We start from the raw sequence: 69,852 nt of genomic DNA, 5'->3' as shown, positions 1-69,852 counted from the left end.
TGATCTTATCCTTTCCTACAGCCAACCAAACCATAGTTATGCACTCCACGGAATCGGCAAGATGGTTGTGGTCAAGTTCTTCATTTGCAGTCATCATTATAACTTTAAGATAAGGCATGACACTACTATAATACTCTGCAAAGTGATCCTGCAGTATCAAACAAGAAGGTAGAATATAGGCTAAGAAAACAAAAAACTTGGATTAAATGAATATCAATAATCAAGTAGTACCTGTGATGAATGAGCAACTGCTGACAAAACTTTTAAAGTTTCGCCCTGGACCATATGATTTACTTTCTGCATTATAAACAGTAGTGTCTAAATGCATTATAAACAAGGGTGCACACAGTACATACATAGGTAGAATGAATTGTACAGCAGGTAATATACCTGTAATTGTTTGAGCAATTTGTTGACAATTTCCTTCAGGTGAGGTTTCAGAGTACTTGAAGAACAGTTCCAGGTGAAGTCGAACAACGCTAAATAAGCTTCCACCTGGAGAAATAATTAGTAAAACCAGAAGAATCAAGGATATAAAGCTTCTAGGGATGAAAGATGGTAACAGGGTACTGGTGTTACAAGGTTAAGTCAGGATTAGCTATATCAGGAATCTAGGTACCTGAACACGGGGATTATTGAAATCATCCATGGCTTTGGTTAATGCAGGCATCACCTTTTCATGATACTTGTCTTGAAATTCAGGTTTGAAATGCTTGGAAAATTGTTTTATTGTATATAAAGCTGCCCAACGCACATGAGGGTGTATGTCTTCTTTGACACTTCTGATAATTCTTCCTGCCATTTGATTCCAACCATGTTTCAACTCCTGCATTGTAGAACCTTCGGGATGCTTTTTAAATCCAATCAAGCCTCAAGAACTAGAACCAATTAACAAAACATATAGAATGGAAAAAGGAGGAAAAGTTCAGAGACCTTTGGCTTTGAGCATTTCTCTGCAACAATGCCAAGGAAAAGAACAGCAGCATGGCGGCTCTGCCAATCTTCAGCGTCAAAATGAGATGCAAATAATTTGGGGAAATTATTCACAAGAACTTCCCCACCTAAGGCAGCTGCAATTCTAGCCAAGCACCTTACCACAGGCAGATTCTGGATGTCAGTCTCTGCAGTTCCGCTTTCTGGGTCATCTTCTAAATTTGCAAGCAGAAGCAAAATCTTTTCAAGTAACTTTAGGATTATATATTGTGATCCTCGCAACATTCGTCGACCTTCAACTCTTTTTTCAGATAAAGCAACCACAAATTCTAGTGCAATAATTTTTGTTCTGTCTTGGAGTTCAACTCCATCCACGATCCTAAGCACAGATAGAACCAGATAATCAAATTGGCTACTCAAAGACCATGGCTTCTCCTTTGCCAACACAGTCAATTCATTGACCACCGCCAGTATATCTTTGTCTGATCCATGCTCGATCAAAGTGGCAATGGTCAACACTATTTCAACCAAAAGGACCGTACTATATCTATCATGGTCTGACCGATTCGTCCAGTAACAAAGAAAACGATTTGAGGCAAGAGCTGCCTGAACCTGTACCTCTAAACTCATTTCTTGAGAATCAAATATATCCATTAAACTATCATAAAAGGAATCAATACTAATAACCAAATCTTCGACAGCACATTGTGGGATCAACTTATAAAGCAAAGAAATTGCACACTTCAATTTCTCTTCAGAATCAGAATCAGAACCAATGGATTCATAAACAAACTCAAGAAGCTCAGGCCATTCACTCCCAAGTCTTACTTCTTTAGTAGCAATGGTGACGACAAAATCGAGAATTTTATGCAAGATCTTTATTGAACTCTCTGTATTCAAACAATCAAGAAGTGCAGATTTGAGTTCTTTATTCATGAAGGAGGTTTCCTGCCAAAGACCATGCTCATTTTCTGTAAGAATCTGGCATAGGACATCAAAGGCATATTCCTTGCAATTCACAAATTCAGTGGCGCAAAATTTTAAGTAAGAAACAAGGCAAAGACAGAAGGAAGTAAGGTAGTTCTTTTTAAGGTAATTCAAGAGTTTTCGAGCATTCATTAAATCAATGGAGTTCTCAGGGAAGTTAAGTTCATTAAGAAAAAAAGTAAGAGGTAGAGCATCTGGTGACTCCAGGATTTGTATGGCTTTACTTCTGAGATAATCCCTGGTTGAATACGGGGATGATCGCGAAAGTGGAGAAACTAAGGGTAATGGTGACTCATGTGAGCTCAATGATGATGGTCCTAGTCTTGATGGTGATGGTCGTGACCAGTTTCTTGATTTACTCGGGTTTCCGCGGCCTGGAAGTAGTTTGGCCTTAAAGCGCAAAGGCAGAAGGGAGCGTGAATATGGTGGCCTAGCTGAAACTCGACGCGGTGGTGATGATGATGGAGTAGTGGATACCATTCTTGAAAACGGAGAGTTTCTTGAAGAAGAGGTGATGTGAATCTTTTGAGAGGGAGAGAAGGAAGGGAAGCACAGAAACTGGAAAGGCGGGCTTTCAGGTTTTAGTTAGTTGGTTATTGTATACAGCAGAAAGTGATTTCAGGGATTAAACTAAAACATTTGCGTTAATGAGATGGTCAAATTAGAAAAATTAGAATAATTAGAGGGCTTCTCAGAGAATTGAGGCTTGTTTTTGTCCTGATGATTTGGTAAAGAATCTCATGAATTCTATCAGAAATTTTAGTTGATCAAGATACAAACTTCATGTGGGAGACAGTCCTGTTATAAGAAGATTGAGATCGACATTTGTTTTGTTCTGATTGTTTGATACAAGTGTTATATTTAGTCTGTGTTTGAAATTATAATAGATATTTTTAAAATAATTTTATTTAAAAATATATTAAAATAATATATATATTTTATTTTTTTAAAATTTATTTTTGATATTAATATATAAAAAATATATTTTTAAAAGCTCGGTTAAATTATAAAAATAAATATTATTTAGAAGGTATATGAGAATATAATGATTATTTTTTATTTTTTAAAAAAATTTATTTTTAATAATATCACATTAAAATAAAATAAAAAAATATATATAAAATAATCACGTATTTTGTAGGGGTTGTTTTGGGGCGTTGTTGTACCTAATTTTCAAAAGTAATAGAACAGTCAGTCAAAACACTTCCCAGAAGAATTTTAGCCTTATCAACGTCCTAAGGTCTAAAGCATGCCACGATTTCTTCTCACCAAAACATCATTTCCTCGCACAACATCCCTCTCCAAGAAACTATCGAACACGAACACCAGCTAAATCTAAATATAAAACCACATATGGCTGAAAATCTAGTAAATTTTGGTATCCTAGGATGTGCCAAAATAGCAATTAAATTGGCAAGAGCCATAAACCTGGCACCCAATTCAATTCTTTATGCTATCGCAAGTCGCTCCCTAGAAAAGGCCAAGCAATTTGCCACACAGAATGGATTGCCAGAGACAATCAAGATTTACGGTAGCTATGAAGAATTACTTGATGATCCATCCATCGAAGTTGTTTACTTGCCATTGCCAACTAGTCTTCATGTTCAGTGGGCAGTCTTGGCTGCCCAAAAGAAGAAGCATGTGTTGTTAGAGAAGCCAGCTGCACTTGATGTGGGAGATTTGGACAAGATTCTGGAAGCTTGTGTATCAAATGGTGTGCAATTCTTGGATGGCTCAATGTGGTTGCATCATCCAAGAACTATGAAGATGAAGGAGCTACTCTTTGATTCCAATCTTGTTGGACAAGTGGATTTTGTAAGTTGTGTTCTTGTGTTCATCTCTTTCTTTTTTCCTGGACATCAATTTCTCAAAGAAAATGCTTTAGAGATTCCACTTTTTAGCTATAAGATATGTGACTTTTCCCAACAAGTTTGAACATAGGTTTGGGGTTTGGTGTAAAGTAAAAATTAAGCACTCCATTTGTCGTTGCTCACTAGATATTCGACTCTAACTGTGTTTATGATACTGATCAGATTCATAGCTCGTCAACAGCTAAAGTGCCTCCTGAATTCTTCGAGAACAATATTAGAGTGAAGCAGGATATGGATGCTCTTGGTGTTCTTGGTGATCTGGGCTGGTATTGCGTCGGAGCAGTCTTGTGGGCAAAAAATTACCGATTACCAAATGTTGTATCTGCTTTACCAGCTGGTGTGACCAAGAACTCAGCTGGAATCGTTTTATCATGCACAGCCTGCTTGAACTATGATCAAGATCACAAGACAGTCGCAATCATTCACTGCTCTTTCTTCTCTTACACATCCATGGACTTGTCGATCACCGGTACTCAAGGATCCTTGCATCTCAAGGATTTTGTCATTCCTTATCAAGAGGGTTCTGCTTTTTTTGACCTGGCATCACCTGCAACGTTCATGGATGATCAAACTGGATGGAATGTGAAAACTGAAAAAGTGGTGGTGGATAATGAAACTCCTCAAGAGGCCTTGATGGTTCAAGAGCTTGCTAGGCTAGCGCAGGGCATTAAGAAATGCGGGTTCCCGCCGGATAACAGGTGGCCTGAAATCAGCAGAAAGACTCAGATAGTGGTGGATGCAGTTAAGAAATCTATTGATCTTGATTGCAAACCTGTGTACCTGTGATCATATATTCAAGTCTTAGATTAATTTTGGATGAATGTTGAATTTTGAGCTATCTTACTAGAGATGGCACTCAATAAGTATAACAATCAAATAAATTGTTGCTAAAATTTGCAGGAAAACATGTTGGTTTTCCATTGGTTTAAGCAGCTTGAGTTCATCTTTTCTGATTGTAAAATATTTTATATTGATAAATTTCTCGAAATTTTAATCCGAGCAAATTACGGATGGTGATTCCTTAAAAGATTAAGGTCTATCTCTCAACCGACAAGTTTAGAGGTGAATTATTATTTAGTCCCTAGATTTAGATTGAAGTTATAACTTAGCCCTTTATATTTCGAAGTATGTGAGTTAGTCCCTTAACTCTTGTTCATTGCTGTCATTTTAAAATATCAATTAGCTTTTCTCTAAACTCTAGCTATGTTGGTTTAGCTCTAAGAATTTAAATGGTTAAATTGTATATTTTGGTTTAAGAAAAGCCAAAGAAATGTTTTCAAGCGACAATGTGTTCTATTAAAAAATAGTAAAATAAAAAATTATCATAATAAATAAATAAATTTCATATTTCAATCAATTTTATTTTATTTTTTATTTTTTGGGTTTTTGTTACTATTATAAAACTAGGATCCAGCCAACTTGAGATAAAAAAAAAGGAATTAATATGATATAAATCTGTCAAAAACTTAGATTCAACGTCGTGGTCATCCAAGATAAAACTCATTCACTCTTTTTTGAAAATAATTTTTTTGTCATTTCTTAATATAATTTTTTTAAAATAATTAACTTATGTTAATCATTTTGATGTGGGATTTTAAAACTATATTTTTTAGTTAAAAAAATTGTTGGGCTCGGCCTGAAATCACACTTTTATCCAAATTTCTAAACTCAAACCCAACCACTCATGGTCCAGCCTACCCTATATGATCTCTCCCTAAAAACTACACGGACTCGCCAAACGACAACTACCACCTTCCGATAATGATTCCCGCCATTTCCGTCTTAACTAACACCCCAATCCCAACCCACTTAACTGTCATTTCATGCCCTAAATCCCAAAAACCACCCTCCAAAAACCCTCAAAATCTCAATCAAACCCTCAAATATCTAACAAAATCTGGCAATCTCGACGAGGCGATTCGCTTGATCGAATCCTCGCCGTCCAAATTTACTGATCCTGAGACTTACAGTCAGCTCTTACATTCTTGTATTTCCCAAAAATCGTTACATCATGGCCAAAGAGTATATAAACAGCTCCTTAAACAAGAATACAGCGAAAAATTTCTTGAAAATCATAACTTAAAAAGCAAGCTAATTACCCTTTTCTCTGTATGTGGCGAACTTGATGAGGCACGCATAATTTTTGAAAATGCGATTGAAAATGAAGGAGTGCCGGAGTCAGTTTGGGTGGCAATGGCAATTGGGTATTCAAAAAATGGGTTCTTGAGAGAGGCTTTGCTTGTTTATGTTGAGATGTTGTGGAATTGTATGGAGCCGGGCAATTTTGCGTTCTCCACAGCGTTGAAAGCGTGTGCGGATTTGAGGGAATTGTGGGTTGGTAGAGGAGTTCATGCACAAGTGTTAAAGTCTAGTGAAGGGCCTGATCAAGTGGTGAATAATGGTCTGCTGAGGTTGTATACACAGTGCGAGTGTTTTGATGAAGTTTTGAAGGTGTTTGATCAAATGCCTGAAAGAAATGTTGCTTCTTGGAATTCTTTGATTTCTGGTTTTGTTAAAGAAGATAAATTGGGCGAGGCACTTGATGTGTTTAGAAGGATGCAAAGAGAGGGAATGGGGTTTAGTTGGGTTACACTAACTACAATTTTGCCGATCTGTGCACGCGTGACAGCCCTTCTCAGTGGAAAAGAGATACATGCGCAAATTGTTAAATCAGCGAGAAGGCCAGATGTCCTAGTGCTAAATTCCCTTGTGGATATGTATGTGAAATGTGGAGTTGTTGATTATGGTAGGAGATTGTTTGATGGGATGAGAAGTAAAGACTTGACATCATGGAATACTATGTTGACTGGATATGCAATCAATGGTTACATGAGGGTGGCGATGGATTTGTTCAATGAGATGGCTTCATGTGGGATAAGGCCGGATGATGTCACATTTATTGCACTGCTATCAGGTTGTAGCCATGCTGGGCTAACAGAAGATGGGCAGAAATTGTTTCATAGAATGGAAATGGATTTTGGGGTCTCTCCAAGTTTAGAGCATTATGCTTGTTTGGTGGATATGTTAGGGAGAGCTGGAAGAATTGATGATGCATTGGTGGTGGTGAAAAACATGCCCATGAAGACAAGTGGTAGCATATGGGGATCATTGCTCAACTCATGCCGCCTACATAATGAGGTCCCTCTTGCAGAGGCTATTGCAAACCGGTTGTTTGAGCTTGAGCCATGTAATCCTGGGAACTATGTGATGCTCTCAAACATTTATGCAAATGCAGGGATGTGGGACTCTGTAAATATGGTTAGAGAGATGATGCAAACAAGAAGAATCAGAAAAGAGGCTGGATGTAGTTGGATACAGGTAAAGAATAAAATCCACTCTTTTGTAGCTGGTGGAGGTTTTGAGTTTCGTAATTCTGATGAATATAAGAAGACATGGAACAAATTAAGGGAAGCCATGGAAGAATTTGGTTATATACCCAACACAGATGTGGTGCTTCATGATGTAAATGAAGAAACAAAGGCAATGTGGGTGTGTGGGCACAGTGAGCGCTTAGCAACTGTTTTTTCTCTGATACATACTGCTGCCGGAATGCCAATCAGGATCACAAAGAACCTTCGTGTTTGTGTAGATTGTCACTCTTGGATCAAGATAGTTTCAAGAGTGACAGGGAGGGTTATTGTTTTGAGAGATACAAACCACTTCCACCATTTCAAAGAAGGTGCATGCTCTTGTAATGATTACTGGTAAAACCATTATACCAGAGCATAATTCTTTGAACCTTTTTATTCTTTATTTCTTCTTTGATGAGTCCATCACATGATTCATACTACAAATCCATTCTAGAATTACTTTAAGCATATTGCTCCAAGTAATTTTGGTTTACATTTCATTATGAACTATCCTCCCCTTAAGTACAAGCCCCAGACTATATTTATGCCATAATTGAAACTTTACAGTAGGTACAGTAGGTTCAAAATGCTTGGATCAGAGTACTGACCAACTCTCTTGCTAGACATTGAAAGTTTAGATGAGAATGTTTTAGAACCATGCAAATTAGATAGAAATGAACTGCATTTTTAGAATCATGTAAAAGTGCACTCCTTGTCTTCGGAAGCACAGGAGAGGAATAATAATATTTTGAGTCCTCTGCTGTTGGTTTTATTCATTCATTCATTTTCGAAGAGTAACTTCTGGTGATGTCATGTAAAACGGACTTTCAGTTTGCTCTTTAGATACAAGCAGAGCAAGAGTATGCCTATAAAATTCCATTTATGCATCCTCTTGCTCCACAGTAAGAAAAAAGTACCACTATCGGAGCTAAACCAACAACTTCAAGAAACATAGCCATGTAAATCTGTGTTGAAAAAGCAAGCATCTTAGTTAACAAAATAAAGTTAAATATGTTGCATTTGCAAACATAATTATACCATCTTTACAGAGATGCGTTCAAGTAAAGAAAAGGATAAAAATAACCAGGAATTGATGGGGAAGAAAAACATTAGTCATGAACTATTAGTAGAAATTGAAAAAATTTCACCGACGCTGGCGGCAGCGAAGATCATACTTTCTTGTCATGGAAGCAGTAATTGAATTCTCTGCAACTTCTTCTGGAACCATAAAGTCAGGGTCTTCCAAATTGTCACCCCCTTCTGCTAACTCAGTTTGAATCCATGAAGACCAGTCAACATCACTATCTGTTTCCCATGATAACTCTCTAGTTTTTTGCATGACATTAATCTTATCCATTAGGTTTAGTATCAAGTGATGATTCAAAACTTCATAATCCCTGCATAATTTGTAAAGGAATCTATTAGATGTGGGAAATCTAAATGCTGTTTAACCCAATTGATATAAATCTAACTTTTACCAACCTGTATGTGAAAATGGCATGTAGAAACTGAATAGAGGCAAGAATCCCATAGAGTAACCTGAACACATTGATTAGCCATGTTTGTCGTTCTATACTATTTGTTGTGAGCCGAAGCGTTGCTACTTCTACCAGAAACGTGGCAACAAGACCTGTGAACCAAAATCAGATTTAAACTAGTTATAGACCTATTTAAACCTTCAATACTTGATTTAAATACCAAAAAAACAGGAAGACAAAATAGAAAATAAGAGAAATACAAGACATACGTACCAACATAAAGCCTCGCTCTTATGGTATATGTTTGCTTTGTACTGGTGAACATGTAAACGATAAAGATTGATGCAGTGTAGAGGATGAAAGCTTTAATTATTCGTGATTCAAGCAACATAGCGTTTTGCAAAGCAAACAGCTTCTCCAGAGCAATGAACATGCTTGCTTGCTTTGATTCGAAAGCTTCCTGAAAAATGGGAAATCCATGTCTCATATAATCCTTGTCTCAAAAAAAAAACTATAATGGAAATCATAAACCTCAATGAAAACACTAACCTGAGCGGCCAAAATTGAATTTGAATTTTCTACCAAATGGCCATGGACCTTTTGAAGTTGTTCTTGTTGCTGAAGCAGCTCTTCCTGCTGTTTATGGCCATATTCAGCAAAGTGTTGCAGCGTACTCCTGTAATTCGGTAATAATTTCAGTTAAGCTCTCTAATTATTTACTTGTAATTACAGTAATTTTGTTTTCCTACTTACCTGCTCTCTTCTAGTGCTTCTGATTGAAATTGAGTTAGGAGTTGAAGACCCTTAAGTGCATTGGATTGCCCATCTAGAAGTTGTTTCTGTTTATCCAAGGACTTCCCAGCCATGTTCTCAATGTCATCAGCTGTGTTTTGTAAAGTTTCCATCTTTGAAGACATTGTGTCTCCAACTCTGCCAATCTGCTTCTCTATTTCCACAGCTTCGTTTCTCACATTGTCTACTTCTTGGCCCAGATTGGTGTAGGCATCATGAAGCATCGACATCCCTTCCTTCAAATTTTCATTCATTTTTGCTTGTCCCTCTTGCAGCTCTGATTGAGAATGTGCAATTTCCTTGGAATGCTTATAAACAGCTTCAGAGTGCTTAGATAAAACATCCATGTGATCCTTTGCATCTTTCGTTGTTTGAGCTACATTTTCAACCTGAATATCAATAGAACTCAATGAATCCTGAATTTGATTCGATCTCTGCAACAGGACATGTGTTTTTCCTCCAATAATTTCTAACTGTTCTTCCGTGTATTCTGCTGAATTTTTAAGATCATTCACCAGTCTCTCCATTTTATGGTTGAAGGCATGGGCCCTGTAGGCAATAGCACATAAAAAAATCCTTGTTAGTTTCTGTCACATCGTATAAAACAAGAGAAGAACGGTCAGAACAGTGAAAGAAACTATACTTAACTGTAACTGATAGCAGATAGAATTGGTTTCCAGTGAGAATTCAAGATAAACCTTGTGCTCATTGTCATTCAACCTTTTGAGACAATTAACCATGGCAGATTTTGTGTCACAATAAGGGAAAGCTGGCCGTCCAGAGTCCTTTTGAAAGCAATCACTAAGGTGCCAAGCAAATCTCCACCGCTTCTCCTCGACGGCGAGAATCTGCGAGCAGCCAGCAAAGAGATTCTGGTAAGCATTCTGCCAACAAGAATTCGTGCCAACCATTTTCCTTTCGGCTTTTTCGACCAGTTTCATCCCCTTCCCATCACTAAGACCATTCATAGAAAATTCCACCACAGAACCACGGGGCAAACTGTTTGTCTGTGAGTTATCAGTGGAGAGAGTCTCTGTTGAAGAAGAGAACCAACCCCATGATTGACATCTTAATGTAAGTGAGATTAAAATTACGAGAAACAAAATCTGACTATAAGAACCCATTAATTATATTTTCTTTTCTTCCTGATTTTGTTACTCTACTTTCTGTATCTTCCACCAGAAGACTGAAACCTGCAGTACACAGTATAACAAAATTAGCAGATGCTTCCAATGCTAAAGGCATACACACAAGTCTTGTATTTATGTATAAACAAAGAGGTGGAGAAACTTGGAGTTCAAGAAAAGGAACAGGGCACGATTTTTAGCATGAAAAGGACTGTTTGAAAGTGAAATTAAAAGAGAAGAAAATAGAAAAGAGACAGAGACTTCCAAAGATTAAAAAAAGAAAAGAAAAGAAAAGGTAGAAACGGTCAAATAGTCTCTTAAAACATTCTACGATATTCCAATAAATCAAAGATGAGATAACTTCAAGAATTCTAAGGAAATCAAAACAGGACATAGTGTCATATCTTCCCATTAAAATTAGCAACATATCAACTATTTTAAGAAAATTAAGTCAAAATTAAGAAAATTCTTTAAAATCATAACCGTTTCAATTAACCGTTTCTTTGTTTTCTCTCTTTTTCTAATTTCCTTTTACAATTAATTACTTATATGATGGATTCAACAAATGGAAAGAAAGAAACCATAAGTAGCAAAAAGGGATCCTCTCTTTATCTTCTATCACTTGATTTCTTTTCTTAACTTCTTCTCCAGCTACCCCTCCCTCCTTTTCTCATATAGAAAGCTTCTGCTACCTTTTTTATCCTTTAAAAAACCAAAAAGCGGGCCATGTTCATGTTTAAAGTTTTGATACGATTATCCTTGGAGCCTTAACCTGAATTATACGTAAAAAAACGAAGAAATTAAAGAAAGTCCTTGAATGAGAGAGAGAGAGAGAGAGATGGTGAGAGCATACATACTTGTTTGTGAATGCTCACCGGGTGGGGGTGGAGGTGGTATTAAGAGGATATATATATATACATAAAGTGAAGTGAAGAGACATGATGCTTTAATTAATTTGGAAAATTAATGATGTTTCGAAAAGTCACTTTCCATGACCGACATTAATCTTTCCTTTCCATGTTACACCAGGTTTTATATTTTTTCCTTTACGTTTAATTCGTTTTCAAAATTAACCCAAGATTTCAGAACGTTGCAATATTAAAACTCAACGTCACAAATGATCTACTGTAATTTAATTTTAAGGCCTGATTAAATACCCAAGTTATTAAAACACACTTGTTCCCAGCAGAACACAATGTTTAAGGGGGGGAGAGATCATCTTGCATGCATAAAATCGAAGACGTGTACTGTAACAGATATATTGTTGTGTTGCAAACAGATTTCAAGGTTCTATATAAATCCAAGAACTTTTTATGCACCAGCTGATGATATAATTATAAGTTAGAGTAATTATTGAAACCCTCCCATAATTATTGGATTTTGTTCCTTAACTTCCACCTAACGGATTCATCATTCTGCTACTTCCAAATCCATTCAAGAAATCTCAAAAGTCCATTTGAAATGAACAAAGGATGCATTAACCGGTTGAGATGAAAATCTCTCAAGTAGAATGAAAAGATCCTTATACCTCCAAGGTCTGATATGCGGTTTATTCCTACCACCTGTATTACCAGAATGGAATGCGCTAGTTCTAAGATGCAGAGTCTGTGTTCGAACAATGATTTATGGAAGCACAGGTACGTGGAGGAGCTTGGAAATGCGTCCGAAACACAAAGTTTTGGCAACTGGAAAACTAGATCAATTCTCTAGATATCGATGTTTTCTGCTAGATCTTGTGGCAGCATGAAGTCCACTAATTTTGTCTGTGATTGTAACTATTTGGATTGTTAATTTTTTTTAAATAGTTTCTGTTCATAAATCGCCGGTCTTGCAAATTGATAAACCTTTGTTTGAATGATATCGTAGATTAAAAGGCTTGAAGGAAATCTTTGTTTGTGTTGCATATATTAAGAGAGTTCTTGATGCCGGACAAAGAGAGATTTGAGGAGAAGGGGAGAAGGGAGAGAAAGAACGAAGAGAAGAAGAAGAAAAAGAAAAGGAAAGAAAAGCTAGGGAAGAAGGGGGAAGAAGAAGAGGAGAGGAGAGAAGGGAAGGGAAGAGGAGAATTGAACACTACAATTTTTCTTTAATTCATCCATAAACTGATAAATCAAATAAAGCCCAATCACATAGGTTTAAAGCCGAAACAGAGGGGTGGAACGGGAGTGTCTAATGAAAGAAAACTCTATAAGGTAGCGTGGAATACTCTTTCAAATCCAAAACAGATGGATGGAACTGGTTTGGGTTCTCGCAGAAGGTTTCGGTCTTGGGGTGATTGCTTTTCCAAATTTGCACCAATCAGCTCTGCATCAGCTAGCAATGATTTCGAAAATGGCTGGCTGTTCTTGATAGACTGAACACTAAGGAGTTTTTTGCAGCACAATGGAATAATTACACCAGTAGAAAATGGATGTTGCTGCTGTCAAACTGAGGAAGAATCACTCCACCATCTACTACAACACTGCCAGCAAGTTTGGAGGATTTGGAATCATGCATGTGTTCAGTTGGCGAGGATCAACGTAGACCCTTACTAAATCAACAAGTGGTTTGTTTCAGCATTGAAGGTTCTTTGCAAGAGGTGGAAAACAAGGTATTTCCCACATGATTTTCTCTCTTTCTTCATTTTGATATTTCAATTATTAAAATAAAGTAAGTAATAATATTACTCACACAATACCATAAAATTCCTCGGAATTAAAAATTTTTAATTTAGAAATTTTGGCCATGCATGATCTACAACCGTGAAAGAGGTCCCAGAAAAACACAAGTCCAAAGCTAGTTGGACTTCTCCGTAAATCAAATGGAAAATTGATAGATCAGCAGGAAAACTAACGTAGCATTTCGTTAAAAATAAACTCTATTTTCGGCTATTCCTCAAACAGTGTTTTAAGATTGTAAGGCTTCACGATGTCAAGACTTCCACTCCACATTAGCTTCGCAAATTGATTGTTGGCACTCTCAGTTGGATGAGCCAAATCAAAGAAGAAATATTCACTTGCATTGTCGCATAATTGATATCCTTTCTGACCACAAGTAGGGAAGCTTCTGTAAGGACCACTGCCACAACATGCCTCCTGAACCTCCTTGAAACCTTCATATATAGAGAAATCACATTTAAATTCATAACAAGGATAGGAAATCTATATAGGGACCTTGATTTTTAATTATTTAATGCTTATAGACAGGCATTACCATATTTTGAAGGGTTATTAATTCTCTCCCTTCCTGCAACATAGGCATCAAAAATTGAGTATCTAAATCCTTCTAGTTGTCCCTCAAGCTCTTTGAGTGCTTTAGGGAGTGCTCTGTTGTGTAGCTTTGCAAACATTGTAGCTTCATCCAAGCAACCTGACACCCCTGTTCTTTCCTGTTTAGCTGCTCTCAAGGATGGTAGACAACCCAAAGCAATCAACGTTGACAATCCAAATCTCCTCCCTCCTATCTTGTATATTTCCTGGAACAGTACAATTACGCAATCATAATCCAAGATCAACTTGGAAAGAAGAGAAAGAATGGTTCTTTAGCATGCTAAATTACTTGGATCACTGTTGTTATATTGCCAATAACCATCCCAACATACTCTTCTCTTGAATATAATTGAAGCAAACTGTGCGTTGGTGTTAGAGCTGCAAAGTAGTCATTGCCTCCAATGCTGAACATGTAAACTGCTGTGGACAGCAATTTTTTAGCTTCTGCTTCACCTAGTTGAAGCCTTAACTGCCTTTTCATATGCTTGAAATAGCTTAGTTGAGTGCTAAGGTTTATCACCTTCAAAGAAAAGGGAAAAAAATGAAAAACCAAAAAAAAAAAAAAAACAGTTATGGAACATATCTAAGACAGTAAACTTTGTATTCTTGACATACCCATCCATGATGAGTTTCAACAAGAGCACCAGCTCCAGATGACGCAAAGTTCACTCCATTTATAAATCGATGATTACTGGATTGTAGATGTTGTTGTATTTCAGAGCTTATCACCTTGAAAAAATCATTGAATCTCATTATTCCTTTAGAAGATTTAAGAGAGATCTCGAGTTTAATTAATTATAAAAAGACGAAAAGTGGTGGGGAGGATCAATAACATTGAAGACCCCACCAAGAAAAAAACAACATCATGATGACAGACATACCATTCCTTGGAGATTTTCAGCGACAACAAGATCCCCTTTTGACTCAAAGTTTTCTCCATCCATAAATTGATGGTCACCAGGTTGTAGATATGGCGGAATTAAAGGTAGATTAGCATATTGAGCTGTCACAAAACATTTCATAAAAATAAGAAAGAAAGAACAAAAAAGAATGAATTAAAGTGCTCTTAACTGTAATGATCTTACCAATAAAATCTGGAATTAATCGACCATCACAAGGCCTTCCTGTGGGATGCTTAAAGAAGGTTTCTCCATACGGCCAGAAATCTGAAAAGATAGGAGCATCTTCGATGTACTTGTTGTTTCCAGCATCATATAATGAATCTCCAAAGATAAATAAGGCAACATGCTTAGAACCATGGCAGCTTCTTGCAACCACAAGGCTTGCACAAAACACAACAATGTTGACAAAACAATTCTTAATATTAGACCTTGAAATTCCCATCTCTCCGGGAGCTCACCTTCTGTTGATTCTCTCAGCGCTCTCCTCTACAGGCAAGAACAAGATGAGCAATGCTATAAGGACCCCCCCAGATGCTTATTTCTTGTCGTTATCAGACGTCAATGTTGATGACATGGCTAGCACTGAAGTTAGTGTGTCTGAGTTTGTGGGAGAGCAACAAATAGTTTAACAGGTTGACTTTAAGGTGGTAAGAGACCATAATGATTGTGTAACCGATCCGATACAGTATGTATACACTGTCTTTATGATAATAAGAAAATATTAGTGGCCGGTGCTTTATGAAATAATACCCCAGCTACTACATGCTATACAAAAAAAAAAATTATATATAAAAAAAATTGTATAAGGATTGATAATATATTTTTTAGTTAGAAGGAAAAATTTATTTGTAAATTTAAAATTTAATGTGTATATTTAATAAAATAAATTAAAAATTATAATTGCCAATAAATATTAAAAAATAAATTATCAGGCTGGGAAAAATACAAATTAAGATATTCGATTTTACATTAGAAAAACCTTTCAAATATTTATATTTAATTATAATAATATTTTAATTATAAAAAATAATAATTTAAATTTTGTTTAAGCAAACTAATTTTTGATTATATTTCCTTATTTTATAAATATTTTTAATTTCAGTAAAAAAACTAACTTTTTGTTGCATGTCTTTCATTTAATAAAAATTAAAATAAATTAGAATACATATCCAAAAGAATTTGGATGATTTAAAATAAAGAAAAAATATATTTCTAATTAGAATTTGTTTGCCTAGTTGACACGCTTTTTAAAAAAAAAACATCTTTATCTAGATATTTAGTTTTTAGACAATATTTTATCATTATCCTAAAAAGCAAGTTTGAATTATATAACAAAAACATTTTGATAACTTAGACACGAATATATTTAAAAAATATAAAAATAATATAATGTTTAGATATTGCCGCAAAGAACTTTTTGATAGTATCATTAAACTTGGCCCATACAACACAATTTAAAAATCTCTCAGTCCAACTCTTTACCTAGCTAGAATTTCTAATATAATTATGTGGAGGTTGATATGATATAACCTAGTTAATTTGATAGGTTCAAAGGTGGGTTAGACAATTAACCAAAACTTAGTTTGACTTCAATAAAATTTTCAAGATAATGTCTTCTTTTTTTTTAATATTGAGTCGAGGACATCTCAGATCGAAACTAATGCGGATTAACATGCTAAACTAGTGACTTAAGTTATGAACCTAATTGAGTTTAATAATTTTATTTTTTTATTTAATTATATGATAAAAAAAAATAGACACTCACAATAAAATAAAATATTAATTTTGTTTAAGAAAAAAAAATATATAATAGGTTGTATAAAAAGAATGCTTGCTAATAATAATAATAATAAAAAAAGTATAATATCATTCGAAAACATGATAAAAAATGATCGACTTACAACTAAAATAATATCTAAATATATACTTAATCACTTTAAGAATCTAATAAAATAATATACCTAATAAAATATTTGATTAATTAAAATTTAAGAAATCACACCAAAATTATTGGAAATTGTTTTTTTAAAAAATGCGAGGCACGCAGGACTAGGTGGCCTAGCAAGATTGAACCTTTAAAAATAAATTAGGCATGTGAATCTGCTAGCCTAGGCCCTGTACCTTGAGGGGTTTTTTTTATTTTTTCAAAATTATCATCTTTCTAATTATTTTTTTAAGAAACAAATGGCGTTTCGCTTCCACATAAAAGGGTGTTTGAGAGTGTGGTAGCTGTTGCTTTTCAAATAGTTTTTCGTGCTGAAAAGTATGTCAATAATATTTTTTTATTTTTTAAAAATTATTTTTGATATCAGCACATCAAAACGATCCAGAAAGTACAAACCGAACTTAATTTTAGCAAAAAAAAAAAATTTAAAATTGTGCAAAAAAGCCGTTTGGACCGCAGTACCAAACGGCCCCCTAAATTCCAGTAAAAGTGACTAAAAATTGAGAGGATGTTCTTTTATCTAAAAATTTATTTTCATAAAAAAAAATCTAATAAACACCCTTAAAACTTAAAATAAAAATAATTTATTAGCCCAAAAAAAACCTAAAAACAATTGTCCAAAAATACAACATTAAAATGGAAATAAATTATTTCTCAACTGCAACCTACTTTTTTTTTTTACAAGATAATGGTATTTAGTTCTCATTGGTGCAATAACTCTTGTTATACTACATATAAATTCTTAAGTTAATTTTTAAAGCAAGTAAACATGCAATTTAAAGTATGATAATTTGTTTAATTGAAAAACAAAAAGAAGTTATTTACGTTAAACACTAGCAGAAATTAAGGAATGCTGAAAGAGTACTCTATCAATATTTAGAGAGAATTTTGTTATTATGAGAAATTATTGATGGAATTGCTTATGGAATATCATCTTTTGAAAGTTGCTCATTAATGGCTTTTTTTTGTTCTGTTGGTGATTTCTAATACTAATAAAAATATCAATGGAAATACTAATGAAATATTATCTTTAAAAAGTTGCTCATTAAATTTTTTTATCCCGTTAATGATTTCTAATACCAATAAAAATATCAATGAAATATTTTGCTAGCATTAAAAATTGCTGTCGGAATAAAAAAATCTAAAAAATTAGAATTGCTAATGGAATATTCTTTCCATAGCAGATTCCATTAATGATCTTTAATTTATAATAATAAAAAACCTAATAGTAAGAACACCAGCCTTCTTTACTGTAAGAAAAAACATATGATTGAGTGAGGAAAAAACTGAAAAATCAAGAAATAAAAAAAAAAAACTGAACTGTGAAAAAAAACCGATTAAAATTTTGAAAACACCGGCCGGTTCGGTTTCGGTTTTATAAGCCTAAAACTGAAAAAAACCGAACCAAACCAGACCTAAACCGAAAAAACCGAGCCAAACCAAAAAAACAGAGGCAAAACCAGAAGAAAAAAAAAACTGAGCCAAAACCGAGAAAACTGAGCTAAACCGGTTTCTATCCTAAAAAACCGAACCAAAACCGATCGGTTTGAATTGGTTTTGTTTTAAAAAAAAAAAATGGTTTGATTATTTTTTTTTATAAAAACCGAGCCAAACCAAAAATGATCACCCCTAACTATCACCGCCGACATTGTGTGTAAACAATAGTCAGGGTATCAGAAATCTTGAGGGGTAACTCAACTAGTTAAATTTTGAGTTTATTCTTTAATGATCATGAATTTGAATCTTCTTAAGATTATTGAAGGCTTATATGATCGTTAACTTTAAGGCTCATGGGATAGAATTAATCGAAGTATACGTAAGCTAACCTGAACACCCACATTAATTAAAAAAAAAAAAAAAGTCAGGGTTCACAGGTCTCCCATTCATTGGCTTCACTGCAGAGAAGAACTTTGTCTGTACATGTCTGCAGAGAAAAATATATTACTTCTCTTTTGTTGGTTGGATGAAGTATATATATAGCATCCATGGAGAGAAACGGCTGCCTTCGTCTATAAATGTCTTCTACCACTACAAAAAAAAAAATTGAGAATCAATCAACTTGGTGAATGCAGCGATTGAAATGCTCTTCACAGTAATTTTGTAACCATGCGGACAGCCAGTGGAGGGTTAAAGAGAAGCTTGACTTCATATTTCGTTGTATATCATTGAAAACCAAATTATTTCCGGTTAACCGGATACTCCAAGCAATACCCATATAGGAGGAGCTACCATGTCTTTCTCTGAAACCTAACCATTGGCAACAACTCATCAAGTATAACTTATTTGTTATCGAGTTTAGATATGATTGTCAGATTGTGTATTTATTATTAGCATATGATCTTAGCAATAATCATGGAAGAAAATATACGCAAGATTGTCTTTCCTTGTTGCAAGTTTTTCCCACTCTATATATACACATGTACAGCATAAGAAAGAGATATGAATGAATACCTCTGTTTCACTACTGCAGCACTGTCTCACGTCTCTTCATTACTCTGCTTCAAATTTCTACAGGAACACTCCAAAAGACACCCCACCGGCACCATAAAATAAATTTTGTCTATAGAAAAATTGCATTGTAGCAACATGTGATCTGATGACTCTAATTTAGGAATGATTATAATTAAAATAGTTTAGGAATGAAATTGATATAAAAATAGTTTAAATATAAATTCAATATTTTCCTAATAGCTTGAAGTTTATTATAGAATTAAACCATAAAAAATGAGGGAGGGAGGGAGGTTTCTGGCGATGGAAGCTTAAATATTTTTTTATGTGAGTCATGGAGCTTGTTTTATGCCTAGTTCTTTTTCTAATGCTTGAGTGAGATGTTGGAGGTTGATGGCACTAGGTCATTTGGAGCAGTTCATGCAAGAGCGATGGGTTTAGTTCTTGACAGTGTGGTAGTGATTGTTTTTCAAATAATTTTTTGTGCCGAAATATATGCCAATAATATTTTTTTTATTTTTTAAAAATTATTTTTAAAATCAACACATCAAAACGATCCAAAACATACAAATCATATCAAATTTTAACAAAAAAAAAATTAATTTTTTGGGAACGCGGTGCAACGCTTCCTTAGAATGTATAAATATGAGCGTTACTTGCTTTCATATCATTATGTTATATTTTTTCTTGGAAATGGAGTTGTCGTTGCACCCAAAAAATTTTAATATTTTAAAAATACAGTTTACACCATGTTTCCAAACACTTTCTTAAAATATATAAATATATTGCTTTCATATCATTATGTTATATCTTTTATTGGAAATGGAGTTGTCGTTGCACCCTAGTGTTTAAGTCAATTTTGAATGTTGTTGATTTAAGAATAAACAAGTAAAAATAATGAAAAGAAGTTTTCTTTCTCTTTTGAGTAGTTTTTAATATCTTGAGCTATGCCTCGCTTCTCTTTTATGATTGATTTTTATAAAAATTTTCTATGGCTCACAATTTCCAAGATTATAGTCTGAGATGACAAGGCAAGTGGTTGTGTTTTTTTCAAAAATACAATCAAAGGCAGTAAGACATGATTATGCTGAAAAAATTCTTATTGTAGGCTTTGGTTGGTTTAGAAAACTATGCTTGATTCGCCATGTTTCTCCACCAATAAAAGTGTTGGCATAAAAACAAGTAGAATTTATGGGATTGTGTATATAAAAATATAAAAAATATTTGCACAATAAAAAAATAAAAGAAAAAAATATATAAAAAATATAAAATAAAATAAAAAATACCTAAAAAAATCTAGATTTTTTTCATAGTCAGCTTGGGCTTGAGGTCATGCCAACTGTCTAGATCTGATAGTTTTTATTGTAGCTGATATGATCATTATGACTGTAAGAAATTGTTTGATAAGAATTATTATCTTATATAAGATTTAAAAATTCAAAATCTTTATGTTATAACTTCTAAGTTTTGAGTACATTATTATTATTAATATATGAAATGAATGACTATTAAAGTTATTAATTAGATGTTAGACTGGTGACGGAAATCGTAATGGCGGCTAATATTTCAAGTCGGCTTGAATATTACTGCTCGACGGCTTAGCTAGGTAGATAGCTCAAGCTCAACTCAAGCGGGTGGAATATGATTGTTACAGTTTGTAACAGCTAAATCCAGCTACATCAGGTAGATAGCTAGATAGAGAGAGTAGGAATCCAGAAAACAAACAATCAACGGCTAGGATTGGGTTGGGTATTTGAGAATGGGTCCCGCTTCCTGTCCTGGAGAGTGGGGGGAAGAAGACTTGGTTTGTTTTCTTTCTCTCTCCACAAGGCACAGGGGAAAATGATATAAAATGATGTTGGTTTTGTGGGACCCATGTGTCCCCTGAAATTGAAAGACCATACGCCCACGTGTTGCAGGTAAGGTCGCTTTCAATATTCATCCTCATCCTCAATCCTGTCTTAATCCTCAATAGTCACGTGGAGATGACTCACCCTTGGAGTCCAAGGTTTCCAATGCACCCCTGTGGTCTAAAATATAAAACTAAGTCCTTTTAGTTTTGAGAAATGAATTAATTAGTTATTTTTTAAAAAAAATAAATTATTGAGTCCTTTCTGTTCATTTACGTTTTTTATTTTTTAAAAAAATAGAAGAAAGGAAATGAATAAATAAATATTATAAAAAAAGTAACCTGGTCAATGAACTATTTATTTTATTTAAAAAAAAAGATTAATTAATTTATCTTTTTAAAAATAGAGGAACTGTTTTTTATGAGTATTCACATTTTTTATATCCAATATGTATATTTATGCTCTAAAACAGACATCGGTTCTGAGAAGATTTGACAAAAATACCGACAAAGTTGACAAAAAAAAAACACTAATTGAGAATATTTTTGAAATGTTTGGAACCTAATTGAAAAAATTCATAGGTTTTAAATGTAATTGAGAATGGATATACAAGTTGGAGAGTAACACGAGGGTTTCCCTGTAATAGCATGTTTTTAAATTATATATACATATAATTTTTTAAATTTTAATTTTCATCGTTTGATTTTTGAACAAATAAAATATGTATAATTGAACCAGTTCTTTGTTTTTTATTTGTTTCTGTGTTCAAAAGCAATTTTGAAAAAATTTAAAAGTTTTTTTATTTTTTTTATTAACTTTAAATTAATATGTTTTTAGTCTTTTCAAATCATTTTAATGTGTTGATATCAAAAATAATTTTTTTTTTAAAAAAAAAAAATTATTATCATGTATTTTAACACAAAAAATTATTTGAAAAGTAATCGTTACCCTAGTGTCAAAGCTTTACATACCTGACATGGTGCATAAAAATATCTTTATTTAAAATGATTTTTATATTTGATCCTATTATTAACGTACCTTACGTTCACTGTGGATAAAAACATCTTTATTTAAAATGATTTTTATATTTGATCCTATTATTACGTACCTAACGTCCACTGTGCATTAAAAAAATTACCTGGAACTATTAAAAGATGTTTTTATTTATAATTTTTTTAAATATAAAAAATGTTAGAAAAGTTGTGTATATACATATTATTGCTGAAAAAATATCTTTATTAAAATGATTTTTGTATTTTATCCTATTATTTTGTACTATTAGAGAAGACAACACAATAAAATTATATAGGTGATGAGACAAAGGGATAAAATGGGGATCCAAAAACATTTTAAATATTTGTTAGTAAACTAAAAATATCATACAATAAAAGAAGCCAATAAATTATAGTGTTGATTATAAAAATAAAGGTATCGAGTTATAATTTTGTTTAAAATGCAAGGGATAAATTTGCGCTACACCCATTTAATAATTATTATTAACATATATTAAAAAAACTTTGATATTTTATTATAGCAATAAACATTGAAATGTGAAATGTCTTAGCCTTTTATAATTTGATCCTCAAGATTTACTAAAAAGTTTTAGCATTTCACTATTACAATGAACATTGAAATGCTTTGACTTTTTATAATTTGATTCTCAAGGTTTTTTATTTTTTTTTATAATTTTATCCTCTAATATTAAGTTTAATAGGTATTGGACTTCATAGTTTATTTTAATTTATTTTCTATAAAGTTATCTTAGTCTTATGATCTAAGTTTTGACAAGTTAACATGAATTTACTCAACTTTTTTTTTTAATTTGAACTTCATCCTTCAGTATTAAGTTGATTGAGAATTTGATTTGATTTTTTCTATTTGCTTTTTATAGGGTTATCATGGTCTCGTGACTTGAATCACAAGTTTTGCGGGTTAACCAATTTGATTCGAATTTTTTTAGGTTTTTTGTTTTTTTTTAATTGATTTTTTTTTTCAATTTCATTATCCAAATTGAAAATTTGACTTCATAATTTTTTTCTATAAAGTTATCCCGGTCTCATGATTCAGGTTTGACAAGTTAAGCCAATTTGAATCAATATTTTTTTTGTTTTTTAATTGATTTTTTTTTCAATTTCATCATTTAAAATCGGATTGATTGATAATTGAGTTTCATAATTTATTTTAATTTTTTTCTATGTGGTTATCTTGGCCTCATGACTAAGTTTTTGCTGGTTAACCCGGGTTTACTCGACCTATTTTTCTAATTGATTTTTTTATTCAATATTAGATTGATTGAGAAATGAGTTTAATAATTTTTATTTTATTTTATAGGATTATTAGAATTTTATGACATGAATTGAAGATTTGACATGAATTTTATTCTAGGTCCTTTCAAAAAATATATATAATTTTTTTTTAACCTGATCTCATATTGTGGTTGGTAGGTTGGTCAAGTTAACTCAAGTTGACCTGAGTGTTTTTTTTTTCAATGTTACTTTTTCTTAAAATTGATTTTTTAAAAATATTTATCATTTGACATTAAGTTATTGGGTTTTGAGCTTTGCTATGTTTTTTTTTCACTTTCTTTTCTTCAAGGTATTTTTGATCTCATATCATATGTTGCGTGTATAGTCAAGTTAATCCGTGTTGATTTGGGTTATAATTGCTTGAACATCTTTTATTGAATGAGAAAAAACTTAACCAAACCTGCAACGTGATGACAAACACCTACCTATTCACTATTAAAAAAGAGATTTATAGTATAAATGAAGCCGTGTTTGTTTTTTGTGGTTGGAACATACTTTTTAAAAAATTAAATTTTTATTTTGTTTCTAATTGAATTTTTTATATTTTTGAATCGTTTTAATATGTTAATATTAAAAATAAATTTTAAAAAATAAAATTATTTTAATACATTTTAAAAAAATATTCGCTGTGTAAGAAACTTTGTATAATTACCATCACCAAACACTTTCACCTTTTCCATTTCTCAATAATTACTTGCCATTTCTTGCTCGCGTCCCGTGTTGATTAAACTATAAGAGATTTTTATAATTATTTCTAAGAATTAACTTGGAATGCTACCCGCATCATAGCATGGATGCACTTAAAAACTGCTATGCTCATTTGAAAAAAGAAAGAAAGAAAGAAAAGTAAATTATAATCAAAATCATAGTTAATTTTGGCCTTTAATAAAGCACATTTTATTATGTTTAGAAAAGGATTTCGTGTTTCAAGCAGATAGTGTTTATTAGATTCTGAACCTGCAATAATCTTGACCACTGTTATCCTGAGCAATATGTTGAGGCAATTTCTTCCTTTCTCTGTCAATTTAATCATAGGCTCGTTATATTTCCCTGCACAGAGGGTCATGTCAGCGCAAGGGATCGTGGGCTAAACTTTTGGATGTTGCATTATCACTTTGGATTCTCTTTTGATGGTGCAACAGAGAACAAAGAGAAATTTGAGAGTTTTTTTCCACAAAAATATTTCACAAATTAGCACAGTAGTGGATAAGTACATTAGCATATGAGCACCTAGGCATGTTTGTGTTTTTCTTGTTGAATTCATTTTCAATGGTATTTAAAGTTTTATAATCAGAATTATTTGAGAATATAATAACCTTTCTCTATTCATGTCCAAGATAGACTAATATTTGATTATTCCACGGAGTGAGCAATTATTTGGTCCTTCTGCACTTCTCTTTTCTATAACCAATCTTGTGTTCTTGTTGGAATTTACCCGGGTTACTGTTTGCTGGATGGTTTTTTTTTAATTTTATTATTTAATATTAAATTAATTAAATATTATATTTTATAATTTATTTATTTTGGTTTGTTTACATGAAGTTATGTTAGCCTCATGACTTAAGTCACAAGTTTAATAAGTTAATTTGAGTTGATTCGAGTGGTTTTTTCATGCTATTTTTTAATTGTTTTTTTTTTTCAATTTCATCCTTTAAAATTGAATTAATTACGAATTGAGCTTCATAATTTATTTCAAATTTTTTCTATATTGTTATTTCAGTCTCATGACTAAATTTTTGCAGGTTAACTCAGGTTTACTTCATCTATTTTTCTATTTGAATTTTTTTTTCAATTACATTATTTAATATTGGATTGATTAAAAAATGAGTTTAATGATTTTTTTTTATTTACTTCTACTGGGTTATCAGGGTCTTATAACATGAATTGAAGATTTAACATGATAACCTGAATTTATTTAAAGGAATTCAAATAGATTTGAGTAGATCCAATGTATTATTGTTTTATTATTTAAAAAATAATATTTTTTTTATTTTTTTTTATAAATTTATATTTTTATTTGTCATTTAAATTGTTTGAGACCTGTAAAGTTGATTATTAGCTTCCAAGTAATTTCATATTTTTTGTTAGGAAATATAAAGTGAATGACAGCCAATAAAAACATGATATGTTCAAATCGTTTTCCATTTATAATAGTGTTTAGATAAGTGAATGACCTCATCAACTTTGCTATTAAAAACATAATACGGGCAACCGTGTGATTATGGTTTGGATCGAGGTCGGGACAAGTGCTGGAGTTCATGATCTTGACCACCTAGCTTGTTCGAATAATTCTCTTCTATCGCCTTTTTTTTTAATGTTTGTTTCGAATAAGTTTATGAGATTAGTTGTGATTATGATGTTATTCTACTGTCATTAAGAATAAATTAACTCTAACCGAGGATTAAAACACATTTATCAAAAACTTTTTGCACTGTGTCTAGCTAATGGAGAATATATTGAAAAGAAAAAATACCCTTGAGAATTCACAGCCAAAAGCGTTAATCACGTTTCTGTTTAAAACAGGAAAAGGCATGCAATAATTGACAAATGTTGCTTGAAATCACAGCTATGTTCCTTCTCTGAAACTTCAGTTGCTTTATTATACTATTATAGGCATCGCCAAGTCAAGCCTGCACCGTGTGGAGCCTAATCAATATAATCAGAGACTACTGTTTGCCTTTTCCATTTTTCATCTCATACTGCTCTGTCATCTCAATATTTACTTGCCATTTCTTGCTCACCTCCCCTGCTTTTAGTTTTCCTTGCACCTTTTCTACTTCTTCTTTTCCATTCCAAAACAAGCCATGGCTGATGCAATTCTTTCTGCTCTCGCGAGTACAATAATGGGGAACTTGAATTCCCTAATTCTTCAAGAGCTTGGACTTGCTAGGGGCCCAAGGACCGAGCTTGAAAATCTCAAGCGCACGTTCAGAACCATTCAAGCTGTGCTGCAAGATGCAGAGGAGAAGCAGTGGAAGAGTGAGCCTATCAAGCTGTGGCTCAGCGACCTCAAGGATGCAGCTTATGTTGTTGACGATGTACTGGATGAGTTTGCAATTGAAGCTCAGTGGCTTCTGCAGCGAAGAGATCTCAAAAATCGAGTAAGATCCTTCTTTTCTTTTGGTCATAATCCACTAGTTTTTCGACAAAGGATGGCTCATAAATTGAAGAATGTTAGAGAAAAACTAGATGCCATTGCCAAGGAGAGACAAAGTTTCCACCTAACAGAGGGGGTTGTGGAGATGGAAACAAATAGTTCTGATCAGCGTCAGATTGGGTCTTGGGTGAACAAATCAGAAATTTATGGAAGAGGCAAGGAGAAAGAAGAACTAGTCAACATCCTGCTCTCTAATGCAGACAATCTCCCTATTTATGCTATATGGGGAATGGGGGGGCTAGGAAAAACAACACTTGTTCAACTGGTCCTCAATGAAGCGAGTGTTGAACAGCAATTCGGTGCTTTGAGGATCTGGGTGTGTGTATCTACTAATTTCGATCTCAGAAGATTAACAAGAGCCATCATTGAGTCCATTGATGGTGCCTCTTGTGATCTTCAAGAATTGGATCCCTTGCAACGATGCCTCCAGCAAAAGTTAAATGGAAAGAAGTTTTTGCTTGTATTGGATGATGTGTGGGATGATTATGGTGATAGTTGGAATAAATTGAAGGAGTTACTAAGTTGTGGAGCTAAAGGCAGTGCTGTCATTGTAACTACGCGTATTGAGATGGTTGCTCGTAGAATGGAAGCAACTTTTGTCCAGCGCATGGGGAGGTTGTCTGAAGAAGATTCTTTGCATTTGTTTCAACAGCTTGCATTCAGGATGAGAAGGAAAGAGGAGTGGGTGCACCTGGAAGCCATTGGAGTATCAATTGTCAAGAAGTGTGGAGGAGTTCCTTTAGCTATAAAGGCACTCGGGAACTTAATGCGGCTAAGAGATAGTGAAGATCAGTGGATAGCTGTCGAAAAAAGTGAGATTTGGGATCTAGTAGAAGAAGGAAGCATGATTTTACCTGCTTTGAGGTTGAGTTACACTAATCTATCACCACATTTGAAGCAATGCTTTGCGTTTTGCGCAATATTTGCAAAAGATGAGGTGATGAGGAGGGAGGAGCTGGTTGCTTTGTGGATGGCAAATGGCTTTGTTTCTTGTAGAAGAGAAATGGATTTGCACGTCAGGGGTATTGAGATATTCAATGAACTGGTGGGAAGGTCATTTCTGCAAGAGGTCCAGGATGATGGATTTGGCAACATAACATGTAAAATGCATGATCTTATGCATGATCTTGCACAATCCATTGCAGTACAAGAATGCTATACGAGTACGGAAGGCGATGGGAGGTTGGAAATTCCTAAAACTGTCCGTCATGTAACTTTTTATAACAAATCAGTAGATTCGTCTTATGAAGTTCTCAAGGTCCTTTCACTTCGCTCACTTCTTTTGAGTGAAGTATTTCTTTGGAATGGACAGGGAAAGTTTCCTGTCCGAAAACTTCGAGCCTTGAGTTTAAGAAATGTCCGGGTGAAGAAATTGCCGGAGTCAATTTGTGATTTGAAGCATCTAAGGTATCTAGATGTATCATGCTCCGAGTTCAAAACACTGCCTGAAAGTATAACCTCACTCCAAAACCTCCAGACACTAGATCTGAGTTCTTGCAGCGAACTCATCCAATTACCAAAAGGTATGAAGCACATGAAAAGTCTTGTCTATCTTGACATCACATATTGCTGTTCACTTCAATTTATGCCTGTTGGAATGGGGCAATTGATATTCCTGCGAAAACTTGCCCTGTTTATTGTGGGTGGGGAGAATGGTCGTCGCATAAGTGAGTTGGAAGGGCTGAATAATCTTGCTGGTGAATTGAGTATCGCAGATCTTGTGAATGTTAAGAATTTAAAAGATGCCAAAAGTGCCAATTTGAAATTGAAGACAACTCTTTTGTCACTGACTTTATCTTGGCATAGGAATGGAAAGTACATTTTTTACCCTTGGTCATTTGTGCCACGACAACAAAGAAAGAGTGTTATACAGGAAAATAACAAGGAGGTCCTTGAAGAGCTTCAACCTCATTCAAATCTGAAGAGGTTGAGGATATGTGGATATGGAGGTTCAAGATTTCCTAATTGGATGATGAACTTGAACATGACGCTACCAAACCTGGTAGAGATGGAGCTATCAGCATTTCCCAACTGTGAACAACTTCCACCATTGGGGAAACTGCAGTTCCTCAAGAGTCTTGTATTGCGTGGAATGGATGGTGTGAAGAGTATTGACAGCAATGTGTATGGAGATGGGCAGAATCCATTCCCATCTTTGGAGACGCTGACTTTTAGGCATATGGAGGGATTAGAGCAATGGTCTACGTGTACTTTTCCTCGCCTTCGAGAATTGGAGATGTTTTATTGCCCTGTTTTGAACGAAATACCAATTATACCCTCCGTCAAAAAGTTACACATCCAGGGAGGTAATGCTTCGTTGCTGATGTCAGTTAGGAATCTCACTTCTATCACTTCTCTTCATATTGAAGGGATTGACGATGTGAGGGAGCTTCCTGATGGGTTTTTGCAAAATCATACCCTCCTTGAAAGCTTATATATTGATAAGATTCCAGATCTGGAGTCTTTGTCAAATAAGGTATTAGATAACCTTTCTGCTCTTAAAAGCTTGACGATTTGGGGTTGCGGGAAACTTGAAAGCTTGCCAGCGGAAGGTCTTCGTAACCTCAATTCCTTGGAGGTCCTATACATATATGGTTGTCAAAGATTAAATTGTCTGCCAATGAATGGGCTGTGTGGCTTGTCTTCTCTTCGTAGGTTACGTATTCAATGGTGTGATAAATTCACATTTCTATCAGAGGAAATGCGGCATCTTACGGCACTTGAGGATTTGAAACTTGAGGAATGTCCAGAGCTGGATTCATTGCCAGAGAGTATCCAACATCTCACTTCTCTCCAATCCCTATTCATTTTTGATTGTCCAGATTTAAAGAAAAGGTGTGAGAAAGATTTAGGAGAGGACTGGCCTAAAATAGCACACATCCCTCACATTGAAATCATCTGAAAGCAATTAAAGAATCCTTGGATGGATTGGATGCATCAACATTAGAATGATGGGGACATTGGGGATTGTGGTAGATTACAGAGATTGGACTTTTTGGCATTGCATTTATGGGTATAAAGATTTTATTGTAATTTCCTTCCCCACATATTTTCTTTTGGTGAAATTGCTATTCATGCCTTTTCTTTCTTTACTTATCCTTGTAAATTGCAAGAACGAGAGACCACATGAACCCCCCTGCGCAAACTGGGAAAAAAAAATCTTGGCATTAAAAAAAATAATATCATGAGACTGCAAACATATTTTAAAAAACAAGAAAATGTTGGGATCTGGATCATTAACTCGGCTAGGATTAGATCAAATAAGTTTCTCCTATCTCACAGCATCTTATACACCAAACAAAGAAATCAAAATAAGTGACCATGTTAAAAAAATAAACATTAATAAAAAAATAACAAAAATATATTTCAAACTATATATAAAAAGAATTGAGAATTCATGCGGAAGAAATGACCAAAGCAAATCATAGTGCGTACGTGCAACTCATGCACAAGATAACGATAATTTTTTAAAAAACTTAAAAAAATAAAGAATAGAATACAAAGCTTATAAACATTAAAAAAAATATTGTGATCTTTTTAACATTATCTTAAATGGGTAATTTTCATTATTTTTTCTAAATGCGTCACCTAAAACATGTAAAGTAGTTTAACATGATGACCCGTGAACAAAATACACCAACAATTATTTTTAAATTTTTTTTTTTAAAATATCAAATTGCCCCTGTTTTAACTCACAATTACAAAATAACTGAATTGAAAAGACAATAAGCCCTTTAACCATAGTTTAAAAAATCTTGACTTAAGAGGAAATTAAGTAAATAAATTGTTCATTTGAAAAGTAGAAAACGGACCTGCCCTTCTCCTGACCCAATGATTACCAAAAGACCAAAAAGAAAATACGAGTAACCTTAAGACCATAGTTAAAATATATTTGTTTTAAAGGGAAACAAAGTTAATTCATTATGTTTTTTTAATTAAAAAATTAAAATCACCCCTCAATTGAAGCCATTTTTATTGCATATCAAGGGCATCCAAGTCATTACACTATATATGTCACGACCCGAATCCCGGATCCGTGACCGGCAACGTAGGAGCGGTGTCGAAAGGACACCTCACCTACGCTAAGCCTCAGAACGGACATATCAAAAGAATAATTTGTTCAAAAATACGCAGCGGCTCATAATATTCAGAAATATTATATTATTCAAATACTGATGAAACCAAAAGATAGTTATTAAAACAAAAATAATAATTCATAATACTCATTACATTGTCAAATCCAAATGTAATTAAAACAAGGTAACAATGGAGCGTCTAAGACATCAAATCAAAACTGAAAGGAAAGCCTCGCGAACAAGCAAGGCATACCGACCAGAACTGAAGAAGCGGAAACACTCAACAAAGGCCCAGAAACTAAGAACCTGAAATAATATTTAAAAATGAGAGGTGAGTTCAACCAACTCAGTGAGGGAATAACATTTAATATACATTTTAGATATTTCAGATATTAATAAGTTGTAAGATGATTTATCTTAATATACATATACATATACATATACATATACTTACTAAACATATTATCATAACGTAACATATAGTTATCATAACGTAACATATTATTATAACGTAGTGGATTACATGTCAGAGATCAGATGACACCCGAAGGTGACCAGATGACACCCGTCGGTGACCAGATGACACCCGTCGGTGACCACTGTGGGATGATCAATCGCCACAGGCTGATGCCTCTCTCACCAGCTAGGTAACAGAATACTATGTGCACACAGGCTAACTATTCTCCGTTAGCATGGAGTTACTGACAAGTCCCATATCAAGGCATAATAGATAATCACAGAATCATCAAATAAACGTATATCATATCAAATAGAATTTACTTTATCAGATTTCGAGTGCAAATTCAAGAATAAATTAGTACTCGGAAAATAAAGCAACATATATAAGTATTCAAGAAATTTACTAGTTGTACTTATTGTATACTCAACATACATATTTATTTATATTATATGCATATTAAAGATTATTCCACTCACCCGGAAAATACAGAACTAAAAGGAATGTCGGACGAAAGACCCGAAAATCCTATTAAGGATCGTTAGGAGAACCTACAATAAATATATGAAATATACTCAAAAACAGATCAAACAAAAGATCCCAATGCATAAAATAAACCGGGCTTAATCTCCCAAGTTTAGGGACTAAAACGACAATTTTCCAAAACAGGGACCAAAATGTAATTTTGCCAAAATTAGAGGACCAAACTGCAAATACCTAACCATACTGAAATTTATCCATAATTCGTCCTTATCTTTGTCCAGAATCTTGAATTATGCCCCAAGGTCCAAAATGTGATTTTATCAAAATATTAGGGGTCAAATTGTAATTTGTCAACTTGGAGGACCAAACTGAAAATATCAATTATACTGGAATTTTGCCTTTAAATCATCCTCAGTTCTGTTCAGAATCTCAATTTATGCCCCAGGGACCAATCTGTAAAATTTCCAAAGTTCGGGGACTAAACTGCAATTTCTATAAATTGAGGGACCAAACTGAATTTTCGTCATCTTCAACCTCAAACCCAGAATTTCAACAGATCACCTACTGTTATCCCCTTATTTCTAACACAATTTCACCATTTAAACAAAATCATAACTCAAAATCATTATCTTTCAATTCAATCTCTCCAAATCAACTAATTAATCAAATACCCACAATAATCAACTCCTAACCTTCAAATTAATTCATCAATTAACTCAAAATACAAACTTCAAAACTCTACAATTAATCAAAACCGAAATTTAACATATTATACACTTAAAACCATAAATCTTACCTTTTTACTTATTTCCTCTACTTCTCTTCTCCTTTTCCCCTTATTTTCCCTTATTTTCTCTTCTTCTTCTTCTTCTTCCTCCCTTCTCTCTTACGGTTTGTTCTTCCAATATTCAGATCCCTCTTTTTTTTTTTTTTCTTATTTATATTTATCAACCATTGGTCAATTACCACACTACCCCTCAATCATTTATACCCTCTCTTTAAGCCTCCAAGGGCTTTATTGTATTTTCCAATCTTTTCAATTTTCAAAACATTACAATATATATAATACATTCTAGATCCTAATCAAATTAATAATGATAGATATGTCCAATTACAATTGGACCCTGAAAATAATATAAATGAGTTTTTTAAGGTTAAAATAATAAATACACTATTGTCGTCCACAGTTCTCTGAGTTTGTGCGCGTAGTGAATTCCAAATCTGTTTTAAGTTTTTTTATGTTACTTTTTTTTTTTGTTAATTTTTAAATATTTTTTGAATTCACACCTCTTTTATTTAATGAAACAGGTCGCATTCTATTTTCAGAGGTCCGTTTAAGAGGGGCAATAGCATCCTTGTGAGTGCAATCTTGTTCCCTTATATCTTTCCACTTGATATCGCCACCACAGCTTGATCTCATTCTCTCCGATGTTGATGTTTATTGGATTAGTCATACGTGAAGCTTAAACTCAAGATGTTGTTGCTGAAGGGCTCTGGTATTTTATTTTAATTTTATCCTAATCCACCCTTACTTTCTTCATTCTTTTTTCTTATAAGATAACTGCAAAGTGTTTTACAATTATGATTAATGAGCAATATGATAAAAAAAATCAGGAATGACCTTGAGCAAGAATACATCTGGCTGTAGAACCATGTTAAATGTCCTCGGGGACCATACTTGTAATATTTTGAATTAAAAGAGATAGGAAAATGCTAGAAAGCCCTTGGAGGCTTAAAGAGTAAGTATAATTAATGAGGGGTATTGTAGTAATTGAATAAAGAGATGATAAATATAAATAGAAAGTAAAAAAAAAAAACAGAAAAAAGAGAGAGATCTGCAATTAAGAATGAAAAATCAGGAGAAGAGAAGAAAAGAAGAAGATGAAGAAGAAGAAGAAGAGAAAAGAGGGAATTAGAAGGGAAATAAAAAGGAGTTGAAGGGAATAAGTTTAAATGTAAGATTATGTATAAATATATGTTAATTAAGCTTTAATTTTGGTTTTGATAAATGTTAGGGTTTTGAAGATTATGTTTTGGGTTTAATTGATGAATTAATTTGGATGTTATGAGGTTGATTATTGTGGGTAATCGATTGTTAAGTTGAATTTGAGAGATTGTAGATAAAATGATGATTTTGAGTTATGGTTTTGTTTGAATAGTGAATTTATGCTAGAAATCAGGGGATAATAGTAGGTAATCTTTGAAAATTCTGGGTTTGAGGTTGAAGATGATGAAAATTCAATTTGGTCCCTTAATTTGTGAAAATTACAGTTTAGTCCCCAAACTTTGGAAAATTACAAATTGATCCCTGGAGCATATTCCGAGATTCTGAACAGAAAAACATATGAATTATGGGCAGAAAGCTTGGTCTGAGGCATAAAGAACATATTGCAGTCTATGGAGAAAGGGATTGAGCAGAGACTTACCGGACGGCAGCACGAAACAGAGGATATTAGTACTTTCAATTGGGTAAGAGGGAAAAAAAAACAATTTCCTTGCTGCTTAAGTTCTCTTATTATAAGATGTCTTACATTAGTTTCTTTACATCTTGTCCGATTGACAGGGTTTTTGCTAATCGCAAAAGCTTCCATTTGTGTTGGCCGTGACATAGAGAGAGAAGGAAAGGGGTATTATGAGGACACAAGGCCTGCTTCAAACATGGATCTACATGTTGCGACTTCCATGATTGTAGAAACCACCATCCTGTGGAAGCCATGAGAATCTCAAGCAACACCTCAAACAAAATAATGTTGTTAGTAGTTGTACTTACAAGGAACCTTGGAAAGATTTGTGTCAGTAGGATGGATATCTTTCAATTTGTTTCCATTTGTATTTGAGGCTGCGAGGGATGTTATTCCTTTGCTTGCTTGTCTTATGATTGATTCTGCGTTTTGTGTTGAACACTGGAATCTTAACTTTAATCACCTTCATGGATATCCAGATTTCCAGTGCCTGGAAATGGTTTAAAAAGATTTTGTTTTGAGGTAATGCAGATCACATCTCTAGTTGTGACTGGATTTAATAAAGTTACTTTATACACTTGAAATTACTCCATGCTTTTCTCTTGAATCATTAATCCTAAATGATTAATCATGGATAGTTTAATATATCAGTGAAGCTAGATTATTGACCGAGCTCGTACAGGCTATACTAAAATTTATATATATATATATATATATATATATATATATATATATATAAGGATTGATACTTTAATCTACAACTGTCAAAGAACCTGAAGGCATAATATGATTTAAGTAAATCCCATCACCAAACACTTTCACCCTTTCCATTTCTCATATTTACTTACCATTTCTTGCTCACATCCCCTGCTTTTAGTTATCCTTGCACCTTTTCTACTTCTTCTTCTCGACAATCTATGGCTGATGCAATTCTTTCTGCTCTCGCGACTACAATCATGGGGAACTTGAGTTCCCCAATTCTTTCTGCATTTTTAATTGAATTCTCTGCAACTTCTTCTGGAACCATAAAGTCAGGGTCTTCCAAATTGTCACCCCCTTCTGCTAACTCAGTTTGAATCCATGAAGACCAGTCAACATCACTATCTGTTTCCCATGATAACTCTCTAGTTTTTTGCATGACATTAATCTTATCCATTACGTTTAGTATCAAGTGATGATTCAAAACTTCATAATCCCTGCATAATTTGTAAAGGAATCTATTAGATGTGGGAAATCTAAATGCTGTTTAACCCAATTGATATAAATCTAACTTTAACCAACCTGTATGTGAAAATGGCATGTAGAAACTGAATAGAGGCAAGAATCCCATAGAGTAACCTGAAAACATTGATTAGCCATGTTTGTCGTTCTATACTATTTGTTGTGAGCCGAAGCGTTGCTACTTCTACCAGAAACGTGGCAACAAGACCTGTGAACCAAAATCAGATTTAAACTAGTTATAGAGCTATCTAAACCTTCAATACTTGATTTAAATACCAAAAAAACAGGAAGACAAAATAGAAAATAAGAGAAATACAAGACATACGTACCAACATAAAGCCTCGCTCTTATGGTATATGTTTGCTTTGTACTGGTGAACATGTAAACGATAAAGATTGATGCAGTGTAGAGGATGAAAGCTTTAATTATTCGTGATTCAAGCAACATAGCGTTATGCAAAGCAAACAGCTTCTCCAGAGCAATGAACATGCTTGCTTGCTTTGATTCGAAAGCTTCCTGAAAAATGGGAAAACCATGTCTCATATAATCCTTGTCTCAAAAAAAACTGTAATGGAAATCATAAACCTCAATGAAAACACTAACCTGAGCGGCCAATATTGAATTTGAATTTTCTACCAAATGGCCATGGACCTTTTGAAGTTGTTCTTGTTGCTGAAGAAGCTCTTCCTGCTGTTTATGGCCATATTCAGCAAAGTGTTGCAGCGTACTCCTGTAATTCGGTAATAATTTCAGTTAAGCTCTCTAATTATTTACTTGTAATTACAGTAATTTTGTCTTTGAAGACATTGTGTCTCCAACTCTGCCAATCTGCTTCTCTATTTCCACAGCTTCGTTTCTCACATTGTCTACTTCTTGGCCCAGATTGGTGTAAGCATCATGAAGCATCGACATCCCTTCCTTATGCATTACATGTAATGTCATACCCCGGGTTCTATTGTCCAAACAAAAAAGAATTAAATATCCGGAATACGCATTACGTGTAATGCATATTTTGGACAATAGGAAACCACAACACGATCTTAGATTTTATCAGACAAAACAATGCAGCTTACCTTAGGTAGGGCGTAGTTGGGGTGCTAATACCTTCCCTTTACGCAACCAGTCTCCGTACCCCATCTCTGAGACCAGTTAGGGTTCCTAGTAACCAGAATACTAGGTGGCGACTCCCAGTCCATTTTTAGCTTAGAGACAAAGAACTCCTTGTCTCACCATATTTTCCATGCCAAATAGACAACACACCACACCCTCACGAAGGGTTGGTAGTGGACGATCGCCGCGCCGCCGCACACGTGCGACAGAATGGCGACTCCACTGGGGACTTTGTGGACTAAGCTTTGTTTTTGTCTGATGATTGTTTTATTGTTGTGGTTTGCGTGTTTATTTTTAAATATGTATTTTCTTTATATATTTGTTCATATTTAGTTGCACGCTTTAATTTCTGTACATATTTATCTCATGCATCACATAGTTAATGTTTTTTTAAAGCACACACAAGCTTCAGGTTAGGAGGGGGACTAGCAGCTTACCTTACGACTTTTAGTCAAGGTTTAAGTTTGTGTAAACCCCAACTCTTCGTTGAGTGCTTAGACTGGTAATAGTTGGACACGTGCCAACCCATTGCCTACAAGCCCCCATATTGCCTCCACGAGGGCGATCACTGGGACAACGAGAGCCCCTTTTTAGAGACCAAATAGTAAACCTACCTTTTGTCTCACTTAAAAAGATTAGAACCTGCTTGTAGGATGTATGCTCCGTAAATATTTGTTTTGCATCCGAGCAAACCCTTCTTGAAGCATCTTGAACTCAAGACTTGTGGGTGACACATTGACCGTCACTCCGAAAATTTTCATTGTAGAGTTTGGGCAAAAATCATGATTCTTGTTCCATCATACAAGAGTTACGACCATATTGTCACCCCTCGAAGGGCAAGTTCGTCATATAGATTACATATTCATACATTTATTATGCATGTACCGGGTCGAAAAGTAGGTTCCCCCGCATAATCTGTGCTGCACGTGATTAAAGAAAGATGATGGGAGCAAAGAAAGATGTCGGATAGAGGCTCATTACCAGATTGAGGTTGGGAGCATCAAAGATGAAGTAGCTAGACTCAGATTTGCTTGAACAAGTGTTGAGTATTTAAATGGCAAGAGAATGTATGCATAGTCTTCTGTGGGAACACTGCTTGTCCACGTTCAATTGAAGCTGCCTCTCCTTTTCAGTCATGAACAACAGCAACAATGCCTTCAGTCATCAACTAATGACAACTCGAATTCCTGTCCAGTTGCACTCTTAAGTGTTCATTGCCTCCACATCATCTAATGGAACCAAACGACTACTAGCCTCCTGTTCATGGTGCATTAGTCTGATTTGAAGTTATCCCAATTATGAGCTCAATTCCAGTTCAACAGCACAAGATGTTAGTCTGAAAAACCATGATCAGACACTGAACTTCTACATGGTAGAGCTCTTTGTAGAGATTTATTTGTGGATTTGCCAATGGAAAATGCAAAAGGGGATGTATTAATTTTATATGCTTTGAAACTTTTTCCCACCAGTGGCACGAGCAAAACATTGTACTAGGCAGAGGAGTCAGGTCTGGTCTGAAAATATTAGTCGTCGAACTTCAACATGACAGAGCTCTCTCTACAAAAATCTGTTTATGATGCTGCAAGTTGAGAGTGCAAGAGAGGATTTACTAATTGCATATGCTACAAATATTTCTCTCGTCAGTTTCAGCATGAAGAAACTGTAGCATGTTTGAAGATCCAGATTTGGTTTGAAAAACATGGAGCAGACATCAAACTTCAACGTTGCAGAGATCTCTTGGCAGGAATCTATTTGTGGATCTGTAAATGGGAAATCCAAGAAGAGGTGCAGTGGTTTCAGATTGTCCACAATTTTCTCCTACCAGTATTGGCATTAAAACGCAAAAGTGGTTGTTTGCTGCACCGTCAATGAGGAATCAAAGAGGAAATAGAGGAGTTGTGGATTCATCAGTTTCTCTTCCAATTTTGACAACATATGATTCCATACATGTTTGTTTTTGCGCACTGCCAGGATTACCTAGCCAGTTCCCATGGTAGCATGAATTGCTCAAATGTCTTTGCCAAGATGGGACATTCCTCTACCACTTAAGCTTGTCGACCAACATCTGCCAGATTCCAGAATTTTGCTTGACTCCGACAAATCCCATGCAACTACCATTTTCTAGGTGGTATAATCCAGACAAGATATGTGATGTCATGGTGGGGTCCTCGGCCATTTCAATGGAATAGTTGCAAGAATTCAATTGAATAGTTGTCATGTAAGTTTATGTGCCAGCATCTGCTAGATTCCAGACTTTTGCTAGACTCCGACAAATCCCATGCAACCACCGTTTTCTAGGTGGTATAATCCAGACAAGAGATGTGATGTCATGGTGGGGTCCTCAACCATTTCAAGTGAACAATTGCAAGGATTGCAAGAATCGAGTCCTGAAGTTGGTGAGCAAGGGACAAGTGGAGCTTGCAAAGGAGGGTGTCATTGGCTATATTGTCCCCCGAACATCATCAAAATGACATGTGATCGAAAGTGCTTGGAAAAAACTCAGATATTGCCAGAAAAGCTAATTCAAGAATGGTGATGAACTGTCAATCATATTGTTATGGAATTCTGCATTTTTGTTTTGGGATCACATCTCATCCTTCAACGAAACAGGCCTTGCTATTATCTTTTTGTTGTTTTGAAATCAACAAATGTTTAGCATTTTATCCTGACAAAATATTTTTTCCAAACTCCAACATGCGATAGAGGTTAATCAATCCGGAAGATTAAAAATGTTTTGAATGCAGAAATGACTCGATGCTTGAAAATGACATGAGGTGACTAAACAATTTTGAACTCATACCTCCTGAAACTGAACCACACATCATATAGCTAAGTTTTAACAGTATGCATAATGACATGTAGTGGATTTGGTAGTTATGGACTCGTGAATCATGATTCTTACAAGTCCCAATCATTACACTGGATGAGGTCAAAATTTATCGGTTCTAACCGACCTTGCTTGAAATGAGAAAAGGCCATCTTTGATATCCCTTCGCTTTCTAAAAATTATATCCTTTGCAGTCCCATTTTGAACCTGGTGAAATATTTTTCTTTCAAAAAGAAACCCTGACTAGGATCACACCCTACATTGGGGGCAGATGAGAGATATGTTGGAGACATTGATATAATTAATGGATAAAGAGGAAGGCTTAGAACAAAAGTCCAATGATTGAAAGAGAGCTAGAAGAAGACACATAGACTGGGGGCATATAAGAAAGTTTTGAGGAAGGCTATGATGAAAAAAACAAATGAAAAAAAAGAAGAAGTTGAAATTGCTTTCACTTAAAGACAAGTCAAAGATAAAGGAAGGAGAACGCCTATCATGTCTATGAAAAGCAAAAGAAATTTCAATCAAGGACACAACAAAAGTCAATACCAGAAAAAAAAAAGACTAAGCTATAAACGTGATTTTTGGTGTCCATTATAAAGCCTCTGATGTTATCAGATGATTAAGGTTAGTTATTCATCAAGGAAATGTGGATTTGCATTATGACTTATGTTAAGAAAAGTCTAAACTTTGAGGTTAACAAGGTTATATGTCGTTTCCTCTACAAAGACAACAATAGAAAAGAGTTGATGAATAGTTGATGTTGATCCTAGGTCTTTGAAACCCTCAAACACCTTTTGAGCCTGTGAAATTCCTTTCTTTCATAGCCATGAACCATAGCCTGCATTACGTGCTTTTAAAAGCCCTTTTTAATCAAGCAAGAAATTTGAACCGATAAATGGCGCTCTCAAAACTTAAAGAGCTTTTCCATAAGGGTCGTGACTTCATGAATTAAGCTATCGGTTATTATGCATGCTGATAAAATAAGCTATAAGAAGAGAAACAACCTTTCTTAATAAAAGCCTGAGCATCTTGTTTTTGAAATTCATAAAAATGTCACCTCATCACAGACCGTCAAAAGATATACCCAATATCAAGATCAAGGATTCAAATTGATACAAAGAACCATGGAAAAAGCCATTTTTAATCCTACATTGGGTCAATTTCTGTTTTCAAAATGCATGACAATCAAAGGACTATATATTTCGAATAATGTGTGTTGGGTCTTTGATCAAAACGCTTGATTTTCAAAAGATTTTCAAAAAGGACATCTCTGATTTCATTTCAACAAACTAGACTTTGAAAAGACATGATCTTTGAAATATGAGAGTTGATTCCAGAACAAGGAAGATTATCAAACACAGAAGAACAGTGATTGAGTATGCAAAATTGTTGATAGAAATGACATTGAAGTCCTCGACACTCCTTGAAAAGTTGAGCAGCTGGGGGCAATACAGTAGACCTTGAAAAGGAAAAACAAGCAGTGCTCAGATCAGCTATGAGGCAATGATTAAATGATGAATCAGTGAACTGAAGACAATGACGTTCAAAGACAGATAATCAATGAATGAGCACATTCAGATCATACTGGGGGCAATGTCATTCCAAAAAAGCCCATGCTCTAGGGAACCCTGTCAGCAATGGAGAAACAAGGATGTACTCGAAGGACACTTTCATATCATCATCTTTTGAAGCATGGCTAGCAATCGTTGAGGATACATGAATGAATGCAATTGAATGGTGAAAAGATGCACATCACCAAGACTGGCTGTGGAACAATGCCGCACTTGAAGGAAAATCTCATATTATCATCCTTTGCAACATGGTTGTTAGACAGATGTCATCACACAACTGCACTGAATGAATGTCGGAAAGGCACCCACCTCGAAGACTGATTGTGGGACAACTTATTCTGAAGCCAGATGAGCGCTTCACTGCATGAGTATGGGTGATAAAAGCAGCATCATTGATGAGGCTGAGGCATTTCTTTTCACAATCTGATTAGAAGAGTTGAAAGGAATCTATGAGAAGAGCACTGAGCATACAACCATAGGCCTTTGTACTGCAAGCTATGAGATGCATGTCTGGATGACTGGATGAGTTCCAAGAAGGCTGATGATAACATGTACTTGAAGAGTACTGTTTCAACTAGAGTTAAGTTCATGACTGATTAACAATCTTGATGGGTATTGGCATGATGCACACAATCAATCAGAGGATAATTCTCAGAAGAAGCCAGGAGAAAATCCTTCATGATGAATCAAGCAGTACCACACTTGGGGGCAGGGTCAAGCTTGATGAACGATGCAAGCAGTAATTGTCGAAGACAGCCCGGGATGGGCACTGCATTTACAGCTGAGTGGATGGCTAGCACATGAATGAGTCAATGCATCGGAAGAACAAAGAAAGCTTTGGGATACAAACAAGGGCACCCTATGACGATGGAGCATCAAAGAGGGGGGGACCTATATTTCAAATAAGGTAAGGATGCATGCATATCATCTAACCTAAAAAAAAAAAAAAAAAAAACCATTTTGCACATATTTTTGAATTGTTACAGGAAAATCCTTAATGAGGTCCAACAAGATGTTGGAAAGAGAAAGAAGTATGGTGGTGATGATAATAAAGAATCGGTTTTGATCATGGAATAAAAGGACGATGGGATGAACCCTACCATTAGGAAAATCCCAAAGAAATGAATAGATCAACCTTGCAACCGGGAAGCCTCGAGTTTTCAACCCTTGCAGTCAGGAAACACCGAGTTTTTCAAACCCTATTATTGGGAATTATCAGGAAGCACCAAGTTTTGCAGCCCTTCTTCTGTCATCCCCTCAGGACTTCGCCAGGTAAGTCCTATTTTTCACACTTGTCATATCACATCTTCCATTTGGGTTGGTCACCCATGACAATGAGACCACGTTTTTTCATATTCTTTCCACACGGGTAGGTCACCCATGACAATGAGACCGCCTTTCATCATATTTTTTTCCATCTGGGTAGGTCACCCATTACAATGAGACCACACTTCATATTTTTTCCCCCTGGGTAGGTCACCCATAAGAATGAGACCACTCTTCCTCTTTTCCATTTGGGAAGGTCACCCATCACAATGAGACCACCATTTTTTTTCCTGGGTAGGTCACCCATAAGAATGAGACCACTCTTCCTCTTTTCCATTTGGGTAGGTCACCATCACAATGAGACCACCATTTTTTTTTTTTGGGTAGGTCACCCATTATAATGAGACCACTTTTTACACATTCTTTTGTTCCAGTTGAATGAGGTCGCCAGATGGGATCTCATGTAGCTTTGGTTAAAGGGAATCGCCAGAAGGGGCTTCAGGTTGACCGAGCTACACACATTCCTTGGTTATGGTTAAAGGGGATCGACGAAGGGATCTCAGTTTAACCTAATTGGAAAGGATTTTGGTTCTGGTTGAAGGGGATCGGCGAAGGGATCTCAGTTCAGCCCAACCACACACACCTTGGTTATGGTTAAAGGGGATCGACGAAGGGATCTCAATTTAACCTAATTGGAAAGGATTTTGGTTATGGTTGAAGGGGATCGGCGAAGGGATTTCAGTTCAGCCCAACCACACACACCTTGGTTATGGTTAAAGGGGATCGATGAAGGGATCTCAGTTTAACCTAATTGAAAAGGATTTTGGTTCTGGTTGAAGGGGATCGACGAAGGGATTTCAGTTCAGCCCAACCACACACACCTTGGTTATGGTTAAAGGGGATCGACGAAGGGATCTCAGTTTAACCTAATTGGAAAGGATTTTGGTTATGGTTGAAGGGGATCGGCGAAGGGATTTCAGTTCAGCCCAACCACACACACCTTGGTTATGGTTAAAGGGGGATCGGCGAAGGGATCTCAGTTTAACCTAATTGAAAAGGATTTTGGTTCTGGTTGAAGGGGATCGACGAAGGGATCTCAGTTCAGCCCAACCACACAGACCTTGGTTATGGTTAAAAGGGATCGGCAAAGGGATCTCAGTTTAACCTAATTGGAAAGGATTTTGGTTCTGGTTAGAGGGGATCGACGAAGGGATCTCAGTTCAGTCTAACCACACATTCCTTGGTTATGGTTAAAGGGGATCGACGAAGGGATCTCAGTTTAACCTAATTGGAAAGGATTTTGGTTCTGGTTGAAGGGGATCGGCGAAGGGATCTCAGTTCAGTCTAACTACACAAGACCTTGGTTATGGTTAAAGGGGATCGGCGAAGGGATCTCAGTTTAACCTAATTGGAAAGGATTTTGGTTTTGGTTAAAGGGAATCACTAGATGGGATTTCAGGTTGACCGAGCTACACACCGATTTTTGTTCTTGTTAGATTGCCAGATGGGATCTCAGGTAAACCCAATCAAAAGGGAAGGTCGCCCGTGAAAATAAACCAGAGTGAGTATGTGTGGGCAGGTCGCCCCTGAAAACAGACCAGTGTGAGAGTGTGGGTCGGTCGCCCCTGAAAATAGACCAGAGTGAGTATGTGTGGGCAGGTCGCCCGTGAAAACAGACCAGTGTGAGTGTGTGGGCCGGTTGCCCCTGAAAATAGACCACTTTTTGTGGGCAGGTCGCCCCTGAAAATAGACCACTTTGAGTATGAGTGGGCAGGTCGCCCGGGAAAACAGACCAGTGTGAGTGTGTGGGCCGGTCGCCCCTGAAAATAGACCACTTTGAGTATGTGTGGGTCGGTCGCCCTTGAAAATAGACCAGAGTGAGTATTGTGTGGGCCGATCACCCCTGAAAATAAACCACTTTTTCTTCAAAAGGGGGCATGTCGCCCAAGATAATAAGATCATTTTTCTTTTCTTTTCTTTACAAAGCTTACTATGCAAAACATTGAGGAGTTTTGCTTCGTAAGCATTGTAAAGAGGGGGCATCTGTTGTAACCCATTTTTGGGTCCCCACAAAAATAATAATAATAACAATAATAAATAAATAAATAAATAAATAAATAAATAAAAAACAGTGTCGTTTTGACACTATTCCTCTTCCCGCGTGCTGCTAGAGCCCCACACCAATGATTGCAGGCTGCTCCCAAAAACCTGCCGCACACCCTGCTGAAATCAAGGGAGCGGCGCCTTGCTGTCGCGCCCAATGGCCGACCAGCCGCCGCGTGACCCGCTCCCTGGCTCCACAGTGAAAAGCCACGCTCACTGGCTCTATAAATAGAGGAGGAACGACGAACAAAAGGGGGAAGAGAAGAGAGGAGAAGACGGAGAGAGAGGGAACAGAAGAGGGAACAGAAGGGAGAAGAGAGGGGGAAGATCGAGAGAAGAGAGGAGAGAAGGCAGAGAAGAGAAAGGAAGAAGCAGAGAAGAAAACATAAAAAACAGAGGAGAGAGAGAGAGAAGGAAAACCGTCGGCCACCGCGAACCGCCAGCACTGCCACCCCCACCCCTGCCGCATCAGCTGCTGCCAGCATCAACACCGTTCCAGGTAACTTTCTCCACTGTCATTTTTTTTGCTTCGGCTTCGGCTTCATCTGCATGCAGAACGTTTACATTCTGCAGCAGATGAAGATTAATTAGCTAGTTACTGTGCTGTGCACAGTAACTGGCTAATTAATTCGGTTACTGTGCACACAGTAACCCGGTTACTATGTGCACAGTAACCAGCCCATGCATTTGGGCCAGGTTCGGCCCAACCCATGTATTTGGGCCTGACCCGGCCCATTTCAAAAAAAAATAAAAAAAAAAAATTTTCAGCATTTTATAATTTTTCCGTGTAATTTTTATGTCATTTTGATTAATATTGGGTGGTATTTTATGTTATTAAAAATACAAAAATCTGATATTAAAATACCCGGTTTTCGTCAAAAAAAAAAACTTCCAAAAATACAAAAAAATTGAAAAAAGAAAAAAAAAATTTGTGCATACGGCCAAGTGTCTCAAAGCTAAAAATTCATATTGTATTTTTTTCATACACAAAAAAAAATGTTTTAGCATGCATTTTGGCTTTAATAACCAGTTTATTAAAGTCAAGAGAATATTGGCCAATATTTCAAAAACAACAAAAAATTTTGTTTGGCTCTTAGTATCTGGGGTATGACTTTACACGTAATGCATATTCCGGATATTTAATTCTTTTTTTTGGACAATAAAACCTGGGGTATGACATTACACGTAATGCGTATTCCAGATATTTAATTCTTTTTTTTGTTTGGACAATAGAACCCGGGGTATGACATTACATGTAATGCATATTTTGGACAATAGGAAACCACAACATGACTTAGATTTTATTAGACAAAACAATGCAACCTACCTTAGGTAGGGCGTAGTTGGGGTGCTAATACCTTCCCTTTACGCAACCAGTCTCCGTACCCGATCTCTAAAGACCAGTTAAGGTTCCTAGTAACCAGAATACTAGGTGGCGACTCCCAGTCCATATTTTCACATGTAGAGACAAGAATTCCTTGTCTCTCCCTTATTTGCCAAGAATAAATATTTTCCGTTTTTTCCTTGAGGGTGGATGATCGCCACGCCGCCGCACACGTGCGACAGTTTTAATAAAACCATGCTCTGATACCACCTTTGTCACGACCCGAATCCCGGATCCGTGACCGGCAACGTAGGAGCGGTGTCGAAAGGACACCTCACCTACGCTAAGCCTCAGAACGGACATATCAAAAGAATAATTTGTTCAAAAATACGCAGCGGCTCATAATATTCAGAAATATTATATTATTCAAATACTGATGAAACCAAAAGATAGTTATTAAAACAAAAATAATAATTCATAATACTCATTACATTGTCAAATCCAAATGTAATTAAAACAAGGTAACAGTGGAGCGTCTAAGACATCAAATCAAAACTGAAAGGAAAGCCTCGCGAACAAGCAAGGCATACCGACCAGAACTGAAGAAGCGGAAACACTCAACAAAGGCCCAGAAACTAAGAACCTGAAATAATATTTAAAAATGAGAGGTGAGTTCAACCAACTCAGTGAGGGAATAACATTTAATATACATTTTAGATATTTCAGATATTAATAAGTTGTAAGATGATTTATCTTAATATACATATACATATACATATACATATACTTACTAAACATATTATCATAACGTAACATATAGTTATCATAACGTAACATATTATTATAACGTAGTGGATTACATGTCAGAGATCAGATGACACCCGAAGGTGACCAGATGACACCCGAAGGTGACCAGATGACACCCGTCGGTGACCAGATGACACCCGTCGGTGACCACTGTGGGATGATCAATCGCCACAGGCTGATGCCTCTCTCACCAGCTAGGTAACAGAATACTATGTGCACACAGGCTAACTATTCTCCGTTAGCATGGAGTTACTGACAAGTCCCATATCAAGGCATAATAGATAATCACAGAATCATCAAATAAACGTATATCATATCAAATAGAATTTACTTTATCAGATTTCGAGTGCAAATTCAAGAATAAATTAGTACTCGGAAAATAAAGCAACATATATAAGTATTCAAGAAATTTACTAGTTGTACTTATTGTATACTCAACATACATATTTATTTATATTATATGCATATTAAAGATTATTCCACTCACCCGGAAAATACAGAACTAAAAGGAATGTCGGACGAAAGACCCGAAAATCCTATTAAGGATCGTTAGGAGAACCTACAATAAATATATGAAATATACTCAAAAAACAGATCAAACAAAAGATCCCAATGCATAAAATAAACCGGGCTTAATCTCCCAAGTTTAGGGACTAAAACGACAATTTTCCAAAACAGGGACCAAAATGTAATTTTGCCAAAATTAGAGGACCAAACTGCAAATACCTAACCATACTGAAATTTATCCATAATTCGTCCTTATCTTTGTCCAGAATCTTGAATTATGCCCCAAGGTCCAAAATGTGATTTTATCAAAATATTAGGGGTCAAATCGTAATTTGTCAACTTGGAGGACCAAACTGAAAATATCAATTATACTGGAATTTTGCCTTTAAATCATCCTCAGTTCTGTTCAGAATCTCAATTTATGCCCCAGGGACCAATCTGTAAAATTTCCAAAGTTCGGGGACTAAACTGCAATTTCTATAAATTGAGGGACCAAACTGAATTTTCGTCATCTTCAACCTCAAACCCAGAATTTCAACAGATCACCTACTGTTATCCCCTTATTTCTAACACAATTTCACCATTTAAACAAAATCATAACTCAAAATCATTATCTTTCAATTCAATCTCTCCAAATCAACTAATTAATCAAATACCCACAATAATCAACTCCTAACCTTCAAATTAATTCATCAATTAACTCAAAATACAAACTTCAAAACTCTACAATTAATCAAAACCGAAATTTAACATATTATACACTTAAAACCATAAATCTTACCTTTTTACTTATTTCCTCTACTTCTCTTCTCCTTTTCCCCTTATTTTCCCTTATTTTCTCTTCTTCTTCTTCTTCTTCCTCCCTTCTCTCTTACGGTTTGTTCTTCCAATATTCAGATCCCTCTTTTTTTTTTTTTTCTTATTTATATTTATCAACCATTGGTCAATTACCACACTACCCCTCAATCATTTATACCCTCTCTTTAAGCCTCCAAGGGCTTTATTGTATTTTCCAATCTTTTCAATTTTCAAAACATTACAATATATATAATACATTCTAGATCCTAATCAAATTAATAATGATAGATATGTCCAATTACAATTGGACCCTGAAAATAATATAAATGAGTTTTTTAAGGTTAAAATAATAAATACACTATTGTCGTCCACAGTTCTCTGAGTTTGTGCGCGTAGTGAATTCCAAATCTGTTTTAAGTTTTTTTATGTTACTTTTTTTTTTGTTAATTTTTAAATATTTTTGAATTCACACCTCTTTTATTTAATGAAACAGGTCGCATTCTATTTTCAGAGGTCCGTTTAAGAGGGGCAATAGCATCCTTGTGAGTGCAATCTTGTTCCCTTATATCTTTCCACTTGATATCGCCACCACAGCTTGATCTCATTCTCTCCGATGTTGATGTTTATTGGATTAGTCATACGTGAAGCTTAAACTCAAGATGTTGTTGCTGAAGGGCTCTGGTATTTTATTTTAATTTTATCCTAATCCACCCTTACTTTCTTCATTCTTTTTTCTTATAAGATAACTGCAAAGTGTTTTACAATTATGATTAATGAGCAATATGATAAAAAAAATCAGGAATGACCTTGAGCAAGAATACATCTGGCTGTAGAACCATGTTAAATGTCCTCGGGGACCATACTTGTAATATTTTGAATTAAAAGAGATAGGAAAATGCTAGAAAGCCCTTGGAGGCTTAAAGAGTAAGTATAATTAATGAGGGGTATTGTAGTAATTGAATAAAGAGATGATAAATATAAATAGAAAGTAAAAAAAAAAAAACAGAAAAAAGAGAGAGATCTGCAATTAAGAATGAAAAATCAGGAGAAGAGAAGAAAAGAAGAAGATGAAGAAGAAGAAGAAGAGAAAAGAGGGAATTAGAAGGGAAATAAAAAGGAGTTGAAGGGAATAAGTTTAAATGTAAGATTATGTATAAATATATGTTAATTAAGCTTTAATTTTGGTTTTGATAAATGTTAGGGTTTTGAAGATTATGTTTTGGGTTTAATTGATGAATTAATTTGGATGTTATGAGGTTGATTATTGTGGGTAATCGATTGTTAAGTTGAATTTGAGAGATTGTAGATAAAATGATGATTTTGAGTTATGGTTTTGTTTGAATAGTGAATTTATGCTAGAAATCAGGGGATAATAGTAGGTAATCTTTGAAAATTCTGGGTTTGAGGTTGAAGATGATGAAAATTCAATTTGGTCCCTTAATTTGTGAAAATTACAGTTTAGTCCCCAAACTTTGGAAAATTACAAATTGATCCCTGGAGCATATTCCGAGATTCTGAACAGAAAAACATATGAATTATGGGCAGAAAGCTTGGTCTGAGGCATAAAGAACATATTGCAGTCTATGGAGAAAGGGATTGAGCAGAGACTTACCGGACGGCAGCACGAAACAGAGGATATTAGTACTTTCAATTGGGTAAGAGGGAAAAAAAACAATTTCCTTGCTGCTTAAGTTCTCTTATTATAAGATGTCTTACATTAGTTTCTTTACATCTTGTCCGATTGACAGGGTTTTGCTAATCGCAAAGCTTCCATTTGTGTTGGCCGTGACATAGAGAGAGAAGGAAAGGGGTATTATGAGGACACAAGGCCTGCTTCAAACATGGATCTACATGTTGCGACTTCCATGATTGTAGAAACCACCATCCTGTGGAAGCCATGAGAATCTCAAGCAACACCTCAAACAAAATAATGTTGTTAGTAGTTGTACTTACAAGGAACCTTGGAAAGATTTGTGTCAGTAGGATGGATATCTTTCAATTTGTTTCCATTTGTATTTGAGGCTGCGAGGGATGTTATTCCTTTGCTTGCTTGTCTTATGATTGATTCTGCGTTTTGTGTTGAACACTGGAATCTTAACTTTAATCACCTTCATGGATATCCAGATTTCCAGTGCCTGGAAATGGTTTAAAAAGATTTTGTTTTGAGGTAATGCAGATCACATCTCTAGTTGTGACTGGATTTAATAAAGTTACTTTATACACTTGAAATTACTCCATGCTTTTCTCTTGAATCATTAATCCTAAATGATTAATCATGGATAGTTTAATATATCAGTGAAGCTAGATTATTGACCGAGCTCGTACAGGCTATACTAAAATTTATATATATATATATATATATATATATATATATATAAGGATTGATACTTTAATCTACAACTGTCAAAGAACCTGAAGGCATAATATGATTTAAGTAAATCCCATCACCAAACACTTTCACCCTTTCCATTTCTCATATTTACTTACCATTTCTTGCTCACATCCCCTGCTTTTAGTTATCCTTGCACCTTTTCTACTTCTTCTTCTCGACAATCTATGGCTGATGCAATTCTTTTCTGCTCTCGCGACTACAATCATGGGGAACTTGAGTTCCCCAATTCTTTCTGCATTTTTAATTGAATTCTCTGCAACTTCTTCTGGAACCATAAAGTCAGGGTCTTCCAAATTGTCACCCCCTTCTGCTAACTCAGTTTGAATCCATGAAGACCAGTCAACATCACTATCTGTTTCCCATGATAACTCTCTAGTTTTTTGCATGACATTAATCTTATCCATTACGTTTAGTATCAAGTGATGATTCAAAACTTCATAATCCCTGCATAATTTGTAAAGGAATCTATTAGATGTGGGAAATCTAAATGCTGTTTAACCCAATTGATATAAATCTAACTTTAACCAACCTGTATGTGAAAATGGCATGTAGAAACTGAATAGAGGCAAGAATCCCATAGAGTAACCTGAAAACATTGATTAGCCATGTTTGTCGTTCTATACTATTTGTTGTGAGCCGAAGCGTTGCTACTTCTACCAGAAACGTGGCAACAAGACCTGTGAACCAAAATCAGATTTAAACTAGTTATAGAGCTATCTAAACCTTCAATACTTGATTTAAATACCAAAAAAACAGGAAGACAAAATAGAAAATAAGAGAAATACAAGACATACGTACCAACATAAAGCCTCGCTCTTATGGTATATGTTTGCTTTGTACTGGTGAACATGTAAACGATAAAGATTGATGCAGTGTAGAGGATGAAAGCTTTAATTATTCGTGATTCAAGCAACATAGCGTTATGCAAAGCAAACAGCTTCTCCAGAGCAATGAACATGCTTGCTTGCTTTGATTCGAAAGCTTCCTGAAAAATGGGAAAACCATGTCTCATATAATCCTTGTCTCAAAAAAAACTGTAATGGAAATCATAAACCTCAATGAAAACACTAACCTGAGCGGCCAATATTGAATTTGAATTTACTACCAAATGGCCATGGACCTTTTGAAGTTGTTCTTGTTGCTGAAGAAGCTCTTCCTGCTGTTTATGGCCATATTCAGCAAAGTGTTGCAGCGTACTCCTGTAATTCGGTAATAATTTCAGTTAAGCTCTCTAATTATTTACTTGTAATTACAGTAATTTTGTCTTTGAAGACATTGTGTCTCCAACTCTGCCAATCTGCTTCTCTATTTCCACAGCTTCGTTTCTCACATTGTCTACTTCTTGGCCCAGATTGGTGTAAGCATCATGAAGCATCGACATCCCTTCCTTCAAATTTTCATTCATTTTTGCTTGTCCCTCTTGCAGCTCTGATTGAGATTGTGCAATTTCCTTGGAATGCTTATAAACAGCTTCAGAGTGCTTAGATAAAACATCCATGTGATCCTTTGCATCTTTCGTTGTTTGAGCTACATTTTCAACCTGAATATCAATAGAACTCAATGAATCCTGAATTTGATTCGATCTCTGCAACAGGACATGTGTTTTTCCTCCAATAATTTCTAACTGTTCTTCCGTGTATTCTGCTGAATTTTTAAGATCATTCACCAGTCTCTCCATTTTATGGTTGAAGGCATGGGCCCTGTAGGCAATAGCACATAAAAAAATCCTTGTTAGTTTCTGTCACATCGTATAAAACAAGAGAAGAACGGTCAGAACAGTGAAAGAAACTATACTTAACTGTAACTGATAGCAGATAGAATTGGTTTCCAGCGAGAATTCAAGATAAACCTTGTGCTCATTGTCATTCAACCTTTTGAGACAATTAACCATGGCAGATTTTGTGTCACAATAAGGGAAAGCTGGCCGTCCAGAGTCCTTTTGAAAGCAATCACTAAGGTGCCAAGCAAATCTCCACCGCTTCTCCTCGACGGCGAGAATCTGCGAGCAGCCGGCAAAGAGATTCTGGTAAGCATTCTGCCAACAAGAATTCGTGCCAACCATTTTCCTTTCGGCTTTTTCGACCAGTTTCATCCCCTTCCCATCACTAAGACCATTCATAGAAAATTCCACCACAGAACCACGGGGCAAACCGTTTGTCTGCGAGTTATCAGTGGAGAGAGTCTCTGTTGAAGAAGAGAACCAACCCCATGATTGACAACTTAATGTAAGTGAGATTAAAATTACGAGAAACAAAATCTGACTATAAGAACCCATTAATTATATTTTCTTTTCTTCCTGATTTTGTTACTCTACTTTCTGTATCTTCCACCAGAAGACTGAAACCTGCAGTATAACAAAATTAGCAGATGCTTCCAATGCTAAAGGCATACACACAAGTCTTGTATTTATGTATAAACAAAGAGGTGGAGAAACTTGGAGCGCAACAAAAGGAAAAGGGCACGATTTTTAGCATGAAAAGGACTGTTTGAAAGTGAAATTAAAAGAGAAGAAAATAGAAAAGAGACAGAGACTTCCAAAGATTAAAAAAAGAAAAGAAAAGAAAAGGTAGAAATGGTCAAATAGTCTCTTAAAACATTCTACGATATTCCAATAAATCAAAGATGAGATAACTTCAAGAATTCTAAGGAAATCAAAACAGGACATAGTGTCATATCTTCCCATTAAAATTAGCAACATATCAACTATTTTAAGAAAATTAAGTCAAAATTAAGAAAATTCTTTAAAATCATAACCGTTTCAATTAACCGTTTCTTTGTTTTCTCTCTTTTTCTAATTTCCTTTTACAATTAATTACTTATATGATGGATTCAACAAATGGAAAGAAAGAAACCATAAGTGGCAAAAAGGGATCCCCTCTTTATCTTCTATCACTTGATTTCTTTTCTTAACTTCTTCTCCAGCAACCCCTCCCTCCTTTTCTCATATACAAAGCTTCTGCTACCTTTTTTATCCTTTAAAAAAACAAAAAGCGGGCCATGTTCATGTTTAAAGTTTTGATACGATTATCCTTGGAGCCTTAACCTGAATTATACGTAAAAAACGAAGAAATTAAAGAAAGTCCGGGTGAATGAGAGAGAGAGAGAGAGAGAGAGAGAGATGGTGAGAGCATACATACTTGTTTGTGAATGCTCACCGGGTGGGGGTGGGGGTGGGGGTGGTATTAAGAGGATATATATATATATATAAAGTGAAGTGAAGAGACATGATGCTTTGATTAATTTGGAAAATTAATGATGTTTCGAAAAGTCACTTTCCATGACCGACATTAATCTTTCCTTTCCATGTTACACCAGGTTTTATATTTTTTCCTTTTACGTTTAATTCGTTTTCAAAATTAACCCAAGATTTCAGAACGTTGCAATATTAAACCTCAACGTCACAAATGATCTACTGTAATTTAATTTTAAGGCCTGATTAAATACCCAAGTTATTAAAACACACTTGTTCCCAGCAGAACACAATGTTTAAGGGGGAGAGAGATCATCTTGCATGCATAAAATCGAAGACGTGTACTGTAACAGATATATTGTTGTGTTGCAAACAGATTTCAAGGTTCTATATAAATCCAAGAACTTTTTATGCACCAGCTGATGATATAATTATAAGTTAGAGTAATTATTGAAACCCTCCCATAATTATTGGATTTTGTTCCTTAACTTCCACCTAACGGATTCATCATTCTGCTACTTCCAAATCCATTCAAGAAATCTCAAAAGTCCATTTGAAATGAACAAAGGATGCAGTAACCGGTTGAGATGAAAATCTCTCAAGTAGAATGAAAAGATCCTTATACCTCCAAGGTCTGATATGCGGTTTATTCCTACCACCTGTATTACCAGAATGGAATGCGCTAGTTCTAAGATGCAGAGTCTGTGTTCGAACAATGATTTATGGAAGCACAGGTACGTGGAGGAGCTTGGAAATGCGTCCGAAACACAAAGTTTTGGCAACTGGAAAACTAGATCAATTCTCTAGATATCGATGTTTTCTGCTAGATCTTATGGCAGCATGAAGGATCCACTAATTTTGTCTGTGATTGTAACTATTTGGATTGTTAATTTTTTTTAAAATAGTTTATGTTCATAAATCGCCGGTCTTGCAAATTGATAAACCTTTGTTTGAATGATATCGTAGATTAAAAGGCTTGAAGGAAATCTTTGTTTGTGTTGCATATATTAAGAGAGTTCTTGATGTCGGACAAAGAGAGAATTTAAGAGAAGGGGAGAAGGGAGAGAGAACGAAGAGAAGAAGAAGCTGGGAAGAAGAAGAGGAGAGGAGAGGAGAGAAGGGAAGGGAAGAGGAGAATTGAACACTACAATTTTTCTTTAATTCATCTATAAACTGATAAATCAAATAAAGCCCAATCAAATAGGTTTAAAGCCAAAACAGAGGGGTGGAACGGGAGTGTCTAATGAAAGAAAACTCTATAAGGTAGCGTGGAATACTCTTTCAAATCCAAAACAGATGGATGGAACTGGTTTGGGTTCTCGCAGAAGGTTTCGGTCTTGGAGTGATTGCTTTTCCAAATTTGCACCAATCAGTTGTGCATCAGCTAGCAATGACTTCGAAAATGGGAGCTTGACAAGCTTCAGAGTGGACCAGGGCTTTATCCATGAGAGAAAGAGGATGAAACTCGTCCTCAATCAATGCTTTCAGCACCATATTTACACCATGATAGGGATGATAAACTAATATGGATGCTTGACAGTAGGGGCTGTGAAATCTTGTAGCGCAGCTGTGGCTGGGTTTTTGCTTCCATGTCAGACCATGAACATCCCCAATGTATGGAAACCTATCGCTCTCCCAAAGGTAGAATTCTTCACTTGGCTGGCTGTTCTTGATAGACTGAACACTAAACAGTTTTTTGCAGCAACATGGAATAATTACACCAGTAGAAAATATATGTTGCTGCTGTCAAACTGAGGAAGAATCACTCCACCATCTACTACAACACTGCCAGCAAGTTTGGAGGATTTGGAATCATGCATGTGTTCAGTTGGCGAGGATCAACGTAGACCCTTACTAAATCAACAAGTGGTTTGTTTCAGCATTGAAGGTTCTTTGCAAGAGGTGGAAAACAAGGTATTTCCCACATGATTTTCTCTCTTTCTTCATTTTGATATTTCAATTATTAAAATAAATTAAGTAATAACATTACTGACACAATACCATAAAATTCCTCGGAATTTAAAATTTTTAATTTAGAAATTTTGGCCATGCATGGTCTACAACCGTGAAAGAGGTCCCAGAAAAACACAAGTCCAAAGCTAGTTGGACTTCTCCGTAAATCAAATGGAAAATTGATAGATCAGCAGGAAAAGTAACGTAGCATTTCGTTAAAAATAAACTCTATTTTCGGCTATTCCTCAAACAGTGTTTTAAGATTGTAAGGCTTCACGATGTCAAGACTTCCACTCCACATTAGCTTCGCAAATTGATTGTTGGCACTCTCAGTTGGATGAGCCAAATCAAAGAAGAAATATTCACTTGCATTGTCGCATAATTGATATCCTTTCTGACCACAAGTAGGGAAGCTTCTGTAAGGACCACTGCCACAACATGCCTCGTGAACCTCCTTGAAACCTTCATTTATAGAGAAATCACATTTAAATTCATAACAAGGATAGGAAATCTATATAGGGACCTTGATTTTTAATTATTTAATACTTATAGACAGGCATTACCATATTTTGAAGGGTTATTAATTCTCTCCCTTCCTGCAACATAGGCATCAAAAATTGAGTATCTAAATCCTTCTAGCTGTCCCTCAAGCTCTTTGAGTGCTTGAGGGAGTGCTCTGTTGTGTAGCTTTGCAAACATTGTAGCTTCATCCAAGCAGCCTGACACACCTGTTCTTTCCTGTTTAGCTGCTCTCAAGGATGGTAGACAACCCAAAGCTCCTTCCTCCTATCTTGTATATTTCCTGGAACAGTACAATTACGCAATCATAATCCAAGATCAACTTGGAAAGAAGAGAAATAATGGTTCTTTAGCATGCTAAATTACTTGGATCACTGTTGTTATATTGCCAATAACCATCCCAACATACTCTTCTCTTGAATATAATTGAAGCAAACTGTGCGTTGGTGTTAGAGCTGCAAAGTAATCATTGCCTCCAATGCTGAACATGTAAACTGCTGTGGACAGCAATTTTTTAGCTTCTGCTTCACCTAGTTGAAGCCTTAACTGCCTTTTCATATGCTTGAAATAGCTTAGTTGAGTGCTAAGGTTTATCACCTTCAAAGAAAAGGGAAAAAAATGAAAAACCAAAAAAAAAAAAAAAAACAGTTATGGAACATATCCAAGACAGTAAACTTTGTGTTCTTGACATACCCATCCATGATGAGTTTCAACAAGAGCACCAGCTCCAGATGATGCAAAGTTCACTCCATTTATAAATCGATGATTACTGGATTGTAGATGTTGTTGTATTTCAGAGCTTATCACCTTGAAAAAAATCATTGAATCTCATTATTCCTTTAGAAGATTTAAGAGAGATCTCGAGTTTAATTAATTATAAAAGGACGAAAAGTGGTGGGGAGGATCAATAACATTGAAGACCCCACCAAGAAAAAAACAACATCATGATGACAGACATACCATTCCTTGGAGATTTTCAGCGAGAACAAGATCCCCTTTTGACTCAAAGTTTTCTCCATCCATAAATTGATGGTCACCAGGTTGTAGATATGGCGGAATTAAAGGTAGATTTGCATATTGAGCTGTCACAAAACATTTCATAAAAATAAGAAAAGAAGGGACAAAAAAGAATGAATTAAAGTGCTCTTAACTGTAATGATCTTACCAATAAAATCTGGAATTAATCGACCATCACAAGGCCTTCCTGTGGGATGCTTAAAGAAGGTTTCTCCATATGGCCAGAAATCTGAAAAGATAGGAGCATCTTCGATATACTTGTTGTTTCCAGCATCATATAATGAATCTCCAAAGATAAATAAGGCAACATGCTTAGAACCATGGCAGCTTCTTGCAACCACAAGGCTTGCACAAAACACCAAGAAACAATTCTTAATATTGGACCTTGAAATTCTCATCTCTCCGGGAGCTCACCTTCTGTTGATTCTCTCAGCGCTCTCCTCTACAGGTAAGAACAAGATGAACAATGATAACCAGACTGATAAAGACCCCCCCAGATGCTTATTTCTTGTCGTTATCAGACGTCACTGTTGATGACATGGCTAGCACTGAAGTTAGTGTGTCTGAGTTTGTGGGAGAACAACAAATAGTTTAACAGGTTGACTTTAAGATGGTAAGAGACTATAATGATTGTGTAACCGATCCGATACAGTATGTATACACTGTCTTTATGATAATAAGAAAATATTAGTGGCCTGTGCTTTATGAAATAGTACCCGAGCTGCTACATGCTATACTAAAAAATTTATATATATATAAAAAATTGTATAAGGATTGATAATATATTTTTTAGTTAGAAAGAAAAATTTATTTGTAAATTTAAAATTTGATGTATATATTAATAAAATAAATTAAAAATTATAAGTGCTAATAAATATTAAAAAATAAGTTGTCAAACTGGAAAACAAATATAAATTAAAATATTTGATTTTACATTAAAAAGAACTCTTCAATTACTTATATTTAATTATATAATAGTATTTTAATTATAAAAAAAATAATTTAAATTTTTTTAAAACAAAATAATTTTCTATTATATTTCTTTTTTTATTAATAATTTTAATTCCAGTAAAAAAAATTAATTTTTTGTTGCATGTCTTTCATTTAATAAAAATTAAAAGAAATTAGAATACATATTCAAAAGAATTTGGATAATTTAAAATAAGAAAAAAAATATCTCTCTAATTAGAATCTGTTTGCCTAGCTGACACGCTCATTTAAAAAAAATATATCAGAATATTTAGTATTTAGACATCATTTTATCATTATCTTAAAACAAGTTTGAATTATAATAATATAAAAAAAAATTGATAACCTAGTGTATTAAAAATATATAAAATTAACATAATGTTCAAATATTGTCATAAAATTTTTTTTTGATGGTATCATTAAACTCAGCCCATATAACTTAATTTAAAATTTTATCTATTTAACTCTTTAACTAGCTAGAATTTCTAATATGATTATGTGGAGATTAATATAAATAACCCAGTTGATTTAATGTATTCAAAAATAAATCAGACAATCAATCAAAATTCAGTTTGACTTCAATAAAAAATTTGAGATGCTATTTTATTTTTTTAATATTGAATCGAGAATATCTCAAATCGAAATTATCCAACCCAAATTAACGTACTGAACTAATTATTCAAGTTATGAATCTAATTAAATTTAATAATTTTATTTTTTTATAATTTTATTTAATTATAGGATAAAAAAATACTCTTACAATAAAAAACATGTTAATTTTGTTTAATAAAAAAAAATATGATAAGATGTATAAAAAGAATACTTGCTAATAATAAAAAAAAAAAAATTATTCTAAAAACATGGTAAAAAATGATCGACTTTAACTAAAATAATATCTAAATATATACTTAATCACTTTATGAATCTAATAAAATAATATAACTAATAAATATTTGATTAATTAAAATTTAAGAAATCACACCAAAATTATTGGAATGTTTTTTTTTTTAAAGCAAGGCACAAAGGACCAGGTGGCTTTGCAAAGATGGAACCTTTAAATTTTAAAAATAAGTCTATGCATGCGGGTCTGCTAGCCTATGCCACTGCATCTCAAGGCTTTTTTTATTTTTTATTTTTTTTCAAATATGTCATCTCTCTAATTTTTTTAAGAAACAAATGACGTGTAACTTCCACATCTAAATTCTAGTAAAAGTGACTAAAAATTGAGAGGATGTTCTTTTTATCTAAAAATTTATTTTCCTTATTTTCATAAAAAAATAATTTAATAAACATCCTTAAAACTTAAAAAAATATAATTTATTAGCCCAAAAAAACCTAAAACAATTGTCCAAAAATACAAAATTAAAATGGAAATAAATTATTTCCCGACTGCAACCTACTTTTTTTTTTTTTACAAGATAATGGTATTTAGTTCTCATTGGTGCAATAACTCTTGTTATACTACATGTAAGTTTTTAAGTTAATTTTTAAAGTAAAAAAATATATCAGTATGCAATTTAAAGTATGATAATTTGTTTAATTGAAAAACAAAAGGAAGTTATTTACGTTAAACACTAGCAGAAAATTAAGGAATGTTAAAAGAGTATTCTATCAGTATTTAGAGAGAATTTTGTTATTATTAGAAATTATTGATGATTCCTAACACCAATGAAAACATCAATGAAATTACTAATGAAATATTTTCTTTAAAAAGTTGCTCATTAAATTTTTTTATCCCGTTAATGATTTCTAATACCAATAAAAATATCAATGAAATATTTTGCTAGCATTAAAAATTGCTGTCGGAATTAAAAAATCTAAAAAAATTAGAATTTTTAACGGAATATTCTTTCCATAGCAGATTCCATTAATGATCTTTAATTTATAATTAAAAAAAAAAAACTAATAGTAAGAACATCAGCCTTCTTTACTGTAAAAAACAAAACATATGGTAGAGTGAGTAAAAATATCAAAAAAATAAGAAAATTGAAAAAAAAAATAACTGAAAAAATTGAATCATGAAAAAAAAACTGATTAAAATTTTTTTAAAAAAAAACTGGCTGGTTCGATTTCGGTTTTATAAGCATAAAACCAAAAAACCAAACCAAACCGGACCCAAATCAGAAAAAACCGAGCCAAATCAAAAAAATTGAGCCAAAACCGAGCCAAACCAGCTTTTGTCCTAAAAAACCGAACCGAAACCGGTCGGTTTGAACTAGTTTGGTTTTAAAAAAAAAAATTGGTTTGGTTACTTCTTTTTTTATAAAAATCGACCGAACCGAACTGGAAATGATCACCATTAACCAACACCGCCGGCATTGTGTGTAAACAAGAGTCAGGGTATTAGAAATCTTGAGGGGTAACTCAATAAGTAAAATTTTGAGTTTATTCTTTAATGATCATGAATTTGAATCTTTTCAAAATTATTAAAGGCTTATATAGTTATTAATTTCAAGATCTATGGGATAGAATTAATCGAAGTAGGCGTAAGCTAACCCGAATAACCACATTAATTAAAAAAAAAAGTCAGGGGTCACAGGTCTCCCATACATTGGTTTCACTGCAAAGAAGAACTTTGTCTGTAGATATCTGCAGAGAAAAATATATTACTTCTCTTTTGTTGGTTGGATGAAGTATATATATAGCATACCCATAAAGGAGGAGCTGCCATGTCTTTCTCTAAAACCTAACCATTGGCAACAACTCATAAAGTATAACTTATTTGTTATATAGTTTAGATATGAATAAAAGAATAAAAGAAAATATGTATAAAGTATACAAAAAAATAAAAAAATACCTAAAAGAATCTAGGTTTTTTTTAATAGTCGGGCTGGGCTCGAGGTTATGCCCAACTGCCTGGCTCCGATAGTTTTTATTGTGGCTGATATAATGATTATGATGGTAAGAAATTGTTTGATAAGAATTATTAACTTATATAAGATTTAAAAATTCAAAATCTTTATTTTATAACTTCTAAGTGTTGAGTACATTATTATTATTATTATTATTATTATTATATATAGTGAAATGTGTTGATCATCGTGAACAACTTCCACCATTGAGGAACCTGCAGTTCCTCAAATTCATGCACCAACCCCGGAAGCTTCATATGGAAGCTGCTTTTCGGGTTGTTCGATATCTGAAAGGAGCTCCAGGTCAAGGGTTATTCTTTCCTTCACACACTGATTACAAATTAAGAGCTTATTCAGACTCAGATTGGGCAGGTTGCCCACTAACTCAGAGGTCTACCACGGGTTATTGTGTGTTTCTTGGACCCTCGTTGATATCTTGGAGATCAAAACGATAGAAAACAATCTTACTCTTCTTTGCAGAGGCAAAGTATCGTGCAATGACAGGAGCATGTTGTGAGTTGACATGGCTCCGATGTCTGTTGAGGGATTTAGGCATTTTTCATCATGAACTTGCTTTACTACATTGTGATAACAAGGTTGCATTACATATTGTAGCCAACCCAGTGTTTCATGAGCGCACCCGACATTTTAAGATGGACTGTCGCTATATCAGGCACAAAATTCAAGATGGTTCTATGATAACAAGACATGTTCATTCTGAACATCAATTGGCAGACATCTTCACCAAACCCTTGGGAAAAGATGTCTTCATTCCTATGATACACAAGTTGGGAGTGTAGGACATCCACTCTTCAACTTGAGGGGGAGTGTTAGGAATCCTATTAGAGATATAGTAGGAATGAATAATTTATACATGATTTCCCTACTGTAATAATAATTCTCTATAGGACAATGAATTCCAAAAAAGTGTTGGATTCCTAGTAAAAGAGAATAACTATACATACACTTGTATAAATATGTGATGCAATCAATAATAATTCTCATTCTAGCAAATTCTATTCTTCTCTTATCAATTTACATGTTAATCCAAGCATGTTTCAACGACAACTCAGGGAGAACATTTTAAAAAAGGTTTTAGGCCCATGCTAGGCTTAATACCTTTTGAGCATTGTCTCGTGGCTTGTACCCATATCAAATTTCTTGATATTTTTATTTGATCCAAGTTCTTTAGTTGAATCATGCTCAATCTATATTTTTTAGGTGTATAAAAGTTTTTCATTACATATTATTTTTAATCTTATTAATATTTATGTTAGAAATATTTTTCTCTCTTTAATATATATATATATATATATATAAAAGATTTTTGTTCTTCTTTAATACTATCATGGTGAAATAACATTCAAACCCCCCTCACTTAAGGAAAATGGTAATGTTTTGGGTATAGATACTCCTTAAACTATCAATATGAGGGGTTCATAATTTTCAATCTCAACATACACTCATCATTTTTCTTATAAAATACATATTTTCATATCAAAACAAAAACAAATAATTTTGTTATTAGAATTTAATATTATTTTGCATATTTATTATATTTTTGCTCTTGCTTAAGCATTTAAAGGTATTCAAATCCATTAAAAAAAAACTATTTTAATTTGCAAGTGTTAGAATTTTTACATCAAGCTATCACCTTTTTGTGTCATGAAAAATGAATCCAATAGCATGGAGATTTGATTAAACCCATTATTCAACTACAAAAAATTACTATATTCATAAGGATCTATGATCTTATAAGCGTTTGATAAAAGTTAGTTGAGATGACATGAATTAAAAAATCTAGTTCAATTTGATTCTAAAGAGTAACTTTTAACTAAATATGATCATAAATATTTTTCTTTAGTTTGAAAATAAACGATTATTTAAATAAGTTTTTGCAACAGTCATGACGAATAAAACCTTCATCTCACAGGTTAGGTCCAAATGCAGAAAATTTTGAAGATTATCAACGCGAAAACTCAACAATTCGATCTTATGCCACGCATCATCCATGAGGATTGAATAGTAATGTGGGCTGCATTTGCCGAAAACTCTCTCTAAATATCACCAGAGCTGTAGATAAGGAACCATATCTGCAAAATGTCAAAAATCATTTTTATAATTGAAGGTGTTAATTTCAGTGTCGATGCAATTCCAGCCTATTTCTAAACTCCTCGATTAATTCATCCAGCGACTACATGAGCAAGCTTTCACAGCTTTCAAATCCTCTTATGTATCCTTTCACTGATCATTCTCTTTCAATCTTCTTCACACGTAGCTAGGGTTCGTTTGATATGAATGCCTGGAGAAGGTGTTTGGAGTAAATGGATTCTCTCTTGCTTTTTTTGTTAAAAAACAACAAAAGAGAAAGGCCCTGGAAAGAGCAGCTGCATGCCTACATTAACAAAACATAGTGAGTGTTTTTGGGCCTGCCATACTCTTTGTGGAACATTTATGAACAGTTGATTCGTCTATATATAGGACAAGTCTACCCTGTCATGGGTATATTAGAAAAACTACAAGAAAAAAATAAAATAAAAAAAAGCCCTGAGAATGACCCGTACATTTACTGTATAACTTTTCCATGTGTCACCTGCATCATGGTCATTGCTTCTATTGGAGCGAATCTTAGTATATATGATCTTACATTTTGTTATTAAGTTATAATGAAATTATCAGTAAAAAATTAAGTAAATTGAAATTTATACGTTGTCAGTAACGAAAAAAAAAAAGAAAAATGAAATTTATAACTCGAGGGGAGATGTGTTGCCCAGGAACATTGTTTTGTTTTGGTTTTTGGTTCGTAGTCGCTGCTTATATAAACATTGTTTTGTTTATGTTTTCGTAACTAGTTCTTGCTCATATAAGTTTGGGGCAGAGATTATGTTTTAAAATGATTTTTGTTTGAAAATATATTAAAATATATTTTTTATTTTTTAAAATTTATATGATTCAAAATATTAAAAAATAATTTGAAAAAAAAATCAAGATTATTTAGAATTGTGGTTTGACAGCACTGCGGGGTTCAACTTGGATTTTTTTGATGGCTTTGCCCTTGTTCGGCGCATTCTTTGAACAAGGACCTGACTAAGGCGGCCTTAATTTTGTTGCCCTTTCCGACTGGCAACAAATGTGTTTGGTCGTTGCCAAAAACAGACGGAGGACTTCCCCCGCTGAATGCTGCTTTCAGAAGGCCCACCCACCACCATGGAGGAGGAATTGACAGCGTTTCTTTCCGGTAGGACCTACTAGGCGACTACAGATGAAGGCATATTTCCTATCGACACTCACATGTATCCATCTAATGTAAAAAATATAAAAGTGATTGAGCACTCTGTAAAAGCATCGCCAATGGTTTCCTTTGTTTGCTGAAAAGCCATGAACGGACCTCTGGATTGGTGCTTCGCTGTAGCTGAAAAGGCAAGGGCACGAGCACCTCTCAGTTTCTTCATGTTTTTGCTATTGAAAAAGGAAAATGATGGTTTCCGAAGGTGCAGGTGGTTGGGTAATCCACTCACGTTTCTACTTTCTTTTTTTAGCTCATGTAAGAACAAAAAGTGACCATCTTTGAACCAGTCATGCCGCCTGGCCACATGCATATTCCAAGAAGCAAGCACGCGTGAATTTGAATATATATATATATATATAATATAGGTATTCATTTACTTGAGATATGTGGAAGGGAAGAAAATCACTAGCAAGCACGCGTGAATTTGAAAATACCTATATATATAGTATAGGCATGGAAGCCACCACAACGTGTCACCTGTTCCTTTTCTTGAGTATTCTGTATATCGGTTTAAGTTTTTTATTTGTTTTTCATTATGGATAAAATTGGAATTTTGGTTGTTTTGTAATATTGATTTATTTTATTTCTTTATTTTTTAAAAATATGGGTATTTTCTTTCTTTTCAATTATGTTCATTTAAATTTTTCAAAATATTCTTTTTCTTTTTTAATTCTAGGCTTACTCGTATCAATTATTGACTGGTCCAATTTCATTGACTAGCAGTCAAATTTTCCACATAATTTTTTTTTAAAAAAAAAACAAAATGCCACATGACCATCATTACCTATGGAAACCCATTTCGTTACCACAACGTGTCACTTCCATCCCAGTTCATTGTTATTTAATTCTGAAAATATGTTATAAATGTTGAGAGATTTACCGACCGACAAGCAAATTCAAGTGTCTTCAAATCATGAGTGAATTGGTAAGTTAGCATTTTTTTTAAAACATAATAGTTCTTAAAATAACATAGGAGAAAGAATAATTAGAACTCTATTACAGTTCAGAGAGTCATAGATACTATATGTAATATTCAGAGTTATAGATGTCATTTATTAATGAAAAGTTTGAGTCATAAATTAAATGAATTTAACTTAATTTTTTGAAAAAATATCAAATCAAGTTTTAACTAAGTTGATTGAGTAGCAAGACTCACCAAATTAGCTCTAGATTGAATTTTTTTTTTTTTTTTTTTTTTTTTTTTAAGCTCAGCCCATGCTTGGTGTCAATATGGTTAGGTCATAAGTTGACATGTTGATCCAAATTTAATAATTATAGATTTAACACTTTCTTAATTAATCTATTACCTTTTCTAATTTTATTAGAAAGTATTAATAGTTATTATATTTTTTATCTAACAAAAAACCTTATAAAAAATAAGAGTAATACCTTACTATTTATATAAAAATCTGAAAAACCTTATAAATTAGTAATATATTAATTTCTCCCCTGAATAAATATTTATATATTAATCAAAAAAATTTAAAAATTAACTGAATCAAGTACTTATTTGATTTTTCTAGGTCTAGAAATATAATACTTGTATTAATTATATTCTAGTTGTTAACTTTTAAAATCTATTTTATTAATCAAGTTATACTTAATTAAATCATCCTAGTTTAATTTCTACCTAAAGGTTTTTAATATGTGTAACTTATTAAATTCCTAATATAACTCAAAATATATATTATAATTATAATGATAGACTCTCACAATTAAGCAACATATTAATTTTGCTTAAGAAAAATAAAATATGATAGGTTGTATAAAAAAAATGCTTGCTAATACAAAAAAAAAAGAAAAAGAAAAAAAAAGAGAGAGTATAATATCATTCAAAAACATGATAAAAAATGATCGACTTACAACTAAAATAATATCTAAATATATACTTAATCACTTTAAGAATCTAATAAAAATAATATACCTAATAAATATTTAATTAAAATTTAAGAAATCACACCAAAATTATTGGAAATTGTTTTTTAAAAAATGCGAGGCACACAGGACTAGGTGGCCTAGCAAGATTGAACCTTTAAAAATAAATCTAAACATATGGGTCTGCTAGCTTAGACTCGTGCATCTTGAGGGGGTTTTTTATTTTTTTCAAACTTGTAATCTTTTTAAAAAAAATTTGAGAAACAAATGACGTGTTGCTTTCATATCTAAATTCTAATAAAAGTGACTAAAAATTAAGAGGATGCTCTTTTATCTAAAAATTTATTTTCATAAAAAAATCAAATAAAACACCCTTAAAACTTAAAATAAAAAAAAAATTATTAGCCCCAAAAAAACCTAAAAAATTGTCCAAAAATACAAAATTAAAATGGAAATAAATTATTTTCTCAACTGCAAACCAACTTTTTTTTTTTTTACAAGATAATGGTATTTAGTTTCTCATTGGTGTAATAACTCTTGTTATACTACATGTAAGTTTTAAGTTAATTTTTAAAGCAAGTAAAAAATATATCAGCATGCAATTTAAAGTATGTTAATTTGTTTAATTGAAAAACAAAAAGAAGTTATTTACGTTAAACACTAGCAGAAAATTAAGGAATGCTGAAAGAGTATTCTATCAGTATTTAGAGAGAATTTTGTTGTTATTAAAAATTATTGATGGAATTGCTTATGGAATATTATCTTTTGAAAAGTTGCTCATTAATGGCTTTTTTTGTTCTATTGGTGATTTTATATTACTAATAAAAATATCGATGGAATTATTAATGAAATATTATTCTTTAAAAAGTTGCTCATTAAATTTTTTCATCCCGTTAATGATTTCTAATACCTATAAAAATATCAATGAAATATTTTGCTAGCATTAAAATTGTTGTCGGAATAAAAAAATCTAAAAAATTAGAATTGCTAACGGAATATTCTTTCCATAGTAGATTCCATTAATGATCTTTAATTTATATTATAAAAAAAAAAAAACTAATAGCAAGAACACCGGCCTTCTTTACCGTAAAAAAAAATATATGAATAGAACTAACACCATCGGCATTATATGTAAACAAGAGTTACGGTATCAGAAATCTTGAACGGGTAGTTTAACTAGTTAAATTTTAAATTTTATTTTTTAATGGTTATACGTTCAAGTCCTCTCAAGATTACTGGAAACTTATATGGTCATTAACTTCAAGGTTCATGGGATGAGATTAGTCAAAATACGTGTAAACTGACTCGAACACTTATATAAATTTTAAAAAAGTAAAAAAAAAAAAAAAGAGTCAGGGTAACAGGTCTCCCATACATTGGCTTCACTACAAAGAAGAACTTTGTTTGTAGATGTCTGCAGAGAAAAATATATGTATAGCATCCATGAAGAGAAATGGCTGCCTTCAGACCTATTTGTTTCTGCGTTTTAAAAGTGTTTTTAAATAAATTTAAATTTTTTATTTTTTTATTAACTTCAAGTTAATATGTTTTTAGTATTTTCAAATCATTTTGATGTGCTGATGTCAAAAATAATTTTTTAAAAATAAAAAAAATCATTGGTATGTATTTTGACACGAAAAGTTATTTGAAAAACAATCACAACCATACTGCCAAACAAACTCTTCGTCTATTGACGTCTTCTACCACTACAAAGGAAAAAATGAGAATCAATCAGCTCGGTGAATGCAGCGATTGAAATGCTCTTCATAGTAATTTTGTAACCATGCGGACATCTAGTGGAGGGTTAAAGAGAAGCATGACTTCATATTTCGTTGTATATCATTGAAAACCAAATTATTTCCGGTTAACCGGATACTCCAAGCAATGCCCATAAAGGAGGAGCTGCCATGTCTTTCTCTGAAACCTAGCCATTGGCAACAACTCATCAAGTATAGCTTATTTGTTATCTAGTTTAGATATGATTGTGTATTTATTATTAGCATATAGTCTTAGCAATAATCATGGGAGAAAATATACGCAAGATTGTCTTTCCTCGCTGCAAGTTTTTCCCACTCTATATGTACAGCATAAGAAAAAGGTATGAATGAATAACTCTGTTTCGCTACTGCAGCACTGTCTCACGTCTCTTCATTACTCTGCTTTAAATTTCTACAGGAACACTCCAAAAGACACCCCATCGGCACCATAAAATAAATTTTGTCCATAATAAAATTGCGTTGTAGCAACATATGATCTGATGACTCGGAATAATTATAATTAAAATAGTTTAAATATAAATTCAATATTGTCCTAATAGCTTGAAGTTTATTATAGACTTAAACCATAAAAAATGAGGGAGGGAGGGATGTTTCTGGGCGATGGAAGCTTGTCTCATGTCTAGTTTTTTTTTCTAATGCTTGAGTGATATGTTGGAGGTTGATGGTGACCAGATCATTTAGAGCAGCTGATGCAAGAGCGATGGGTATAGCTTTTTTAGAATGTATAAATATGAGCGTTACTTGCTGTCATATCAATTTTTGGTTTTTGAAATTGGAATTGTCGTTGCATCCCAATGTTTAAGTTAATTTTGAATGTTTGTTTATATAAGGATAAACAAGTAAAAATCATGAAAAGAAGTTTTCTTCCTCTTTGGAGTGGTTTTTAATATCTTGAGCTATGCCTCACTCGTCTCTGATGATTATTTATTATAAAAATTTTATATGGCTCACAATTTACAAGATTATGGTATGAGGCTACAAGGCAAGTGATTGTGTTTTTTCAAAAATACAATCAAGGCAGTAATACATGATTATGCTGAAAAACTTCTTATGGTAATCTTTGGTTGGTTTAGAAAATTATGCTTGATTCACAAACGTTTCTCCACCAATAAAAGTGTTGGCATGAAATGAAGTAGAATTATGGGATTGTGTATAGATAAATATAGAAAATATTTGCACAATAAAAAAAGAGAATAGAAGAAAAATATATATAAAATATACATAAAAATATCTAAAAAAATTCTAGTTTTTTTTTCTTAGTCAGGTTGAGCTCGAAATCATACCCAACTGCTTGAATTCGATAGTTTTTATTGTGGCTGATATGATTATTATAATTGTAAGAAATTGTTTGATAAAAGTTATTATCTTATATAAAATTTAAAAATTCAAAATCTTTATTTTATAACTTCTAAGTTTTGAGTACATTATTATTATTATTATTATATTATGAATGAATGACTATTAAAGTTATTAATTAGATGTTAGACTGGTGACGGAATCGTAATGGCGGCTAATATTTCAAGTCCGCTTGAATATTACTGCTTGACGGCTTAGCTAGGTAGATAGCTCAAGCTCAACTCAAGCGGGTGAAATATGACTGTTACAGTTTGTAACAGCTAAATCCAGCTGGATCAGGTAGATAGCTAGATAGAGAGAGTAGGAATCCAGGAAAAAAACAATCAACGGCTAGGATTGGGTTGGGTATTTGAGAACGGGTCCCGCTTCCTGTCCTGGAGAGAGGGAGGAAGAAGACTTGTTTTCTAATTCTCTCCACAAGGCACAGGGGAAAATGAAATAAAATGATGATGGTTTTGTGGGACCCATGTGTCCCCTGAAATTGAAAGACCATACGACCACGTGTTGCAGGTAAGGTCACTTTCAATATTCATCCTAATCCTCAATAGTCACGTGGAGATGACTCACCCTTGGAGTCCAAGGTTTCCAATGCACCCCTGTGGTCTAAATTATAAAACTAAGTCCTTTTAGATTTGAGAAATGAATTAATTAGTTATTTTTAAAAAAAAAATAAATTATTTAGTCCTTTCTGTTCATTTACGTTTTTTTATTTTTAAAAAAAAATAGAAGAAAGGAAATGAATAAATAAATATTATAAAAGTAACCTGGTCAATGAACTAGGTAATTTATTAAAAAAAAGATTAATTAATTTATCTTTTAAAAATAGAGGAACTGTTTTTTTTAATGAGTTTTCACATTTTTTATATCCAATATGTATATTTATGCTCTAAAACATACATTTGACAAAAAAAAAAAAAACACTAATTGAGAATATTTTGAAATGTTTGGAACCTAATTGAAAAAATTCATAGGTTTTAAATGTAATTGAGAATGGATATACAAGTTGGAGAGTAACATGAGGGTTTCCCTATAATAGAATTATGGTGTCTCTTCAACGCTTAATTATTTCTCTCTTTAAAGTTTTATATTATTTTTATTTTTTTTCATGGAATTTTGGATCTTTATAAAATTATATAAAGCACAATCCATATGTTGGAAGCAGAAGTCACAACTCACACCGACAAGGACAAGTTAAAGATAGGTAGATAGGCTTGTAGCCGGAATCCGGGAAGTTCCTCCATAGCAATGAAACC

The 69,852-nt window shown here is 34.0% G+C and overlaps 8 protein-coding genes, 2 long non-coding RNA genes and 1 pseudogene across 13 annotated transcripts in view; 3 read left to right on the top strand and 8 right to left on the bottom strand.

The window, feature by feature from the left end:
• LOC118052512 (uncharacterized) overlaps nucleotides 1–2,692 on the bottom strand; it is a 6,631-nt gene extending 3,939 nt beyond the window's left edge. For 3 of the 4 annotated variants that reach the window (XR_012168252.1, XM_073405481.1, XM_073405482.1), the window contains exons 1-5: nucleotides 934–2,692; nucleotides 620–826; nucleotides 391–495; nucleotides 232–297; nucleotides 1–148 (exon numbers count right to left, since the gene is read on the bottom strand). The exon at nucleotides 1–148 is cut by the window's left edge and continues 17 nt beyond it. Coding sequence is in view for 3 of the 4 variants with exons in the window: in XM_073405481.1 (XP_073261582.1) it covers nucleotides 1–148; nucleotides 232–297; nucleotides 391–495; nucleotides 620–826; nucleotides 934–2,400 (1,993 nt within the window). In the remaining variant the exon portion in view is untranslated. The remainder of the gene's footprint in view (nucleotides 149–231; nucleotides 298–390; nucleotides 496–619; nucleotides 827–933) is intronic. The other variant, XM_073405483.1, reaches the window with a different exon arrangement.
• A 424-nt stretch (nucleotides 2,693–3,116) lies between these two features.
• On the top strand, nucleotides 3,117–4,795 carry LOC118052524 (uncharacterized oxidoreductase At4g09670). Its single transcript, XM_035063520.2, has 2 exons — nucleotides 3,117–3,735; nucleotides 3,954–4,795. Exons 1-2 carry the CDS (start codon nucleotides 3,274–3,276, stop codon nucleotides 4,575–4,577), a joined length of 1,086 nt encoding a protein of 361 aa, XP_034919411.1. The 5' UTR covers nucleotides 3,117–3,273; the 3' UTR covers nucleotides 4,578–4,795.
• A 704-nt stretch (nucleotides 4,796–5,499) lies between these two features.
• LOC118052526 (pentatricopeptide repeat-containing protein At3g14330) lies at nucleotides 5,500–7,544 on the top strand. Its single transcript, XM_035063521.2, has one exon. It carries the CDS (start codon nucleotides 5,553–5,555, stop codon nucleotides 7,497–7,499), a length of 1,947 nt encoding a protein of 648 aa, XP_034919412.1. The 5' UTR covers nucleotides 5,500–5,552; the 3' UTR covers nucleotides 7,500–7,544.
• Nucleotides 7,545–7,594: 50 nt separating this feature from the next.
• LOC118052527 (protein GAMETE EXPRESSED 1) lies at nucleotides 7,595–10,636 on the bottom strand. The gene is made up of 6 exons (XM_035063522.2): nucleotides 10,060–10,636; nucleotides 9,373–9,960; nucleotides 9,169–9,295; nucleotides 8,893–9,079; nucleotides 8,624–8,771; nucleotides 7,595–8,538 (listed from the first exon to the last, which is right to left on the bottom strand). Exons 1-6 carry the CDS (start codon nucleotides 10,533–10,535, stop codon nucleotides 8,286–8,288), a joined length of 1,779 nt encoding a protein of 592 aa, XP_034919413.1. The 5' UTR covers nucleotides 10,536–10,636; the 3' UTR covers nucleotides 7,595–8,285.
• Nucleotides 10,637–13,222: 2,586 nt separating this feature from the next.
• On the bottom strand, nucleotides 13,223–15,195 carry LOC118052549 (GDSL esterase/lipase 1). The gene is made up of 6 exons (XM_035063548.2): nucleotides 14,872–15,195; nucleotides 14,668–14,789; nucleotides 14,402–14,515; nucleotides 14,076–14,306; nucleotides 13,731–13,992; nucleotides 13,223–13,629 (listed from the first exon to the last, which is right to left on the bottom strand). Exons 1-6 carry the CDS (start codon nucleotides 15,128–15,130, stop codon nucleotides 13,406–13,408), a joined length of 1,212 nt encoding a protein of 403 aa, XP_034919439.1. The 5' UTR covers nucleotides 15,131–15,195; the 3' UTR covers nucleotides 13,223–13,405.
• Nucleotides 15,196–25,706: 10,511 nt separating this feature from the next.
• On the top strand, nucleotides 25,707–29,486 carry LOC118052514 (putative disease resistance protein RGA4). Its single transcript, XM_035063510.2, has one exon. It carries the CDS (start codon nucleotides 26,042–26,044, stop codon nucleotides 29,294–29,296), a length of 3,255 nt encoding a protein of 1,084 aa, XP_034919401.2. The 5' UTR covers nucleotides 25,707–26,041; the 3' UTR covers nucleotides 29,297–29,486.
• Nucleotides 29,487–30,570: 1,084 nt separating this feature from the next.
• LOC140954844 (uncharacterized) lies at nucleotides 30,571–32,462 on the bottom strand. Its single transcript, XR_012168389.1, has 3 exons — nucleotides 32,207–32,462; nucleotides 31,407–31,478; nucleotides 30,571–30,776 (listed from the first exon to the last, which is right to left on the bottom strand). It is a non-coding gene; the product is annotated as an uncharacterized lncRNA (long non-coding RNA).
• A 2,210-nt stretch (nucleotides 32,463–34,672) lies between these two features.
• On the bottom strand, nucleotides 34,673–36,005 carry LOC118052515 (protein GAMETE EXPRESSED 1). Its single transcript, XM_035063511.2, has 5 exons — nucleotides 35,878–36,005; nucleotides 35,697–35,823; nucleotides 35,423–35,609; nucleotides 35,154–35,301; nucleotides 34,673–35,068 (listed from the first exon to the last, which is right to left on the bottom strand). The coding sequence occupies exons 1-5, from the start codon at nucleotides 36,003–36,005 to the stop codon at nucleotides 34,750–34,752; spliced, it is 909 nt and encodes a 302-aa protein (XP_034919402.1). The 3' UTR covers nucleotides 34,673–34,749.
• A 9,691-nt stretch (nucleotides 36,006–45,696) lies between these two features.
• On the bottom strand, nucleotides 45,697–47,648 carry LOC140954835 (uncharacterized). The gene is made up of 3 exons (XR_012168360.1): nucleotides 47,393–47,648; nucleotides 46,592–46,663; nucleotides 45,697–45,940 (listed from the first exon to the last, which is right to left on the bottom strand). It is a non-coding gene; the product is annotated as an uncharacterized lncRNA (long non-coding RNA).
• Nucleotides 47,649–49,812: 2,164 nt separating this feature from the next.
• On the bottom strand, nucleotides 49,813–54,485 carry LOC118052517 (protein GAMETE EXPRESSED 1). The gene is made up of 10 exons (XM_073405569.1): nucleotides 54,387–54,485; nucleotides 53,617–53,650; nucleotides 52,116–52,145; nucleotides 51,651–51,985; nucleotides 51,055–51,539; nucleotides 50,874–51,000; nucleotides 50,600–50,786; nucleotides 50,331–50,478; nucleotides 49,897–50,245; nucleotides 49,813–49,821 (listed from the first exon to the last, which is right to left on the bottom strand). The coding sequence occupies exons 1-10, from the start codon at nucleotides 54,483–54,485 to the stop codon at nucleotides 49,813–49,815; spliced, it is 1,803 nt and encodes a 600-aa protein (XP_073261670.1).
• Nucleotides 54,486–54,999: 514 nt separating this feature from the next.
• LOC118052550 (GDSL esterase/lipase 1-like) lies at nucleotides 55,000–57,069 on the bottom strand (annotated as a pseudogene).
• Between the last annotated feature and the right edge of the window lie 12,783 nt (nucleotides 57,070–69,852).

This window comes from Populus alba, chromosome 17 (genome assembly GCF_005239225.2).
Source record: "Populus alba chromosome 17, ASM523922v2, whole genome shotgun sequence".
NCBI lineage: Eukaryota > Viridiplantae > Streptophyta > Magnoliopsida > Malpighiales > Salicaceae > Populus > Populus alba.
Note: the sequence above shows the minus strand (reverse complement) of the source record. Positions and strands in the feature narration are given on the sequence as shown.

Excerpts from the sequence above, each read along its gene's own strand:
- LOC118052515 (XM_035063511.2), bottom strand. The coding sequence starts at position 36,005 with ATGTCGATGCTTCATGATGCTTACACCAATCTGGGCCAAGAAGTAGAC. Across the intron at positions 35,302-35,422 it reads AAGAGCGAGGCTTTATGTTG|GTCTTGTTGCCACGTTTCTG; the intron begins GTACGTATGTCT and ends TTTGGTTCACAG. Across the intron at positions 35,069-35,153 it reads CATGCCATTTTCACATACAG|GGATTATGAAGTTTTGAATC; the intron begins GTTGGTTAAAGT and ends CAAATTATGCAG.
- LOC118052524 (XM_035063520.2), top strand. The coding sequence starts at position 3,274 with ATGGCTGAAAATCTAGTAAATTTTGGTATCCTAGGATGTGCCAAAATA. Across the intron at positions 3,736-3,953 it reads TTGTTGGACAAGTGGATTTT|ATTCATAGCTCGTCAACAGC; the intron begins GTAAGTTGTGTT and ends GATACTGATCAG.
- LOC118052549 (XM_035063548.2), bottom strand. The coding sequence starts at position 15,130 with ATGGGAATTTCAAGGTCTAATATTAAGAATTGTTTTGTCAACATTGTT. Across the intron at positions 13,993-14,075 it reads ATATAACAACAGTGATCCAA|GAAATATACAAGATAGGAGG; the intron begins GTAATTTAGCAT and ends GTACTGTTCCAG. Across the intron at positions 13,630-13,730 it reads TAATAACCCTTCAAAATATG|GTTTCAAGGAGGTTCAGGAG; the intron begins GTAATGCCTGTC and ends CTATATATGAAG.
- LOC118052527 (XM_035063522.2), bottom strand. The coding sequence starts at position 10,535 with ATGGGTTCTTATAGTCAGATTTTGTTTCTCGTAATTTTAATCTCACTT. Across the intron at positions 9,080-9,168 it reads ATTCAATTTTGGCCGCTCAG|GAAGCTTTCGAATCAAAGCA; the intron begins GTTAGTGTTTTC and ends CCCATTTTTCAG. Across the intron at positions 8,539-8,623 it reads CATGCCATTTTCACATACAG|GGATTATGAAGTTTTGAATC; the intron begins GTTGGTAAAAGT and ends CAAATTATGCAG.
- LOC118052514 (XM_035063510.2), top strand. The coding sequence starts at position 26,042 with ATGGCTGATGCAATTCTTTCTGCTCTCGCGAGTACAATAATGGGGAAC.
- LOC118052517 (XM_073405569.1), bottom strand. The coding sequence starts at position 54,485 with ATGGTGCTGAAAGCATTGATTGAGGACGAGTTTCATCCTCTTTCTCTC. Across the intron at positions 53,651-54,386 it reads GTCAAGCTCCCATTTTCGAA|GTGGTAGGAATAAACCGCAT; the intron begins GTCATTGCTAGC and ends CTGGTAATACAG. Across the intron at positions 52,146-53,616 it reads CCGCATATCAGACCTTGGAG|GTTTCAGTCTTCTGGTGGAA; the intron begins GTATAAGGATCT and ends GTTATACTGCAG.
- LOC118052526 (XM_035063521.2), top strand. The coding sequence starts at position 5,553 with ATGATTCCCGCCATTTCCGTCTTAACTAACACCCCAATCCCAACCCAC.